Source organism: Notechis scutatus, chromosome 2, assembly GCF_049901735.1.
Source record: "Notechis scutatus isolate UNSWTSFEM ecotype Mainland chromosome 2, rNotScu1.2, whole genome shotgun sequence".
Classification (NCBI taxonomy): domain Eukaryota; kingdom Metazoa; phylum Chordata; class Lepidosauria; order Squamata; family Elapidae; genus Notechis; species Notechis scutatus.
In genome coordinates, this window is record NC_142010.1 from 204,230,789 (window position 1) to 204,302,877 (window position 72,089).

Genomic DNA, 72,089 nt, shown 5'->3' on the forward strand with positions numbered 1-72,089 from the left:
CTGGCTTATTTCATTGACTTTGCATGTTAAAAGTCAACTGGGAAGGTTACAAACAGTGATCACAGGATCCTAGGATGTTGCAGCAATCATAAATACATGTCAAGCACCCAAATTCTGATCACATGAAGGTGGGGGGAGGCTTTTATGATTGTAAGTGCAAGGACTGATTGTAAGTCTTTTTGTTTTTCAGTGCCATTGTAACTTCAAATGGTACTTAAATGAATTATTATAAGTCGAGTAATCCCTGTACTGTAGCCCCCTAACCTTTCCTTGCCCTTAAACACAAACAGTGGTCACCTATGGCAAATAAACAAAGCAGAACATACAGATTATATTTCAGGCTTCTGGATTGGTTGGACATTTTATCTTAGAGAAAATATGATTCAACAATGGATGGAGAAAATGACCTTCCTAAAACAGAGTTCTGTAGTTTAGAAACCACTAATGAGAAAGTTGCTCCCCTTTTCTGCATCTACCAAGCTGCCACCATAAGTAGCTGTTAGAAATGAGCCTTTTAAAAATGAAGAATGCAGAATGCAGAAAGAGAGAAGGAGAGGATATACTAATTAGTTCATTACTAAGCCAGATCATGTTTTTATTATCCAATAAAGAATGTCCTCTGGGCAGTTAATAAAAAAAGTTTAAAACAATAAAAAACAAGAAATAAAAAAGGTGACAGAGTAAAAATCATTGTGCAAAACTAACTAACTAAAAATACATTCAGCAACAGGAAAACATTACAAAGCAACACTAAAAAAACCAAAACAACCAACTTCTTTCAGTGATCATAAAGTCTAAAATGCCATAATCTGACATTGAAAAAAATCCACAGTGTTTTAGTGGTTTTCTTCTCCTGTAAATAACTCAGAGAAAGAAGATAATTCTCAGAAGATTTATTCAGGAGTGATTTCAGAAAATTATGTAGGCAACCTTCCATAGATTTAGGAGCTCTGAAGGAACAAAAGTCATTCTTCAGAAGAGAGGTGATGAGTTTGGATAGCTTCTCCTCACCTTGAAGTCAGACAAAAGATTTTAATTTAGTCGTGTCAGCTTGTCTGCCTGTGCCACTACATTTTATGTGTCATTAGGCCCATGTGGGACTTCATGCTCCCTAGAGTGGCAAGTCTGCAAATTCAAAATTAGCCTTTGTCCAAAGAACCAGAACAGTAGGAGCCTGCTAGAAACTCACACAAGAAATCAACATCCATCTCAACATCTCCCAAAAGCTAGTCACACCAGGCTGGAAAGTGCCCCTCTGGCATGCTTTCCTTGAAGAACTATACCACTTCCCACATGCCTGTCAAATGTGGTGATACCAAATGGAGGAGGCTAAGTCTTTCAATAACCTGATCAATTACGACTGGCAAATTGAGCAAATTGCAATGGAGCAGCACATCTGCTTCTGAGTGGGGCTGCAAAAGGAAAGGGGATCAAATGTTCCTAGCAGACAGCATCGCAAAGTAGCAGACGACCACGCAGTTGTGGTGCATCATTTGAGAACATGGTTCTCCAGTTATGGATTTTTTAAACACAATCTGTGCTCATCTAAAAGTTGAAAACAAAACAAGCTGTGCTTTTCTGCACAGAAATGTTCAGCTTTGTGTGTGTGTGTGTGTGTGTGTGTTTTAAATTTATTTATAGAGGAACATCCTCAGGCTAGTCATATTGTCATTCTAAATGCCATTGAGACAAAGCCTTTGCTGCAAATCAGTATCATTGCTTTAGAAGCTGCTTTCATTTCATAGATGGTCAACCATTTTTTTTTTAATTCAAAGGCTGCATTTTCTTGAAAATAATCTGTAGGGGAAAGATATCATACATGGGACCAAAACCAGGGGAACAGAGTGGCTGAGGTTCATCCATTTCCCATTCCACAGTGAAACATATTGGATGATTTCAAGCTTAGTCACTCTTTTCAGCCTGGTCTATTCAACAGGACAGACATTAAAACAATAACATTAGGAGAGAACATGGAGGCACGAAACAAATGGAAAATAAATGCAATGGAACAAAGGGCAGGTCTGGAAAGCACTGGGGCAGAATGAATTTGGAGTCCAGCAAATTCTGTTTAAATTCTGATGTGTGAAGGAGTGTTACCTTTGGGGTAGCGGTTTTTTTTTTCCAATGGTTTGATGGTTTTGGAATATTTTGATGGTTGTTTTGTGATCTGCTCAAGGTTAAAGTGCATAAGATGGGTAGCCATATTTCAAACAAATAAAAAAAATAAAAACAGAGGGTTTGAGTCTTTTATTTTTGAGATCCATGTGGGATTTTTTTCACCTTTTCTTACATTCCTTCTCGTGCCCCTTCACCTGGTGCCTGTGAAAAATCACACTACTTTTGAAAAGATTTCTGCATCAAACATTTAAAGAAATTACACTGAAGGCCCTGGATCTATTGGGCATCCAAACACCCTTTTACCAGGATAAACCAGTCAATCTGTGTCTTGTAGTATCATTTTATAATGAAGTTGGACATTTTTTTCTTGGTGAAAGTCCTTGAGTTAAACCAGTTACTTAGCAGCCATTAAAAGTCATGATGGACTTTCACAGTGGATTCAGAACGTCAATGATTGCCTTTTCCCATGGTCACATGATCACATTTTGGCTGTTTGGCAGCATCCCATGGTCATTTGATCATGATGTAGTAGTATTGTTATTTTTTGCCAGAAACCATGGTCTATTTCCAGTTTACAGCAAAACACATCCATTGAAGATGATGGGTTTGCTTAATGACTGCAGTGATTCATTTAACAACCTCTGCAGAAAAAGTTTGTAAAATTGGGTATAGTCACATGGTGATCCACTTAATAGCTGACTCTTCTGTTCTTCAGATACCTCTTCTACAGATTCTAGCTAGAAAGAAACAATATAGATTCAGCACATTTTTCTTTATGACAGTGGTAACATCAGTGGTAGCATTCCAAGTACTTGTTTGAACAGTGCACATAATCCACCGATACATCACGCAGTCCTAAATGCTTGGGAAGTGTTCGACTAGTGATTTGTGATAAGAAACACAGCATAGTTATCTCATTTGCTGTGTGCAGTGTCATTTTTGTGTATTATTATTATTATTATTATTATTATTATTATTATTATTATTATTATTATTATTATTATTATTAAACAATAGTTGAAAAGGAAAAGGGTTGGTTCATTGACATTGCAATACCTGGTGATGCACGAATTGTAGACACGGAGCAAGAAAAAAAAAATCACAAAGTATCGAAACTTACAAATTGAAGTTGAGCGACTTCATGTGTTATCCCAATAGTAATTGGAGCCTTTGGAGCAACACCTAAAGGGCTACCTCACTAGCTGGAAATACTGAACTTATAAGACTTGAATACCCTGATTCTACAAAAAACCACCCTACTTGGAACAGCTTATATCCTCCGATGCTACCTGAATAGTTCCTAGGTCCTTGGTTAGGACTCGAGCTGTTGAGCTACCAACCAGCCCCAAAGGCCATGAATCTCACTAAAGATAATAATAATAATAATAATAATAATAATAATAATAATAATAATAATAATAATAATAATAATAGCATTTTTTCCTGCCTGACAGGAACAGTTCCAGGATGCATGCATTGGAATAGGCCTCATCATTATAGTTCAGTCCTTAATGAACGCAAATAAAATATTCATTGCCATTTCCTATAGAATTTTAATTCCCCCCCCTATGATATTTTGAAGAAAATCCCTGGATGGGATTTAAAGAGATCTTGTGATAAAGGCCCATAAACAAAATGGGGACAGCAAAATGAAAGCATCTGTAAAAAAAGAAGAAGATTTCTTTCCTAATTGCAGTTGTGCTGACCTGGCTTTGTATTTTGCTTCTGAAATATTAATTGCTGACGTTTTACTTCACCTTTGAGTATGAACAGGTACATACCCTAGAAATCCTAGACTGCCTTCTAGGAAGAACCGCTGTCCTCAAAGTAGATGCTACTTGTATCTAATTGAAATCAGCAGGCACTACTGAAGTACTCCTCGACTAGATGTTGTACTTAAATGTCATTTTATTTCAAGATCAAGTGAAAAGGCATAATTAACACACAGGCTAAAGTACTACAAGGGAAGCGAAGGAAAAAAGGGGGTGTGTGATAGTGTTGTTAATTTTAGTGTTAATTTTACACTTACACCCGTATAAAAGTATATAACAAAACTATGACCTTAGAGTACAGTTAACATATAGGTAGCCCTTGACTTACGACCACAATGGACTCCAAAATTTTGTTGTTAACTGAAGCATTTTTAAGTGAATTTTGCCCCATGTTATGACATTTCTTGCCACAATTGTTAAGTGAATCACCAAAATTGATAAGTTAATAATCCAGTTGTGAAGTGAATCTGCTTTCCCCATTGACTTTGTTTGTCAGAAGGTTACAAAAGGTAATCACATGACCGTGGGACACAGCAACGGTCATAAATATGAGCCATGTGCCAAGTGTCTGAATTTTGATCATGTGACTATGTGGATGCTGCAAAGGTTGTAACCAGGGATGGTATTCAGCCAGTTCTGACTGGTCCTTGTGAACCAGTAGGGACAATTTTGACTGGTTCAGAGAAATGGTAGGGACAATTTTGACTGGCCCCCACCCACTCGCTGGCACTCACCTCTGCCTTCTAGTAATTTGCCTCCTTGCAGCAAACAGCAAATAGCCTGTTTCAGTTTCAGCTTCAATACAAGCAGCTGATTGTCAGTTGGATCTGCCTCCCAACCATCGGCTGATGCAGGGATTGCCATAGCCTATTGCTGCCTCTGCGTGGCCCATTTTTGACCCGTTCTGATTCGTGCAGCTCAAAAATGGGGTGTGCGAGGGCTGAAAATGGGGCATGTGGAGGCTGAAAACGGGATGCAGGGGATGAAAATGGGGCACGCAGAGGTGGCAATAGGCTATGGCAATCCCTGCAGCCTGAAACAGCTGATGGTTGGGAGGCCGATCCAACCGACAATCAGCTGCTTGTGCTAATCAGACTGTGCTCAAGCTGAAACTGAAACAGGCTGTTTGCTGTTTGCTGCAAGGAGGCAAATTGCTGGGAAGCAGAGGCAGTTTTTTTTTCTTGTTTGATCAGTGCGCATGCACATGCAAAGCACACTATTGGTGTGGGCGCATGCGAAGCAAGCTCTGAAGCAAGCTCCGAAGTGATAGGAATTTTTTTTGAAACACATCACTGGTCATAACTGTGAAAAATGGTCATAAGTCCCTTTTTTTCAGTGCTGTTGTAAATTTGAATGGTCACTAAAGGAACTGTCGTAAGATAAGGACTACCTGTATTTGATACAGTCAGTGAGAATAGTGACCAGGAAGATTACTGGAGACCATGTTAGCTGAAGAAATAACTATTTTAATACAATGTTCCAGAGAGAACAGGTAAAAATGAAAACAGTGTTTGAACAGTGTATTTACCTCTGGAAATTTAGTGAGACAAACAAGCATTTGAGTAATTGGCAGACAACAGCATCCGGCCACTGTGAATTCTCTTTGTGGGCTGACTGACTGATCCCATGAAAAACTCATTTAACTGGGTTTGGAAACTTATTTGTTAATTTTCCCTGATCACCTATAGGACATAAGAAAATGTCCCTTTGCCATTTAACAGAGGAAACGTTAGAGGAGTGGAGACCCTCTACGGATGGAAGCTCATCAAAGAGAGACCCAATTATTTCCTGTCAGTGAGAATAATTAATCTGTGGAACAGCTGGCCTCTCGAACTTGTGCGTATTTTATCACTAGAGGTTTTTAAGAAGAGATTGGACAGTCTGGAATGGTATAAGTTCTCCTGCTTTGGCAAGCAGTTGGGCTAGAATACCTCCAAGCCTCTTCCAACTCTGTTAGTCTATATTCCTCATGTTTTGTCTCCTAAGCCATGGAGGGGCAGGGAAGATTTAATGTTAATGTCTCACCTTTTTTCCTTGCAAGCATGCTTACCATTTTTGCAAAGATCTGGCTGTTGTTCCATAGGGAACATTACCTTCAGTCAGCACCCATTCCATCCGTTTCATTGTCTCACTCCAGTTTTACTCCGAGAAAACAAAAGAGTGCTAATTAAAAGTGTGATGATACATTTCTAGACACTATGATATCTTGACCAGCAGGATGAAGGAAAGATATTCCATTTAGAAAGTATTATGCCACCATGGAGTTTTGACTTCATTAATGAGAGGAGAGAGCCAAGGAGCCTGGAGGTGAGATGAAGTGAGAATCCTCACTAATGGAAAATTAACAACCTTGAAACACAATTGTTCTTAGCTCCAAAGCTGAGCTAAAGGTTAACAAGTAACAAGCACAAAAAAAAAAACAAGCTGCAGAAACCCAAGAATATGGCAACATGATGGACTGCTGCCAATCCTTAGATTGGCTGGTGCCAATCCTTAGATTAACACAAGAGCTGTATTTTGAAAGACCCTTAGTCTGGATCATCCATCTGCTTTTCACATATCTTTAAGATGTCTGAATGTGTGCCACTGCTTTGTAAAGAAATTTATGACTTCCAGACAAAGATATAGCTTATCTACTGTAGCTGTTAGGTTTCTCTTGGTTGCAGAGAGAAAGAGAGAGAGAGAGAGGGAGGGAGGAAAACATCACCAGGAGAGAGCAAAAGAATATGCTAGTTTGCACTGCATGTAATTTTTATTCATAGAAGAGTAACAATAATCGATATGGAAAGACAGTGCATCTCACTGTAGCAAGGAAGATTGTGTGTCTGTGTGTTGCTCAACCTGTTGTCCAAGTGCTAACCTTTAATGGGCAGCTTCAAGGTCTCTGCACTCTTTTTATCTTTTAACTGGGCTTGGACTGAACACAGTAAACAACCCTACAAATAAAAGACATCTTCAAATAGATATACCTCAAAAGTCTGTTGAGTACTTCAAAGACTTCTTTCATGTCAAAACAAATTTTGTTAGCTTTTAAGGTGACTCCAAAGTGTCACTTTCCCTGCAACAAACTAACAAATATGTCTATAGACTCTTTCATGTCAGAGATGGCAGCAATGAACAGTCTATTTCTACCTCCAATTTTCACCTGGACAAGGCAGTCTCTGCAAGATGACAAGAAAGCTCATACATTCCAATGTGGGATTGCTCATAAATATCATTCAACATATGCTACCTACTTTGGAAGAAAACTCTTCTAAAATGGAGTTTCTCAATCTCCACAACTTTAAGATATGTGGGCTCCCAGAATTCCCTAGTCAGTATGGGAACTGAAGTCCACACATCTTAAAGTTTTTTGGCTGAGAAACTTCATTTTAGAACAACATCCACAATTCGTTTAGAAGACGGTTAATTTGTTCCTTTCTTGAATTTGAAAAGTGAATAAAAGCTTCTCCACATAATAACTGTAAAGAGCTTGGTGCCCAATTTGAATGTGTTATTTTGTTTTGACAACAATACTGGCTATATACAAAACGTTTGCTAGACCAATACTTGAATACAGCTCATCAGTCTGGAACCCGCATTACATATCGGATATTAATACAGTCGAGAAAGTCCATAAATATTTCATGAGAAGAGTTCTCCACTCCTCTACTCGTAGCAGAATACCTTATGCCACCAGACTTGAAATTTTAGACCTAGACAACCTAGAACTACGCCGTCTTTGGTCTGATCTAAGTATACTACATAAAATGATCTACTGCAATGTCCTACCTATCAATGATTACTTCAGCTTCAACCACAACAATACAGGAGCACACAATAGATACACACTCAAGGTAAACCGCACCAAACTTGATTGCAGGAAATACAACTTCAGCAACAGAGTGGTCAATGTCTGGAATACTCTACCTGACTCTGTGGTTTCTTCCCCAAACCCCAAAACTTTAATCTTAGACTGTCTACTATTGACCTCACCCCTTTCCTAAGAGGTCTGTAGGGGGCGTGCATAAGCGCACCAACATGCCTACCGTCCCTGACCTATTGTTTCTTTTTATTTGTATCCATTTCATGTCTTCATAACAATGTTTATACTTATACCTGTTATCTAATACTTGCTTGCAAATAAATAAAAAAGCTCTGTTTTTGCTAGCAGAGGCCCTGCAGGCCAGTCCTTTGCTGTTTCCAGGACAGCCCTGCGGGCCACTCCTAAGCACCATGCAGGACGGATCCGGGCCCCAGGCCTTGAGTTTGACACCCTTGAAATAGAGTCAGCATGTCTCCTAATTGGTGGACCTCCCTGCTTCTTTACCCCTTTACTCCTTCCACTGAAATGAGAAAATAATTTCCCTTTCTAAGAATGGACATTACAAGGCATCTCAAAGGGGTAAGAAGGCTCATCAAAAGGGCCTAACAGCAGACCTTTCTCCCTTTGAAATGCCTTCATGTTTGACGTCTTCAAATCTTCACCATGGGCCAACAAAATTTTATCGTTCTTTGAGCCAGAAGGAGAAATTGGCAGCATTCTTGAAGGTTTTATGATTTTAACTAGGGTGTCCACTGTTCCACTAGCTGACTAGTGAAGGGCAAGTGTTCACTGCCACTGATCCACGAAAAAAAATGTCCAGTGATTTGCAGATCTGTTTAACCAGTTATCACATGCCCTAACCATTAGTCCACTAGTTGCTCATATATATAGGAACTGATTTTTTCAAAACAAAACAAAAAAAAAACCCTGCTTATTAGCAATGTAGAAGGAAATCAAGTAATGCCTGATACCTGTGCCACAAACCCAGTGGGTTCAGACTTCATCCAGACAACTTTTTTCTCCTTGGAGGTAGACATCTCAAAAAATGTTCATTGTCAAGATGACAATGCTTCAAGGTGGACCAGACTAGGAAACTAAAGTTGTGAATGCTAATGCTGCCTTTATTATAGAATTTTGCAAGTCTGAATATTCTTCCTCCTCCTTCCCCTTATCTTTGTGAAAACTAGGGACAGTCCTCTCTGAGATGCTTTCTATTAGATTTCTACTATCTCACCACAGTCTTGGTTGTGGCTCTTTCTCGTGCTTCTCAGAATTATTCCTTCTGCCCATTAAGAGAAGGCAACAAAAATAAGAGGGGGAAAAGATACTGAGGTCTCCAAATAACCAATAGGAACATGACATTACCTAAAGAAATTAAAGCTCAGTAGAAAAATTGCAAGGCCAGGTTTGTGCTAGTACATGTCAAAAAAACAACAACCCCAACCACTTTTGAAGCAGGCTGTGTCCATACCAGGAAAGCTCGGGGTGATATTCATTCAAGCCAATTTGTTTGCTGAATTATTTCTTGCTTATGATTGGCAAGTCCTATGGAAGACCCCCTAAAAATGATGGTGATGATGATGGTGATAGGTGGTGACATACTGGTGACAGTATGTCAATGCATATCATGATTGTCCTAGAAGATGGCTGTGAGAATGGGGGCAAGACTTTCTCATGGGTGCAATTCTGGTGTTGCCTGTATTTGTTCCTTGTTGTTTCTAAGGTCAGATGTGGAGCCATTGGAATCAACAGCTCCATCACATCTGCAGGTGCAAATACAGTAGGAAAGTTTAACTTGGGACTCCTGCAAATCTGACGCCAACTGTTGTATGCCTTTGCCTGGGGAGCTCATAATGAAACTTTTCTCGCTAGAAACAGCGCTAAGCTTCCCTCAGCTGGAACTTGGTTTTTCAAATTTGTCTCAGCCACAATATCCCCCTGTTCTCCAAAAAACAAGGGAAAGGAAAATGCAATTGCTGTGCATGGTTTCTGTAAGAGCTTGTCTCACATAAACTTACTGAATTCTGCAAGGAACACCCTGGGATCTTTGAAAATGATTGTCTTCTTACATTATAAAACAAACAAACAAGTCTTCTTCATATTAACTCTTCCTTTACTTTTACTGTATCTCTTTCTGTGATCTGACCAAACAAAGTTGTTCAAAAGAAGTCAGATGTGACAAATGCATGTCAATAGGACTAAGAGAAGAGGAATCACAATTTTTGGCATTTTCTACGAGGTTTTTAGGCCAACCTTTAAGTTAATCCAGTGTTTCTTTAACATAATCCTGTATCCCAAAAGATATTCAGAAATGAAGATGCAAAAACCTAAGGCTTGCAAAAGATGTACTTTATGAACCTAAAGTCCAGTATCCAAAATTGAGTCCAGGCAGGGAAGTATTATCTTACAATGAAGGGAAAAGTCACCCTCAGCATATAATCAGCCAAGGAACTTTCAATTCTATAAGAAAACACACATTTCATGGAGGGGGAAAAAATCTGCATTCACCACTTTCACCACCACCAAATATACTACATCTCAGAGAAATTAATTCAATGGTGGAAAACATTTCTTTGTGGATAATGACCCACAAAATGGTCAAAAAGCCTCAATTTATCTTGTGGAAACTCTTCATCCATAAGGAAGTCTTGCTCCCACTCTCATAGCCATCTTCTAGGACAGTCATGATATGCATGATATGCATTTTAACTGATTCTGGAAGTTGAGCATGATAACCTCTATATTTTTGATAGACATTCCTAACTTGTACTAGAAATAATTTTCGTTTTTACTGAGCAAAAAATCCCCCAAACCCAGACTTCTCTGCATACAACTTTTCTCTGTCATGCCTTTTCTTTAAAAGTAAATCTGTTGATGGCATGTATTTTTAGTTCCAGATCTAGATTTAGATCTAACTTTATTAGATCAAGTTGTGGATAATCTCTAAGAAAATCTTTTGGATTTTTCTGTGTTCTCACCGCTCTTCTGTACGATAGCCTCAGTGGGGGGAATTCAATTTTTTTTTTACTACCGGTTCTGTGGTCATGGCTTGGTGGGCATGGCAGGGGAAGGTTACTGCAAAATCCCATTCCCTCCCCACCCCACTAACCTGCTTTCCAGCTCTGTTGTCCTGTGCAGGGCAACAAAATAAGACCCAGCCAATCAGCTGGGACTCAGGAGGCAGAGAATAGATGGGGGTGGGGCCAGTAAGAGGTGGTATTTGCCAGTTCTCCCAACTACTCAAAATTTCCGTTACCAGTTCTCCAGAACTGGTCAGAACCTGCTGAATACCACCTCTGGATAGCCTTCTGTTTATAATATGTGTTTTTACACCTAGTGTTGTTTTTAATATACAGTGTACTTCTGCAGAGGTTGGCAGTTTGGGACTTATTTAGGTCTGGAAATCTAGTTTCTTTCTATAGTGTCTCCTCCCCATTCCCCCGTAAAAAGAAAAGTGAGATTGATGTGATGCTTTCTTTCACAAGCTAAAAAATGTCATTGAGAACAAAAAAATAACCCCAGTGATGTACAGTCTATATCTTTTCCATCTATTTTACCTTATTTTTCCTGTCTCAATTGGGTAGGCCACAAGAACAGCTGTAATGTGTATGCCTCCAGAACCTGAAAATTTAGCTCAGGTCAGTGGTTAGCAGAAGCAATGTGGGCAAAGCATGGAATAATCAAATATTCATTGCTTTTGCAGTGTTATCCTTAGCCAGATGTAACTGAGTTAACTGAAAATGCATTCCACTGACAAGCTAGTTTTAATGAATAGATTGAAATTCTAAGGAGAAATCTGTGCTGCTGTGTTTTATATATGGAAGTGCCTCGACACCCATCTGCAGAACAGAACCTGGAATTATTCCCCTGGAGACATCTATGGACTCTTACAGAAATCTCCTGAATTTATTTAATCTTCAATTGAGAAATAGTAGGAGCCTAAGGGTTTAACCACAAGTGTTATTTAAAGCAAGAATTTCAAAGAATCTATATGTTACAACCTAATATTTTCTTTTCTCCTGAGGCATCCAAGTGAAAGATTGGATATAAGAATGTGAAGGTACAGTTGTGGGACTAAAGATTGCAGAATTTTGCATGTCATTTGTTTGGGATGTTCTGTATGTTGTTTTTTTTCTCCCTTAACATGGGATAAATACATTATTCATATTATGATTATGATATATGCAAATGTTAAATTATTGTGCAAAACCACTGAAAATGTATATGCATAATAAACCATAATTCATTTAAATGAAGAACTATGTGGAAAGAATAAGCCACTGGCTATTTTTTTTAAAAAAATAATAATTTTGGTTCTCTCATTCCACTAAGAGTAAAATGAGTATAATGGACAATACCCATAATGGGACTCAGAAAAATGTATAGAATCACTAAGCATTTACACTCTACTTGTGCCTTTCCTTTGCTCTTGAATGCTCAGTTAGTACCTGTAATATACATCAGAGACACATATAAATCTAAGGCACAAAGCATAATGGAAGCTGAAAATGCCAAAAAGGGAGATTAAAGGAATTGGGAAGGTATAGTCAGAACAGATTTGTGATGCCATTTTTCAACAACCTAAACAGGTTACACAGAAGAAGATCAAGACGTCTTCCTGATCTTCCTTTGAGGCCCAGTTATTAGGTGCTTGGGGGCACTGGAGTCTTGCTGTTGCTGCTGAATGCCAGTCTGTTTGACATAAAGCTGCTCTCATACACAGTTGTGGATGAGGCACTTGAACTGGCTTGTATCATCAAAAGCTAGTTGAGCTCTAATGGGAAGGTTCCCCTCTTTAAAACTTACCCACTAGGTTTCAAATCTGCAATCAGCCAAGGGAAGGTAGGTCCTTCAGTCTGTAAGCATGCCTCCCTCTCACTTAGACTCAGGCTCTTTTTGATGGATAAGGTAACCACAGAGGGGAATTGTAATTATGCCCATGTGATGGTGTCTGCTTGTCTGTGAAAGACAATGGCACCCTTAACGTTGAAGAAGGCTGTGGAGCATTGTCCTTATGAGATAGCAATAGCACTAGCACTTAAACTTATATACCGCTTTATAATGCTTTACAGCCCTCTCTAAGCAGTTTACAGAATCAGTATATTCAGGGGTGGGATCCGACCGGTATAACTACTAGACAGAACTGGTAGAATCCCACCCCTGAGTATATTGCCCCCAACAATTTGGGTCATCATTTTACCCACCTTGGAAGAATGGAAGGCTGAGTCAAACTTGAGCCTGGTGAGATTCGATCTGCCAAATTGCAGGCAGCTGGCTGCAGCAGAAGTAGCTTGCAGTGCAGTACTGTAAGCTACTTCTTGCTACACCCAACTATCATTGCTACACCCAACTATACTGGATAATTTCTGTCTAATCTCCAACCTAAATCCCTTTTAGTCAGGTTTTAGGTTGAGATTTAATATAGGAACAGTGAGATTGTCAATTATCTATGGCTGTGTCAAGATTGGGGTCGTGCTTCCATTCTGGTCTTCCTTGATCTCTCAGCAGCTTTTGATATTATAAGTTATCATATCCTTTTGGCTCTGGGTCAATGCCACTGTTTTGCAGGGGTTCTCTTATTTCTGTAATGGGTTAAGTCAAACATTGTGAAAGATTGTGCTCATGAAATGACACACCACAGTGCTTAATTCTCTCTTCCTTTCTGCTTAATATGTAGTACATGAAAGCACAGACTGAGGTCAATTTTAGTTTGACTCAGGTGTCATCAATATGACAACGATACCCAATTATATATCTTAATCCTCAAGCCAGCAAAGTGATATTGTCAAACTTCTGACTAACAGCCTGAAGCAGTAGTGGGATTCAACATTTTTTACTACTGGTTCTGTGGGTGTGGCTTGGTGGGCATGGCAGGGGAAGGATACTGAGCCCCCGGCCCCCCCTCGGGGCACCCCCCCCCCTGCCTCGCCTTTTTTTCTCCCTTCGCGCCCAAGAACAGCAAACAAAATCCCATTCCCTCCCCCCACCCCACTAATCTGCTTGCCAGCTCTCCTCTGCAGGGCAACAAAAGAAGACCTTACTCTACAGAGACAAAATAACAAGAACAACAACCAACATTAGTGTCTGGAAGTTGAGTCATGGAACTGGACTTGTTTCTTTACTTTTCTTTCTTTCTTTGTCATTCTTCTTTCTTTCTTTTTCTTTTTTCCTTTCCGTTCCTTTCCTTCCTTTTTTTATTGTTTTGAAATGTTTTTTGCTTGTTCAAGTAGCTTCTTCAGACTGAGAATCGTAAGTTGTTTCAAAACCAAAAACAAAAAAAAAGTTGAGGTGACTCAACTTCCAGACAACTCTACCTGGATGGATGACTAAGAATTTTTATTGACATATAACCAGTATAAGGTGTTTATGAGTTTATTATTTATTAACATGATTTATGTACTGACTTTCTATCCAAAATAGCTTTCCAAGTAATATCAACCACTGTAAATAAAAACAATAACAAAATTAACATTTTTTTGCATTTTTTTACAGAGCATGATTGGAAGAAAGAGCTCCAAGAGTCAGATTCAATTTTATTTGTTTATCCCAATTCTGCATCACCTTTCTTTTTCTGCAGCAATCAAAACTGCTTACAAACAAAACAAATATAAACTGAAAGAACATTAGAACAAACCAGAATTCAGGTTAAAAATATGAAATAAATGGAGAGTTAAAAGCTTTGAAGAAAACACCTGCTTTCACTACCTCCCAGATTGGAGGCCAAATATATTTCCTTAGAGAGTATACTCCACATCTTGGAAGCCATATAGGACAATGTTTTGTCCTACAGATCAGAAAATTGGGATTCTAGTGGTGGGGAAAACCATCCAAAGATCCTTTCCTACTGGTCTAAGTACTAGGCAGGTTCATAACAGAAAAGTTCATGCTGTACATAGTTGGGTTTCAAGTCATTAATGATTTTCAGGGTCCATACTGCCATCTTGAACTATGCTAGTTGGGTAAGTGGTAGTCAGTCCAGATGATTCATTATAGTGGTAATATTCCTCTCTCTTTTACTGGTCATCAGCCTAGCTAACTTAGTTTGCACTAATTGCAATTCCTGAATACAAGAATACCCCTAGATTTAGCATATTGTAATAATCAAGGTGGGTTGTAACTGAGCCATAAGAATGTCTAGCTCAGTGAGGATCACAATAGATATGGTAACCATAATTCTACAAATGTACCGTTTCTACAATGTCACTTACCGATCTAATAATAGTAATGGAGCCAGGAACATTTTAATATTTTAAATATTTTAAAACTCCAGGAAAACTGGCAGTGTTGTGCCTTCTTTAATCTAGCTTCTGGCACAAGTCATAAACAAAAAGGGACCAAAGGAAACTAAACACCACATCCTGAACAAAATTCTAGGACAAAGTAGGACCAGAAAATCAGTTTCGTCCAGATACATCTGAAGTTAGGAAGCTACCATTTTCTCAGTCATATTACTCGAGGATGAAATATTTGAGACTGGCCAATAAATTGAGAATTCAAATAAATAATGCAAGATCAGAAGATGTGGAGAGACCTGGCTCAGAGAATTACCAAGGGCTGGATTCGACTGAATGGATAACATTGTCATCATAAGTTGAGAAATCTTCTGGAAATGTTAATAAAAGAACTAGGATAATACTCTGAGATCAGATATATACTGTACTACAGCTTTGCAATCTGGATTCTGGATTAGTAGCAGATTTAATTAATCCTGGATTAGTAGCAGATTTATAGTAGATCCCCTTAAAATCACTTGAATAATTTAATTTTCTTTGATTTCACAAGATTTAAAGGAAAGAAGCAATTAAGTCTACCAGATCTGAGGTGCAAATATTCAGGCAGCCACTAGTTGGCAACAAGACGTTATAGAAAACTCAACTCTTTGCTACCATCTAGTATTTTTGTAATCTAGATGGGCGGGGGGTGTCTTGATGAAATTCAGAATCAACCTGTACATCAACTCATATTTCAACCAGACTAAGGACATTGTGGTATACTATATAAACTGAACCATTAAATGTAAGTGCTTGACTGAGAAATATCATCTGTATAAAAATTAAATAAGAGAAGTGTCAGTATACAGCCTTGTTTTATGTCCTGGGTAGTTGCTGTCAGGTGTCCTTGATAGGTATATCTTCCTTTGGCTAGATACATAATCAAAATCAAGATAATTATTAATATAGATATGAAACTCTTAAGATAAAAGTAGGCGAAGTATCTCAGCAGCTTTGTGCCAGTAAGAGTTAACAATGGAATAAATGAAATAATGATTAAAGAGAGAATAGCTCTTACGTCAGTAATTTTCTTTGATTGAATCTGTCTGGAATCTTGACTTCCAGATTGCCTTGAAAAAGAACAGCTCTTTTCTTTTTAGGAAATAAACACTAAACTGAAATTTGAAAATAAGTAGATTAGTTGTCCCCGTGACAATTACATTATTTTTTTTATAACGTGGAGGGCACATTACTTCATGGGCAAATGGCTTTTAATTCTTCTAACAAGCTAAAAGTCTCCTGCCTTCTAGGTATTCTAAAATACCCAATACTTCAAATACAAAGCAGGCCAAATCTTCTCCATAACGTTTACGTGAGCAGGGTGGGGTGGAATCAGAAAATGGTCGATCACAAAGGCAGCTATAGAGATGTTTTTCATCTCCAGGAACAGCAGGATGCTAATGGTAGAGTTAAGAAGACAAAAAAAAAAACCCACATTGATTTGTTGACAGAGGCCTCGCAGCTGTCACAGTAAAACACGGTTCTTTTGCACTTAATCAATGTCAGCCTCCAACCAAATCGTTTTGTAGCCAAGATGAAAAGCAATCAAGAGGAACATCTTCATAAGCATGAAGTCTGCTAGATGGAGTTCAATGAAGTGTGTCCTTAAGCTTAGGCACTTCAAGTGTGATACATGACCCGCAAGCTAATTGGAATCCTTTAATTCTTTCAAAGGTTGTAACAATTGCTGGCCTTCCCCCACCCCCTTTTTTTTAAAGAAAGACCAAGACCAAAAAAAAAATGAACAAGAAAAAGAAGCAGGATACTGGCAGGATTGGAGGAGGGGAGAAAGATTAGATTCCTATCTCAGTCCATGACTCTAAAAGGATATCACATATCCTCACTGAAACACAACATTTACCTCCACCGGAAAAGCTGAGCCTTTCTTGTTAATTATTAAACCAGTCTCAGAAAGTGAGGGTACATACGCAAGTACACACACACACACACAAAGAGTTCTAAGTGATGTTTTCATACTTAAAGCAAGTTGTAAGAGATAAAATATGCTGGAGTCAGGAAATCCTTGATTGTTTCTTAAGGTAAATCCAAATAATTGCGAGGAAGCTAAAATGTAGGGTGGTTTTAAACAAGTAATTGATCTGCTTTCTAATTGTACTGAGCCAAGCACAAGCTGCAAAAAAGTTTACCATTAAAATAATACTATACATATGGGAGATTAAAACAATAAATTTGTCTAATTCAGATTTTTAGGGAAGGGGGGATCATATTAAACATTATCTTTAGGCAACATCCCCTAAAACAGTGATCCCCAACCTTTCTTACGCCATGCCCAGTATCCCCAACCTTTCTTATGGCGCGGCCCGGTACCGGACATTAGCTGCGCCGCTTTTTGATGAAAAGCGGTGTGAGCTTTCTACCCGGAAAAGCTCACCGGAAGCACTTTTTCATCAAAGATGATGCGGCGCCCAGCAAACCAGCGGCCCGGTAGGACTTGTTCCGTGGACCGGTGGTTGGGACCCTGCCCTAAAATACACAGTTCAGAATGATTCAACTAATGGCAATCTTCACTTCCTACTTCTTAGGTTAGCATATAGCTAATCAAAACATCAGAGTACACTGTCTCTGTATTTTCATGGATTTCATGCTATTATGCAAACATGCTGTTTCAAATATGAATAAATATTTAAGCGTAAATGTCAGGCTTTTGCTTCTGAAACTCAAGGAACAAGGTACGAATGATTGAGTATTTATTTTGTAGTTAACAAAAGTAATAACAAAAAAGTAATCTGTAAGTTATATGCTGCAGAATGTCACTCGATTAAGTATTTCAAGTAGCTTAAAAATATTACAGTATATTGAGACCATATTCTAATGATGTGACTTGGCAATCAGCCATACAAACCAAATACTTTTTTGGTGGAATTCTCTACTCAGATGAAGGAAGATAATTTGTTATAGAGATTTGTTCAATGGAGGACAGGATTCTAGAAAAATTATCATGAGCGGAGTTAGGTTGGGATTTTGTGTATATGGAGATGCAAGCTAGCCAAAACATAAATGTGTCTTTCATGATTCAGTTCAGGAATTTGCAACTTCCTGGTTCCTATGTATGAATTAAGTCCCAAATAAAGGGGATGATTGAAGGCAGTTGATGATTGAAGCCATTAAAGGCATCAGGTCATCTAAATGCTGAGCATTGGGCAGGAACCATCTCATACCAAGGGGATTCTAGCCCTAACCTTAATCCCACTCGAAGGGATTGTTGCTGCTACAGATGCTGTTGCTACAGATGCTGTTGATCTAGGAATTTCAGTCGGCCTAGGGTCCAAGCCTTTTCTGCCTTGGCACCCAAACTTTGAAATATCATAACCCTCAAGGTAAGATCCGGCCCCATTCTCTTGGCTGTTGGACACTGACCAAGCCAAGGGGGAGAAATCAAACAGGGAAGTAGTCTAGAATTCTTACAAAGGCGCAAGAGGGCAAAGTCCGACCCTCCTTGAATGCCATTGAATCTTATCTAGTCTAGTCCAGGTGCAAACTACCAGTCTGGGAACATTTCTCTTCAATAGACATGAGCAATAAAGGGACTAGTTGTTCACACCTGGTTGTTCACACCTGACATTGGCTTTCTATAAAGGCTTTAAATGTTGGGACCCAGATAGGGGCCGTGTCATCCTGGAGGGGTTACCGGAGTAAATAGAAGACCTCACCTTCTGCTATCTGAGCTATTTCTTCTTAATCACATCAAAAGGATGAGAGAGGACAAGGTTTCATGACTGAAGGGGAAGGAGCATCAATATCAGCAGATGAGACATTGAAGATGTTTCCCAGCCCAAGATTTATGTGGAAAGAAGAAAGAAAACAAGCTGTTCAAACCAGTGGTGGGATTCAAATTTTTTTACTACTGGTTCTATAGGCGTGGCTTGGTGGGCATGGCATGGGTGGGTGGGTGTGGCTTGGTGGGTATGGCAGGGGAAAGATACTGTAAAATCTCCATTCCCACCCCACTCCAGGGGAAGGTTACTGCAAAATCCCATTCCCTCCTCACCCCACTAACCTGCTTTCCAGCTCCGTTCTTCTGTGCAAGGCAACAAAAGAAGACTTGGGAGGCAGAGAATAGATGGGGGTGGAGCAAGGCAGAGGTGGTATTTGCTGGTTCTCCAAACTACTCAAAATTTCCACTACTGGTTTTCCAGAACTGGTCAGAACCTGCTGAATACCACCTCTGGTACAAACTGGAAAAGCCAGGGAAGCATTTAGGCTGCCTCCATAGTGAATTGGTGCTGAGACAAAAAATTACTCCATATGGGCATGTCTTTTAAAAATGGTTAGTAAAATATGTGTGAACTGTGGTACATATATGTGATACATATACATTTCCTTCTCAACCTTATGAATGGTCTGTATCTTGCTCGATCTCAGATCCTCTACCAGAGGCTGGGAATTTGAGGGTTCTGCTGTTCCCAGTGCCACCCTCTTCTGGACAGAGAGTTCTGATGGAGGATCTATTGGAGTCATTCTCCCAGTTTAGGCGTTACAGTCCAGAGTTCTCCTACTATTTTGGGACCACTTTTACTTTCCACATCCTTTTTAGTTCCTCCTCCCAGCTCTGGTACTTCTCCAATTGGTACATGTATATGTATAGATGTGTATATGTGTTTTACACACACACACACACACACAGGTCATGATAATTCCCAACCACAACTTCCAATCAATAAATGTCATTATGGGTCATGGTGATTATGGAGTTTCAAAACAGATTTAAAAAGGTCTACATGTCATGAAGACAGGTTTAGAAATACATTATTTTGAGATTCACTTTGTTAAATAAATACAAATGAACATTTTCATACACCTTTATTGCTCTTGCAACATTTTTGTACAATAAAGCAAATTATAACCTGGATGAAAAAAATCAGTTGATAACTCATCCCCGTTTCAGAATCTGTTTCAAAGCAAGGAAATTAAAGATGCCTTTCAGTTTCCAAGGAGAAAAAAATAACAAGAAAGTTCGCTTGTTAATTCTTATATTTGCAGGTAATATATTTGTCAACACAAAAATATCCCAAATAATGAGCTGGCCTCTTGTATGGATGGCACCATGTATAGTGCAAGCCAGGGCTAAGTCAAGTCAAGGGCAGTGACAACACTAATATTGCAGATTTTACTTCAGTTGCAAATCAATACAAATGTCAAGAGACAAGCTAAAATTGCCGCTAGCGTGTGAAGGAGACATTAAACACTGACTGGAGTGAAACTTCTGCCCTTCTGCCGAATGAGCTTTTCCTTAAGCACTGAGCTTACCTTATAATAAATCTACTTGGGTCAGTTCAGATAAATAGCCCTCACTATATCCAATAGCAATAAACCTCCAATAAAGTTACTTGTTATCTTCTTCCCTTTTTTCGCACCTTCAGATGTAATAAACAAACAGTGTTTAAACAATGCCAAGTAAATCTTGCTCTCGGAAGTCAAGAGATGCAGACAGTCAAAGGGAGCCAATTTGGAGAATGCTTCCATTGGCAGAAAAGAAAGAATCATAGGGTTGATCGTGGAATTCTTTCATCTCCTCTAAGCACCTCTTGCATTTTAGAAAAGGAACCAAAGCGATCTGTTTCCATTGATATCTAAAGGTGTCTGGAATGACAGATTCATAGTAAATATTTCTTGCTTGCTTTTCAGTGGATTGCATCTCCCGTTACCACCGCTGACAATTCTTTTCATCTGTAGAATCAAACACAGGATGTAATGGTATGTAGGGGGAATCACCTTGAGGAGAGGAGCAAAATCCACAGCCAAGGCAATGGTTGGGTAAGCTTAGGCTGCAGAAGGAACATAAACATGGCATGACATTACTTTCCACGTGGTTGTTATAACTGCAAGTTGCAATTTTATTTCTGTGTTCTCCATTAACTTTGCTTGTCGGAAACCAGTTTCAAAATTCACAAAAGGTGATCAAATGACTTTCAACTGAAATTCCTGTGCTAATTGTGATCATAAGTTGACAGCTATCCTGTACATAGAACTTCATTAAATCAAGAAGGATGCTATAAAGAAAAAGGAGAGAAAGAGAGGGGGGGGAGGGAGGGAGGGAGGGGGGAGAGGGAGAGGGAGAGGGAGAGGGAGAGAGAGAGGAGGATGGCAGTTCTGAATGCTCAATCAAAACTAGCAGTTTTCATAGGTGTTTATGTCAGATAGATACAGAAAAAAAGAGATGAGGCTTTGATGACATGTTCAGGATTCCCTTTATTTTTTATTTAAATCTACCTGTGGATCTCAGGATATGAAGGAAGGAAAGATATGAAAGAATAAGGAAAGGAAAGAATAAAGCAAAAGAAGATAAGTTTGATGTAGAAGAACCCCAGGATGGAATCAGAGAGGAAGTTTCCATATGAAAATTATTGTTTATTATTTGCATGCTTGATGGTATTTTCTAGATGATGTACGGGATGATGACCAGTTTTCACTGCCCTTTCCAAAATGCTGGTGTTCTGGTTAATATTTCTGTATTTCCTTCTTCCTGTACAAAATGAGTAAGTTCCAACATATACTGAATCATTTTAAGAAAATATATGAAACCTGGATGGAGAAATGAATGTTATGTTTCTTGCAGTTTGCCACAAGTGCCTCATCAGTCCCAATGCCAACCATATGCCAGATGTGTTTTTATATATAATATTTTTCTAAATAGCATCATAAAACTTGTCATATATCCCTTCTGAATACTAAGAGAAAAAGTGCCATCTTCTGTCCTGTATGGGACCACATTTACACATTACAGATCTATGAAATATTTACAGAGGGAAGGTTAAATCAATACAGCTTTAAAATTTGCAGTTGGCCTTCTGGGGCTTATATCATTTTGATTTAATGAAGTACACGGAGAGAGAATGTTGACACACAGGGAAAAAAATATATTCCACTTTCCTCCACCCTTATTGTTTCTACAGAAGGTATTAAGTGGAATTTGCTGGTGACTCTTACAGAAATTAATTATTGCACATTTATTCCTTGAGTATTATTTGAAGTATTTCATACAGCAAAAGACAGAAGCCAAATATTTAATGATAAGAAGCATGTGAAAAGCCAAGAACATTTTTCTTTGCTTAACTGGTCCCAATTACTAGGCATCCAAATTATTTACTCAGAACTAAATACCACTGAATTCAATGATGCTTACTGCTAAGTATACAAGTCCAAATTTTTAACATTATGACAATTTGAGTAAGCATGCATGGGGAAGTTTGCCATGTTTAAACATTGTTGTAATATAGTTTAATCTAGTGTGATGTGTGGTCCCATTCATGAAGGCCTTAATTCTACATGCAAACAAATCCACAATGGCTTGTTCAACAAACCATGATTTGCAAAATAAGAATTTTGCTAATGCATGAAAGCATGTTCTGTGCCAAACTTACTGACTGGGGAAAGGAATAAAAATGTTTTGGATCATGCCAAGCCTCCTTCAAGGCAATTCACTGCTTTGCAGAACTACCGTAAATTCTCTGAACTAGAAGTAGTGTGGGATGGCCTGAAGATATTGTATTTAGAAGTCTAGACCAGGGGTGTCAAACTCATGGCCTGGATGTATCATGTACTGGCCAAGCCCATGCCTGGTTTAGCGAAGGGGGAAAAAGTTGTGATACGTCACATGACGACGCTGTAATGACACGAGTTTGACACCCCTGGTCTAGACTCTCTGGAATCACTTTTGGTTTAGAGGATTTATTTCTAGAAACTGCTGAGAAATAATTATCTGGAGAGCAGGAATGAAATGGCTACTTTTTCCCAGTAGGAAAACTAGTGGGTTTCTAATGTGTAGACCAGCGGTCCACAACCTTTGCAGCCTGGCTGGGAGGGAGGGAGAGGGGAACTGGACCACATGAGTGGTGGCCTGGGGCATGTATGTATGCACACCAGCTCAATTCATGTGGCCTGGTTCCAAATAGGCCGTGTCCCATGGATTAGGCACCACTGGTGCAAACAGAAGCATGGCTGCCAGTTTTTAAATCAGGCTTCATTGATTTACTGACACATCCAAGATCTGATTCAAATTTGACATCCAAAGGTGCCATGATTTGATGTAAATTTGTAATTCCACATTTGAACAGAAGAAGGTTAGATTTTAATTGGTTTGAAATTGGAGTTGATTAAAGTTTCAGCCATAGGCTATAATAGGCCATAGGCACCAAAATGCTTGTAGCTATTTTACAATTTTAGAAAACTAAAAATAGCAGGGATGGTAGAAGATGTTAGCAAATTTTCAGCCAGACACATTCAAGGAATATATAGCCAGGGTAATAAAAAATTGGCATAAAAGCATTCAAATTTTCCAGCAAAATTATATAATTATATATAAGATATAATGAGGAATGTATATGCAAACAAGCCATTATGACCTCATCATTGTACATATGGGATTGCTTTATGGCTTAGGGCCTGGTCATCTGAGGCCTATTTGAAATAATTTCTTCCTGACCTTGTAATGGAATGTGTGAATGACCTTGGGAGAAGAAGGAGAGATGCTTCCTGAGAAACAATTAGACAAGAAGGGTAGGGCTTAATAGTCAGAGAAAGAAACTGAGAAAGGACCCGCCCTAATGTTCAAGCTGTTAAAAGTAGCATTGAGAGGTTGTACTTTCAGACCGGCAAGATTCTGTTAATGTAGTCTTACAATAAAGTAGAATTAGCTCATGTTTCCTATCTGGTTTATCTAGGAAGGCAGACAGCCCAATACATTTGGGAAGAGTGCATGTGCTCTAAGTCCAGTGGTGGGCTGCAACTGGTTTAACAACCGGTTCTGTGAGTGAGTGCTTTGCACACAAGTGCAGCAATTTGAAAATTCTAGGGCAGTCCTGGTAGGTAAAACAGCTGAGGTGCAGAAATCAGCTGTGCCACACAAATCAACTGAGCCAGAAAGAAGGAAATAAAGGACAGGATAGGGCGGGGGCAGGTGGATAGGGCTAGGTGATGGTTGGAACTACCGGTGCGCTAGAACTGGTCTGAATTGGCAGCATCCCACCACTTTAGTATTGTATGTGGAGTCCTTGGTGCTCTCTAAGCTTGGTTATTTGCTGGCAGATGTTTCATTACCCAACCAGGTAACATCTTCAGTGCTGCAAGGCAGTGGGGTTTGCTCTCCATTTATATATTTGGACTTTCAGTATTGAGAATGTTGTTTTCTCTTTTGTAGTTCCTTGAGCAGGCTATTATATACTGCTTGCTTGTTTTTCTGGTATTAATGCTGGTCTTAATCTATGGTTGCCTGGGTGTTGATTACTGGTAAGGAAGTATTCTCGTCTTTTTGTTTCCTTTTTAGCTTTTGGGGTCTCTTTGTAATAGTATGTATAGGTGGTTTATCTCTATGTGCCTGTTGATATTGAGTGCTTCCAAGAACGTAAGCTTCTTGGAAGCTATTAAGCTTCCAAGAACTCCCTACTGTTTTTGGTCTGGATAGCTCACAGTTTCCCAGTTAAAACTATGGTTAAGTATGTACATATGTTATGAAATTGAGAAGTTTTCATTATGTCTTTTGTTAGTTGGTGTTCATGGATGTCATCTTGTAGGGCTGAATATGCAGGCTTTCTCTGTTTCTGCCCCAGCAGCTGGAACTGGTAACCTCCCTCCCCCAGATGCATAGGGGACCCTTTCTCCAGGGGTTCCAGAAGGCCCTTAACACCTGGCTCTGTTCTTAGGCTAGGAGTTAATGGATCTGGGGAGGGGCTGCCATGTTTTTGATTGGTATGGTTGCATTTTTAGCCTGGTCCACCAGGGTTTCTTTCATGTTTTTAAATGTTCTAGTTATATATTAGGATGTTGTAAATTTACAAGAGTCTATTGGAGTGGGCAGCCATAATAAATGTACTACAATATAAATAAATATATAAATGATGTCATGAGGAAATGACTTCTGACAAGTACATAAATTGTCATAGTATCACAGTGTTTCTGTTATCTACCCCACTCTACTTCTCAACAGACACTTCTGATTACATACATACATTTAATTAAACAGGATTTGCATTCTATACACCAAAATCTAATGACAAATGCACGGTTTCAAACTGTTTCAGGCATTTTTAAACCTGAGTTTCCCTCTTGCACAGTTCAGATCTCCAAACAAACTTTCTTAAAGCAATTTCTGGTGGATGCCTGAGGGGCAACAAAGAGCAGACCGCTTCTGTTGTATACATTTGCATACTCGTAATACTACGTTCCGATTGGACAATCACTACCGCCTAGCGATTGGTGGTTAACAACAGATTATGATTGGCCACCCAAACGGTGGGAGGTTTAAAATAATGCCATTGGTTGCGAGCCGCGAGCAGCCGCTATAAAAGAGGCTGCCGCCGCTCGAGTTTAGTTGAAGTTACTGACAGTTAAATAAAAAGCTGAACTCATCTCCGATCTCAAGTCTATCTTGTTCTGGCGATAGAACAACTTCCCCATATACAGATTGTTTTGGAGTGATAAAATGAATTGAATGACTGTGAATATCAATATTAGAGAACTCATCAGTCACTAAAGCCCACGTGGTCTTTATGTGTGGAGTAAATGAGCAACACTTTTCAAGACTGTTCAAACTAGAAACGCCTGTGATTTTTTTTACTTGCTTTAGAATATCTCCAAAAGAATATAGAAGCACCTGATTCAGTTTCATTTCTCAAACTTAACATATGATTCAGCATTTCATAACCAAGGGGGGTTTCAACTGAACTATTGTTTAAGACCATGAAGAAAAATAATTCAGTAATAGCCTTGATAAAATTTCTATAAATAATAAATGTTTACATAATAATATACTTATATCAATGTTAATAGCCATTTTATTTTGTCTCTCTGTGGCTGTTCCTTAATACAAATATTGACTTTTCATTAATTCATATTTATAAAACTAAATATAAACACATGCATTCTTCTGCATGATAATATTATTGATGCTGAGTCAATTATGAGAGAGCTCTGCTAATTCTTCTAATAGGATTACATAGATTGAATTTCAATTTGTGACACCCAAGGTTGTGGACACCATGCTTGGAATAGCACAATCCATTTTTATCCTCTTAATTTGTCTTCACTTTACCTCTAGAGGTAACTAGAAACATTTAAGTAAATAACATGACTGTGTCTCTCAAGGGAGGGACTGGAGAGTTTAAAGAAGGCAGTTATTAGATTTCTTTTTAAGAAATTTGTTTTGGGTCCCTTGGAGATGGCAAATATAGGGAAGTCTATAATGTTTCATGGTTGACAAAGTGATTGAAAGGCTGGTGGCTTCTCAGCTACAAATTGTCCTACCATTTCAGACTGGCTTCACAGCACATTTTTATGGGTCAGTACCATTTTGGTTTGCCTAATGGATAACTTTTGTGTTAGAATGACTCTCTTAGTTATTAATCTTTCAGAAGCTTTCCCAGAAGTACTATGACCCATAGTATCTTCAAGATTACCAAAGGCATTCAGGAATAAGAGGCACTGTTTTGCAATGATTCCATTCCTATATAGTGATAAATTTTAGATGATGTTAACTTCAGGCTTTCCTTAAAACTGGAGGTATTTTATGGGGTTGCCCTGAGCTCCACTCTATCTCCAATGTCTTTCAATAAGTATGTGAAACCCACTGAGATAAGTTTTGCTCATTATCAATATATTGGTCACATCAAAATAGATCACATCCTCTGTAATAACTTCAGGTAATGATATGGGTTCCCCAACTGCTTGCTGACAATGTTGAAGGAGGGATGGTAAATTGACATTGAATCTAGACAAGATGCTGATAATGAACTGCCATAGTCTAGAGATATTTCTGCTATTGATAGGAAGATTCTATTATTATTGATAGGAAGAATACAATGTGAGGTTCTGTCATGATCAAAATCTGTCTATGATTCCTAGATTGATAGTGGAGGAGAAGCTGTGGGTGTCCCCAGGACCTGGGGGCAAAAGCAGGAGCATGGTATCACAACATAAGCTCTAATATTCTTATGTCTGTTGGAAGTCACAATTGCAACATTGTTTAGAATGTTTGAATAATCATTTGCTTCCCCTTTATCTGTTTGGTTGATGTACCAACTGTGTGTCCACTCATAAATGTTTTGTCTATTCATGAATAGTGTGTAAGTCCACAAACTTCTATTAGTACAGAACTCTTCTCACAAATAATTTCCAAAGGTCGCATTATATTTGTGCTAAAAGCATTATACCAGCTGCCCATTTGTTTCCAGTAAAACACAAAGCACTGGTTTATTACCTTTAAAGTGCTACATGGCTTAGATATAACCTCCCAGAAGTCCTTTCACACAGGGGTGGGTTTCTACCGGTTCTGTCCACCTCTGTAGAACCAGCAGCTCTGAAGAGCAGCAGACATTGAACTGGTTCTATGTGTTAAGTATTGAGAATAACGGAGACCAGACATCTGACCAGTGACTTCAACTCTTTAATAAAGTGATAGAACATAACAGCACAGCAGGGCAGCAGTAACCCTTTATAGGGTTAGCTGCTGCCTTATTAACCAATGAAAATGTGCAACAAGTTCAACTACTGACCAATAAGAACAGTCCCAAAAGTGGCCAATCAGGGACTGGTTCTGGCCCAATCCCAAGTTGTTGTATAAGGACCAATCAAGTGTGCAGGTTTTCAACCCCTAATTTGCATTTAGGTTATTCACTTTTATTGATTCACAACACCCTCCCCTTGGGTTCCGCTTTGAGGGGAGCTGTAATAAAATCTCAAGATAGGCAGGCCGCTTGGTCTGCCTGGATGATTTCCGAGGCTCCACCGGGTTTTGTCTAATGTCCGGTTCCGTGGAGCGCTTGGATGACCTTTGTTAAATTCTATTTCGCTGCACGGCGATTCCGTGCTGCATTCACTGTGGTTGTCTCTGCTACTGCGTGTTTCTTCGGGTTTTGCAGTTCGCTTTTCCCCGTATTAAAGTTCCCTGAAGACGCCAACTCCCTCCCGCTTCACGTTCCGGTGCTTCGCTGGGCTGTAGGGCTCCCGCTGACCTGCTATTAGTTGTATCAAAGTCAATTCCTCGATACCCCCTCCCCTTGAGTTGGTGAACCGGGAAGTCATGGCCGCTGGGTGGTAATCTCGATCGGAGCTGGTCTATGTGGCGTTTCCACACCCTCCCATCGTCTGTTAGCAGGCGGTACGATCTAGGCCCGGTGAGATGGGTAACGGTTGCGGGTATCCATAATGGGTCGCCGGAAAAGATTTTTGTAAAGATTAAATCGCCACCTTAAATTCCCGGCATTTGCTGCTGGAGCCGAAAGGTTTTTCCGGTGCGAAGCGGGTGGAGCCGGTCAAGGTGCGATCGTATTTTCCGCCCCATAAGAAGTTCAGCGGGTGTTTTGTTGGTCACGCTGTGGGGCATGATGTGCTGCAATAAGAGAATTCGATTGATTTTCTCGTCGATGTTGCCAAATTCCATTTTGTGCAGGGTCTTTTTCACAAATTGTACCATGCGTTCTGCACGTCCATTCGCCGCAGGGTGAACGGGCGAGGTTAGCGCATGGCGGATGCCCGATCAGCAAGATATTGTTCAAAGGGCAATGCAGTGAACTGTGGGTCGTTGTCCGAGACCAACACGTGCGGAAACCCGTGTGTGGCAAATAGTCTGTTTAATTTATTAATAACTGAGTCAGTTGTAGTTGTGTGCATTCGATGAATCTCGAGCCAGTTAGAATAGGCGTCGACAGTAATCAGGAAAGTGTGACCTTTGGTAGGCCCCGCAAAGTCAATATGAATACAGGACCACGGTCCCCTCGGCGTTTCCCATTCGGTTGGGCTTGCTTTAGGTGGGGCGTTGCTGACGCCCTGGCAACGTTGGCACGTAGCGACCCAGGCCTCGATTCTTTTGTCGATTCTTGGCCACCAAGCATAGCTGCGTGCGAGTGATTTCATCCGCACAATGCCTGGATGTCCTCATGCAATACCGCCAACACAGTCTGTTGCAATTTGCCAGGATTACGACTCGATCGCCCCACAAGATACAGCCTTTTTGGGAAAACAGCTCGGTTTGGCGGGCTTTGAAGGGCGCCCATTCAGGTGCAATTTGGTCCGTCGGCCACCCCCGCTCAACCCAGCGTAGTATGTGTTGCAGAACTGGGTCACGCTTTCGCTTCAAAAGCAATGTCTCTAGCCATCAAGGGTGGTGCATGTAGAGCTTCAATCTGTAGTGTTGAGAGGGTAGGGGCTGGATCCACCACAGCGTCTGGGAGCGGTGTTCTGCTCAATGCATCGGCGTGGAGAATCGATTTCCCGGGCGATGTTGCAAGGTGTAGTTGTAGGCCGCCAAGAATTCAGACCAACGGGTCATTCTGGGGGACAATATATACGGGTTGGTTTATTACCCGAATGATCCCCAGTAGCGGTTTATGATCAGTGATTATTGTAAACGCACGGCCATAAACATATTCGTGAAATCGCTTTCACTGCAGCAACAATAGCTAAAGCTTCTTTGTCCAGCTGACTATAATTTCGCTCAGCTTTAGCTAAGGTTCGCAAAAAACGCGATGGGGGCCTCCGCCTCCGTTTGGTAACACGTGGGCCAGAATTGCCCCAACCCCAAAGGTGATGCATCACACGTGATAGTGAGCGGCAGAGTCTCGTTGTACTGCATAAGTACTGAATCAGAAGTTAGCAATTTCTTTTACTTGTTGGAAAGCATGTTGTTCCCTTTGTCCCCAAACCCACGTTGCTTTTGTCTAATAGTCTATGCAATGGTTCAGCTACTGTTGCTTTGTGGGGTAAAAACACATTATAGAAATTGATAAGTCCAAGGAACGCCTGTAGGTCTGCCTTGTTCCTTGGAGTGGGTGCCTTTTAATTGCTCGTAATTTGTCTTCGTGGGATGAATTCCTTGGCTGTCCAGGAGATATCCCAAAATTCTACTTTTTCGGTACATAACTGGCATTTATCTTTTTTACTCTGAGGCCTGCATTTTGGAATCTTCGTAAAACCTCTCTGAGTCGCTTTTTCTAGGATGTCTTTGTTAGGTGCGGCGATGAGTACATCGTCGAAATATGGGACAACGCCTTTTATCCCTTGTAACAACCTTTCCATTAAACTCTGGAAGATTCCAGGGCGACGCTTACCCCAAATTGGAGCCGGTTGCATTTAAATGCGCCCCTATGTGTTACGATTGTTTGCGCCTTGGCTGTGGTTGGGTCTACAGGCAATTGTTGATATGCCTGGGCTAGATCTAGTTTGGCGAAAACTTTCCCGCCGCCCAGAGAATGGAGTAAATGTTGCACTACCGGTACTGGATAAGCACTTTTCTGCAGTGCGTGGTTTAATGTGGCCCGGTAGTCTCCGCAAATTCTTAGGGACCCATCAGGCTTGATAGGCGTCACTATCGGGTTTCCCAATGGGCGTGGTCGGTGGGTTCCAGTACGCCCTGCGCTATCAGCTTATCGAGTTGTTCGTCGATTTTAGGCTTTAGCGCTAACGGCACCGACGTGGCTTAAGGCGGATGGGTGCTATTTCAGGGTTCAAGTTAAACGAGATTGGGGTCCCCTTATACTTGCCTAGTCTGTTCGCAAAACGCCTTGGAATTCTTGCACGAGTGCTTCCTCCCAATCGACGCTTTCGGCCTTGTGGACTCCGGCCACAGTGATTCCGAGCGGCCTGAACCATTGGAGGCCTAGGAAGACTAGGCCTGTCTCGATCCACGACAGTCAGTGGTAGTGCGACGGTGCGGTCCTTGAATGAGACCTGGAATCTGCGGGACCTGACGACGGGAATTTGGTTGCCCTGATAGTCTTTGAGTATAACCCTTTGAGGGTTAAGGTCTTGGCGGCGAATCGTTGGAAGGAGCTGTTGGAGCGTTTTCCACGACACCATCGAGAGGGAAGATCCCGAGTCTACCTCCATCATGCAAGGTTTGTTTTCGATGGCAACCTTTACTCGGATTTTCCCAGCGCAAGGGATGTAGCATGGCCTATGGTGATTGTTTGGTGGGTCTCTTCCGCCGGGTTTCTTCGCGCCTGGTGGAAGTGGTGGACGGTTTGTTTCTGTAGGAGTGGTTTCCCCATTGGTGGTTCAATTTTTCTCGGTGTGTGCCGAAGAATCCTGAAGACTGGCATTCGGCCTGTCGGGTTTGGAGTTTTGTTTGCTTCTGCAAACCTTTGCGATGTGACCTCGCCTCCGCAATTTCGGCAGAGCGCGCCGAGGAATTTGCAGCCGGATCATGGGTGATTGGATCCACAACCGGCACACGGTCGAAAGGAGTGTTGTGTGGATTGATCTCGCTCCGTTCGCAGTCGGTTGACCTCTTCCCCATCGCTGTCGGACGGGGACTCTAGGTCTTCGTGGTGAGTTGATACCGGGTGTCTCTGTGCGAGGCGAGGTATCAGTGGCGAGTTTACGTAGCGGTGCGTTGGTGCAGCGCATTCGGGCTGCCGACTTCTTGGTCGCCTCTGCTGCCGAGGCTTCTTTAAGGGCATCGTTGAGACTGATGTCCCCCTTAGCCATAATTTTACTCTGGATCGTGCCATCTTCTAGGCCCAGAACCAAACGGTCCCGGAGAGCTTCTTCTAAGTCTGCGAATCCGCAGAGGCCTCCAAGGTTTCGGAGGTCCGCGATATAATCAGCGAGGCTTTCACCTTTCTGTTGATCCCTCCGGTAATATTCGTGTCTTCGGACTAAAGTTGGCACGGTGGGCGCGTAGTGAGCCCGTAGTAAAGGCTCGAGGACGTCCCAGTCCATCTCTTTTACCTCTGCTGGCCTGGCAAGTGACTTTGCCATTTTAAATACGGTAGGGCCACAATGGGTTAGAAATATAGCTCTTTTTTTCCGGCTGTTGCATTTTTCAAATTGTTGGTCTCCAGAAACATCTGGAACCTATCCATATACGACTCCCAGTCTTCGGTTTCTGGGTCGAATGGAGCGGGTGGTACGACACCGCTGGCCATGTTGCCGTTGATGGTGCATGTTCAACCACGTGCTCTGTTAGTTGCTCTGTAGGTTAGTCAGCTCTTCGGTCTCCGAATCCCACCCTCGTCGCCAGTGTTAAGTATTGAGAATAACGGAGACCAGACATCTGACCAGTGACTTCAACTCTTTAATAAAGTGATAGAACATAATAGAGCAATGCTATGGGCAGCAGTAACCCTTTTATAGGGTTAGCTGCTGCCTTATTAACCAATGAAAATGTGCAACAAGTTCAACTACTGACCAATAAGAACAGTCCCAAAAGTGGCCAATCAGGGACTGGTTCTGGCCCAATCCCAAGTTGTTGTATAAGGACCAATCAAGTGTGCAGGTTTTCAACCCCTAATTTGCATTTAGGTTATTCACTTTTATTGATTCACAACACTATGTCTGCTGATGTTTTTGCTCCCCTGCCCACCCGGGCTCTTACCTGATCTTTATTTCCTGATTTTTTCAACTTCAGCTGCCGTGCAAGGCACAACTGATGATTTACAGGTTCGTAGTGTGCAGGGAAGCACATCATAAATCACCGAAGCTCGTAAATCCTGAATCGGTAGTAAACCCTGTTGTATCCCGCCCCTGCTTTCACATTTGTTGAGATGATCTGAAAGGTTCACCTACAGATCCATTTGTTACCTACCAGAAGCCTCTAGAATGGTGTAATTATATATGTCATATCTTGTAAAAACCAAAACAGGATGCATTTTCCATGGGAAGCTGTTTGGACTCTAGAACGGATTCCAAAATTTTATTCTAAAAGTTTCCCTATTCCAATTTCATCTTGACTCTACTCCAGTTATAACTTTCTAAGAAGAAAATTGTATTTAGTTCTTGTGTTTATTTCAGTTTATTTACTTACATTTTTAAGTTTATGATTATTTTTTTCTTTTGTTCAAGATTGAAGGCAGACTCACTCAGTCTTTTCAGATTGTCATTCTGCAGGTCTCTAATATCTTAGGAAGTTGTTCATGAGGAAGTTGTTCATGAAGTTGTTCATTTTTAATCCAAAAGTGATTAAAAATGGTGTTTGTTCATTTAGTAGCTAAAAGATTATTAGAGATTGCACTATTGAGCAATTGGCTAATCCTATTGTCTCCTGGTGTTCAAATCCACCAAAAAATATTGTCCCATGATCTTCTTATAAGGAGCAGCTGTACAGAGTATATGTGGGTCATGTTCCATCCTCTCCATTTGCTGCAAGGTTCCAAGGATGTTTGGTACCTTGGTTCTTTGGTGCAGCCAAAATTCTATTCCACAGTTTGCCATACCTCTCCTGGAAGTTTCAAAATGGAGCATTCCAAAGATGCAGTTCATTGTCCATTAAATAAATATTGAATTTTTTACTCACTGGATTATTGTCTGTCTCTAATGGTAACTTGAGGAATGTGGGAAAGCGATTTTGCCTAGGAAACAATCAGAGAAGAGAAGTAGGAACCTCCAGTTGCTTAAAAATCAAAGAAACTTAGGAAAGACCTGCCCTGGTGGATCAAATGGTTAAAACTGATGGCAGGAAGGTTTGTAGCTTCAGTTTTGCAAGATTTTGTTAATATTGCCAAACAATAAAGTAGAATCTGAACTATTAACAATTAACAATCTGAATTGGTCTCTCCACATGTCCTCCTTAGTGAAGCATGCAAACTAGTGTGTGCATTTCCTGCATCAGATGAAGAGAGCACATCTTTCTCCTTCTGTCCTTTTTACAGAGGCACAATTGAGAATATTTTAATGAACTGCATCACTGTTTGGTTTGGTAGCAGTGCCTCAGTTAGAAAGTCCATACAGAGAGTGGTAAGCACAGCTGAGAAGATTATAGGAAGCTCGCTGCCCATTATTCAGGCAACTGCTTGTAAGTGCTAGGTGTTTAGAGCTCAAAGCATTCTTAGAAACCTCACACACCCCACTTTACAGTCTGTTTCTGTTGCTCCCCTCTGGGAGCAGGTTTCAAAGTATTTCTAGCTGGACTACCAGATTCTGTAACAGCTTTGTTCTCTATGCCACTCGTCTGGTAAACTCGCAAAATTCATTTTTCTCACCATGTACGAGTATACATCCGAACTAGACTGTGTTGTTTCGCTGTGTTATATAATAACATATGTGGGTATTTATTTATTTATTTATATTTTTGTCATGTTTATGTAGTGTATATTGGAGGTGGTGACCCTTTGAGAGCTGTATGTAATGACATTTCATTTCAATGTATGCCGATTAGTGTACATGTAAAGTGACAATAAAGTCATTCTAAGTTCTAACTTCTAAAATTATCTCATCTTACCCCATTTCCTGTCTGATTTACTTGGAAGGACTGACAATAATATTTAAATGCATTTATGAAAGCGACACAGAATAGATCTGTTTCATTTATTAACTTTATATGATAAAAGTTTCCCCAGTATAAGCAATAGATAAAAAATTGTGACACTTCACTTATGGATATAGAAAGATATGGATATTACAAACCTAGTAATAAATTAAACCTTTACTTCAGCCAATGTTTATTCAGATGTTGACATTAATGCAAATGATATCATTTATTTGGTAAAGATGTGTAAACCTCCATATGGATTATTCCAAAATGTCTGAATGATATTTATGATGATATTTATGATTCATTGTCATTTTTAGCTTCTGGGACTATTACTTTATCGCTCCTCTGCCACTTTATGCATTACTGTCTGGATTTTATGGGTCCCACACTGATCTCGATTCCAGAAAATCAGTATGAAAATGCTATTCCAGCAGGCAGCCAAAATAAAGGATATTAAAACAGATGGATCAGCAATGTTAGTAAAGGCTGTATGCAACTCTGCAATTTTACTACAAATCCAATAGAAGCCACTACTTGCCTGTTTAAAGATGTGAGAAAAATATTGGCTTAGAACCCATGAGATTTGAGGGGATTCATATTTAGACCCACCTTCACTGTGACATTTAGATCCACCCTCTCTGTGAAAGCTCATTCGGTGACTTCAGACCAGTCAATATTGTATTGCTGTGAAGAAGAAGAAGAAGAAGAAGAAGAAGAAGAAGAAGAAGAAGAAGAAGAAGAAGAAGAAGAAGAAGAAGAAGAAGAAGAAGAAGAAGAAGAAGAAGAAGAAGAAGAAGAAGAAGAAGAAGAAGAAGAAGAAGAAGAAGAAGAAGAAGAAGAAGAAGAAGAGAGAAGAAAATGCTACATATGTTTTAAACTGCAGGAGCAAAGGAAGGGAATCAGTCTATCAATTAAAGAGAACAACAAGCATGGGCAGGTGAAAAATGTGATCAGCAAAGAATACACACAAAGGGTCAGAAAAATTCTAAAAAGCAAACTGAACAGCGGTAACACCATCAAAGCTATAAATACCTGGCCCATACCCGTCATCAGATATACTGCTGGCATCATAAACTGGACACAGGCAGAGCTGGACAGCCTGGATAGGAAAACGAGAAAACTGATGACTATTCACTATGCACTGCACCCACGTAGTGACGTTGACAGGCTGTATTTGCCCAGAAAAGCAAGCGGCAGAGGTCTTTTGCAAGTGAAGCAGACAGTCGAAGAAGAAAAGCATGCTTTGGCAGATTATGTGAAAGACAGTGTTGAACCAGCTTTGATGGAGGTCAACAATAGGAAGCTGCTCAAAGTGCAGCAAACCAAGAATCAATACAGGAAAACAGCGATGCAAACTCAGGCTGACAGCTGGTGTAACAGAGCACTGTATGGCAGTTCCTTGGAAAAATCGAAGGAAGAGTAGATAAGGAAAAGACCTGGTTATGACTGACCAACAGATCACTGAAGAGACAGGCCTGATTCTTGCAGCCCAAGAACAAGCCATCAGAACAAATGCAATCAAAGCCAGAATAGAAAAATCTGCTGATGACCCCAAATGCAGACTCTGCAAAGATGTGGATGAAACCATCGATCACATACTGAGCTGTTGCAAGAAAATCACTCAGACTGACTACAAACAACGTCACAACACACTCACTCAGATGGTCCACAGGAACTTCTGCCACAACTACCATCTGCCTGTCGCAAAGAACTGGTGGGATCATAAGCCTGAAAAAGTGGTCAAAAATGAGCATGCAAAACTACTATGGGACTTCCGAATACAGACTGACAAAGTTTTGGAACACAACACCCCAGATATCATGATTGTGGAGAAGAAAAAAGTGTGGATTGTCGACATGGCCATACCTGGTGACAGCAGAATCGAAGAGAAACAACTTGAAAAAAATCACCAGATATCAGGACTTGAAAATCAAACTGCAGAGACTCTGGCATAAACCAGTGCAGGTGGTTCCAGTGGTACTTGTCACACTGGGTGCTGTGCCTAAAGACCTAGGCAAGCATTTAAAAACAATTGGCACCGACAAAATCACCATTTGTCATCTGCAGAAGGCCACCTTACTGGAATCTGCTCGCATAATCTGCCGATACATCACACAGTCCTAAACGCTTGGGAAGTGTTCGACTAGTGATTTGTTATATGAAACCCAGCATAGTTATCTCATTTGCTGTGTACACTGTCGTTATTTGTGTATAATAATAATAATAGAGAAGGAAATGCTACACATGTTTTAAACTGCAGGAGCAAAAGAAGGGCATCAGTCTAACAATTAAAGAGAACAACAACAGGAGAGAATGAACTGTGCATTAAAATGGTGTCAACAACATTATTACCTGGGAATAAAAACATTATTTTTGAGAAAGTGCCCAAATATAAATAGCATATTTTTTTCTTTCTTTTTCTGTTGCTGTCAAAGCAATTTGTTCTTGTAATAATATTAAATCAGAAGTGATCTGTCTTTCTCACTGCAGCACCTGTTTTGATGGAATTGCTCTTGGTATGACTCAAGCTTTATCAAGCAGCTTTTATGCTCATTTAAGCTTTTCTAATAGCATTTTGAGGTGCCTTTAGTGTTCTCTGAGCTTGGTGGTTTTCTTGCAGACATTTGCATTATCACTGCACTGAAGATGTTATCTAGTTTGGTCTGCAAGAAAACCACCAAGCTCAGAGGTCACCAAAGACCCCACAGTTCAGCCCTGGGTTACAAATATTCTCTTCAATAGAATTGTTATTATTGATATTTTTGAGCCATCATTTGGATATTTAGGGGAAAGTGATTATTTTATTTTTCTAATTAAAATAATGAAAACAAACGGAATCCATGCCAATAAAGCCATCTCATGTCTGAAATCTTGCATGTTCTGTTGGAAGAAAAAGAAATTAACCTTTTTATGTTTTTGAGTCAGTATTGATTCCTGGTGACTGCCTAGACAAGTCCCTGCAATTTTTTTTGACAAGATTTCAGAAATAGCTTGCTATTGCCTTCTTCCTAGGGCTGAAAGGGAGTGACTGACTTAATGCCACCCAGTTGGCTTTTTGGTCAAAGTAGAACTAGAACTCACAATCTCCCAATTTCTAGCATGTTACCATATCCATTACATCAAACTGGTACTCTAGAAATTCAAAATTCAGAAGCTTCTTGGATGAGAAGCAAAACATCTATGTCAAAATTGAACAGCCCTCTTTCAACAGAGAGGGAGTGATCTGGCATTATCTATCTCCAGTCTACAACACAGTCCTTTCAATAGTTCCAAGAAGGCTCCACACCCATTTGCACCACTCAGGTGACCCTGATGACACAGATAAGCCTCCAGGTGGCCTTAAAAGAATGCAAATGACCAACTGTCTACAAGGACTGTAAATAGTTCGATTCCCCACCATCCAGTCAGCATTGAAGAAGCTTCTTGGATAACAAGTGAAACAATTCAAAGAAAAACAAGGAAGTCCAGTTGCCTTTTGAAAAAGCACCTTTAGAACAACCATGACCTGGATGACTGAGAATTTCCAGAGAAATTAAAAAGATCCACCTATATTGAATCAATATATACAGTGAGTAAAGTACCACAAGTAGCCTTTTGAAAAAGCACCTTTAGAACAACCATGACCTGGATGACTGAGAATTTCCAGAGAAATTAAAAAGATCCACCTATATTGGCAGGTTTTTATTTATTAAGTATTGTTTTAGTTGTCAACTTAACTAGATGGCCTTTTCATTAGTTTTCTGAAGTCTGTGTCACACTGTTAGTACATTAAACACAAGCTTGAAGTACAAATGCCCTGCCTGCCAGTATTTATGAATGCTCATTGATCAGATCCTGGACTCTCCTTTGTTTAATTTCCTGTATGTAAACACTGGTTTTTGCATGTGTAATCCAAAATGATACATTTAGTGTTTATTCCTGATGTAAACCTGATTAGGTAACGGCTGATTTCACATCTCGACAAAAAATCAAGTGATTGGAGGAATTCAGCTCAATTTTGAAAATATAACCAAATATTTGCTTTGAAATTGTTTTGAGTTCTATATTTGTTGTATTTACTAAGATGGAGCCAGGATTTACTATATTTCCCTATCTTTTGTGCTGATCCTTTCCATTTGTAACATTTGGCTTCTTCCTGAATGCAAGCTGAACTAAAGAAATTGTCTGCAGTACTTCATTCATTTATTAGTTCAATTTATTATTACTCTTTCATGCAATGATACTTTTTGCTTAGTTTCATTGTGGAGCTGATTAATTTAATCTCTCCCTCTCCCTCTCCCTCTCTCTCTCTCTCTCTCTCTCTCTGTGTGTGTGTGTGTGTGTGTGTGTGTGATCATTCTTTGAATCTAAACTTGGCCATTGATTTTGCAGAGATGGATTTTTCTATTAAGGGTGACTTGTGTCTTCCTCCCTATTAAAGTACCATTTTTTATTCACAGTATTTTTCACTTGATGGATGAAGAGAGAAAAACATTTGTTTGGTTGTTAAATATATTGTCTTTATGTTTAATGGGGGGGACAGCCATGTCTTTCCCACTAGAATTAAATATTAAGAGTACACTCTGGGTCCCCAACTGTCTACTCTGGATATGAATGGCAATGTGTTTTCTTAGAGAACCTGGGTGTCATCTTTTTCATATTCATTTATCTGAGGAAGTTGGTGATATTTGTCCATGATTTTCTTAGCATTTTGAGGCTCATAGCAACAAGGAAATAGAGGATAAAAATGATGGTATTGTGGAACTGCCCATCATTGACATATATTCAATTGGTTTTAAAAAACCCCAAAATAAAAAACTGGAAAAAAACAATTTCTCCTAAAAAAAAAAAACAAAAAAAAACAAAAAAAAAGAAAAAAAAAAACCAAAAAAAAAAAAAAAAAAAAGTAAAAAAAAAAAAAAAAAAAAACCCAACCCCCCCCCCCCCCTTTCCCCCCCCCCCCCCAAAAGAAAACAAAACAAAACCCCAAAAAAAAAAAACCCCCCAAAAAAAAAAAAAAAAAAAAAAAAAAAAAAAAAAAAAAAAAAAAAAAAAAAAAAAAAAAAAAAAAAAAAAAAAAAAAACCCCCCCCCCCCCCCAAAAAATTAAAAAAAAAACACAAAAAAAAAAAAAAAAAAAAACTCCACACACCCCCCCCAACACAACCCAAACCCCCACCCAAAAAAAAAAAAAAAAAAAAAACCCCCAACCCAAAAAAAAAAAAAAAAAAAAAAAAAAAAAAAAAAAAACCAATAAGAGTCCATACTGGCAAAAAAAAAAAAAACAAACAAATAAATTTGGAATAAGAGTCCACTACAATTAAGAATATGCAGCCGTGGAAAAGGGCCCGCCAAATCTATGTGGACTCGTGACCATGGGGACTTAGCTGATTCCCATTCCCCTGTATTGGCAGGTGGTGGGGCAGGCCTCAAGAATTGACATGCCTGGCATGTCCTGACCTTAGTAGTTATGTCTGTGTCTATGCCTGGCCACCAGACATAACTCCTTGCCAGTGCCTTCATTCTGGCAATACCTGGATCTCCTTCATATAAACTATCTATTATCCGAGGCCTCAACCTGCTAGGGACAATGACAGATCAACCCCATAATAAACACCCCTGCTGGGTGGACATCTCATGCTGCCTGGCTCTAAATGGTAAGAATTTGGTGTCTAATTTTCCTTCAGGCCAACCCCTTCTCACCCAGTCCAAAACCTGTAATATTATTTGGTCTCTTGACGAACATTGAGCAATATCTGCTGCAGTCAGAGGTAATTGTTGATCATCCAAAGAGAACACAGTTAATGATGGTGCAGGGTCAATTACAGGGGTTGGTAAAGGACAACAGCTTAAAGCGTCTGCATGACTAAGGTGTTTCCCAGCTCTGTATATTAATGTATATGAGTAGGCAGCAAGGAATATTGTCCACCTAGTCATTTTTTGAGACAACACTGTAGGACTTGGACGATCTCCAGACAAAATGCCTAATAAAGACGATCTCCAGACAAAATGCCTAATAAAAATGGTGACCATAGAAGAACTCATGAAATTTTTTTACGGAAGCGACTGCTGCTGAGACTTCCTTATCGATCTGTGCAGAATTTCTCTCAGTACTTGATAAGGTCCTGAAGAAATATGCTATCGGCGCTTCCAGGCCATTTGGCAATTTGTGTGCCAACACAGCACCTATCCCAAAAGGGAATGTATCACAGCAAAGTATCAAAGGTAAATCCCTGTCAAATTGCATTAACACACTGTCAGATGATAACAGAGCTTTGACAGCATTGAAAGAGAATTCTTCTTTGGGCCCCCATGACCAGGAAGCCTTCGCATCCAATAATCTATGTAACGGTTCTGCCACAGAAGCCTTATGCGGAAGAAAAGAGCTATAGAAATTCAGGAGCCCCAAAAACGCTTGCAGTTCAGTCTTATTGGATGATGTAGGGGCATCCTTAATAGCTCTTACCTTTGACTCAATAGGATGAATACCTTTGGCATCTATGTGGTATCCCAGAAAATCTACTTGGCTGACTGCAAATTTGCATTTGTTTTCCTTCAATTTAAGGCCTGCTGTTTTGAAACAGGCTAGGACCCTTCTGAGACATTTGAAAAGTTCTTCTTTGTTGAAGGAGAAATGAGAACATCATTGAAGTATGGCACTACCCCCAGAATGCCCTGAAGCAGTCTCTCTATCAGGCATTGAAATAACCCTGGTGCTACTGAAACTCCAAATTGTAATCTAGTACATTTAAAAGCACCACGATGGGTGACAATTGTCTGTGCCTCCACTGTAAGGTTGTCAACAGGTAGCTGTTGATAGGCCTGAGCCATATCGAGTTTTGCAAAAATAGACCCCTTTCCCAGTGAATGCAACAGATGCTGGATTATTGGCACTGGGTAAGCATTGGTTTGCAAAGCCTTATTTATAGTCTGCGCAAATCCTGATAGAACCGTCGTGCTTCAAAGGTGTCACAATAGGGGTCTCCCATTTTGCAAAATCTGTGGGTTCTAGAACCCTTGGGCTATTAATTTATCCAATTCAGCATCTATTTTAGGTCATAATGCAAAAGGAACTCTTCTAGGTTTTAACCTGATGGGTGCTATATTGGGGTCCAAGGTAAATGAGATTGGAGTTCCTACATACTGACCTAATTCTTCACTAAATACTTCCTTAAAATCATTTAATAATGCTTGTAAATCCTGATCCTGAATGGAATGTATTCCAGATATTGTAAGCCCCAAATATGTGAACCAGTTTAACCTTAATAGGCTTTGTAGGGTGCCTTCTACTATCGTGAGAGGAAGTAGTCCCTCAAAGTTTTGAAATTGGATATTGAATTTACCTGTACCCATTACTGGAATGGAACGCCCTTGGTAGTCTTTTAAGGACAGTTTTCATGGCTGGAGATGTTTCTTTGTGATAACAGGAACTAACCTTTTTAACGTGCTCCAGGATACAATGGATAGCGATGATCCGGTATCAACTTCCATTGGACACTGCTTTCCTTCTAAGGAGACAGTCACATGAATTTTGTTAGTATAGATCTGGTTAAATTTGTTAGGTGACTTAGAATTGTAAGAAGCCCTAGTAAGAGTAAAACATTCTTCTTTTTGTTTTTGTAATCTAATTTGAGGTTGATATTGTGGATTAAAGTTTTTTCCTGATTTGCAGATCCTAGCTATGTGTCCCTTTCTTTGGCATTTTAAACAAATTGCATTTCTAAATCTGCATGTGGATCTAAAATTATTACCACCGCAACTCAGGCAGGTTGTTTGCAGTTGCATAGGTTTGTTTTCAGGAATCCAATTCTTTCGCTGTAGTGGAGGCTGTCCTCTGAGGCGATTTACATCTTCATCGGCTTCAGAATTTTTGTCAGGAAAACTGTCATCATAACGCACAGTAGCATTCGGGTTGGATGTAGCAGTGCTATTAGAGCCTTGTATCTCAGCAGCAGAGATAATTGACATTTCTGCCGCCTGAGACTCTTCAACAGCCATCTTAAGGGTTAAATTGCCCTTAGCAAGGAAACGTCTTTGAAGCCTGAGGTCTCGTACACCACGTACTAATTGATCCCGGAACCCGCAATGTAGTGCTGCTTTTTGGAGGGCAGCCATGTATGTACTGATAGTCTCTCCCTCAGCCTGTACTCTTCTCCTGAATGCGTGCCACCTCGCAATTCTAGAAGGTTTAGGCGAGTAATGATTACTTAAAAGTTCTTGTAAATCTTCCCAGGATACCGCTTTAACAGTCTGAGGTGCCAACAGCGCTGTGGCAGTATCAAAAATCAAGACCCTGCAAAAGCATAGGAAATACGCTTTTTTCCTATGGTTTGAAATCTCAGACAAATCAGCAGTCAAAACGATTAATGTAAGATTCCCAAGTTTCTGACGATGGGTGAAAACACAGAAATGTTGGAGCAGTCGACATCTTGTCTCTCCTGAGGTAAAAAAAAAACATAATACCTCTGGCTCTTTCTTCCTCAGTTTTCAGGCAGGCATCCCATCCTCGTCGCCAATATTAAATTCTTTCTAAGAATGAGCTGAGGCAGGCATTGAAGAACGAAACAATGTTTATTGTAACAAAGAAGCAGGTTACCCTAGTCTGCCGATATGTTGCTGAATCGTCCAGCTGACAGGTAACAGTTGATGCTGTCTGGCAGCTCCCTTTTATAGTTCACTGTCAGGCTGCTCAGGTAATCAGAACAAACAAAACTCCCGCTCAAAATGCGGACCAACAAATAGAGCTTCTGTAGAACACAATACCTTCCATCCTTCTGAAGTCGATAAAATGAGGACTCAGATTGTTGGAGTTCATATGCTGACTCTGTAAACCCCTTAGGGCTGTAAAGCACTGTGAAGCGGTATATAAGTCTAAGTGCTATTGCTACATGCATAGTTGACCTCAGAAAGAAAAATTAACTAGCTTACACATTTCCGATTAAACTTTAGCTCTAACAAGGCCTTTAATTCACAACCACTGATATATTAGCCAAGCTTATTCACAGGATAAAGGAACAGTGCTAAGTGTCTTAAAAGACACCAGAGAAGATCTATACTCTGGATGTTCAAGTCCTACCATTGAAGTGAAGTCCTGTCAGTTGCCTCAGCTCCTGCCTGCAGTTCAAAAGCATGTAAAGTAGATAAATAGGTACCACTTCAGTGGGAAGGTAACAGTGTTCTGTGTTTTATACGCTTTGTGCTGCAGCACGATGTCACGCTATCCACATGACCATGAAAGTGTCTTCAGAAAGCACTGGCTAAATGGCTTAAAGAAAAAGAGATGAGAACTGCCCCCTAAAGTCAGCTATGACTAACCGGATAAAACCCACAGAGAATCCTTACTCAAAGTGTTCTGTTTCTTTCTATTATAATGGAAATTTGCTACCAAACATGAAATAAATTTTGATCATTAAAAATTGAGATCTGCTTCTTTATGAAGAAAATAGGTAGAAATATATATATATATATATATGTAGGACCACTCTTAGTAGGCCCTGCACATCAAGACTATTTTTGACTATTTTGGTCAAACTATTGGAACTGACATCACCATGTCATTTTGACTAGCTCATTTAAAACTGGAGCGCATCACTGAATAATTTAAATTGCTATAGTAACATACTTGGCTTTCTTAATGCATTCCATTCACACTTTGCTCGTGATTGAACTGGCTATTGGTTTGTATCCTTCAAAGGAGCTCATTTTCTGATGCATAAAATATGACAAGCATAAAAAGACAATGTAAGCCTTGTGCAGGAGAAAAGGAGAGAGAGAGAGAGAAAGAGAAGTGTTCTTTTCTAAATGCTTCTGCTCTTCTGAAAAAAGAGGTACATCCTTTGTTAAACACATTGTTAGAATAACAAATGCAGCCTTTAAAAGAAAGAATCCATTACAAAATGCTTTTCTGAGCAGCTGCATCTATTCTTTCTTGAACACAGAGATTTGGTTCATTGCGGTTGTACATCTTCATCCTCATCCTCACCTCAAGGTGACTTCATTCCAAATGGTTGTTCCCTGAAGATATATTCCTGGTATTTCCCTATAGCCTTTTGCTGAGCTAGTCAAAGTATGTAGTCTACCATCTATCACTTTGGCAACCTTAAAAAAAGCTACGCATCACATGGGCCTGCAAGAATTAATCACTGCTTAACAGTATGTGCTCCATTTTTATGAAGTAATTTGGGTTATCTGCATGCAACTTTGTGAGGATAGTAGGGAAGTAATGAACCATGGCCTAACACTACACTTGATCTAAATCATTAATATTTATGATTTTATTATTATATTTTAATATTAATATGGAGAAGGATGTGAATGTGTGTGTCGGGGTGTGCATACACACACTCCTGCAAAAATAGTTCTTATAAAAGCAATCTTGGGGCAAAGAAGCTGCCAAAATTTATTGCCAGAATTCATTGCAATAGGCAATGGGTCTTATAAATTACTGGGGGGTGGGAAGGGGGAGGCCGAATATGGGAAAGGTTTTTCAACAGCTACTGTGTCTCAGTTTTTATGAACTTTGGAAATTCAGCTATTTACAAGATCTAGTCCTTTCAGCAAAATAATGGCTTGAAATGCTCCTTTGTATGTGAATGTAAAGGAAAAGCATATGCCATTACATCTTAAATGAGATGTAATGTCCTTGAGACTGGGTTGTACATTTTAAGCATCTGTAGCAGATAAAAATGTTTCTGCTCTTTGGGTTATTTTTTGTTCCTCAAAAAAAATTAATTTTTTTCTTTTAAAAAATCTGAGTGGCAGCCCACTTTTTCCAGTTTATTTTCAGAAAAATCAGGAAATATATTTTAAAACTTGGGGGGGGGGATTTTTATGGTATTTAAACTCCAAAATTAACTTTATGTGATGGCAACACAGAGCATGATCATTAGAGCAGGGGTCCCCAACCGCCGGTCCGCGGACTGCACCGGGCCGCGGAACAAGCCTTACGGCGCCGCCATCTTTTTTGGTAAAAAAGCAATTTTTCGTCAAAAAGATGGCGGCGCTAGCGTTGGTGAGCTTTTCCGGGTAGAAAGCCATTTCTACCCGAAAAAGCTCACCAGAAGCGCTAGCGCCGCTCATTTTTGACGAAAATCACTTCCGTGACGTCACCGGAAGTGATTTTTCGTCAAAAAGATGGCGGCGCCCAGCTGACGCCGGAACCGGCCGCAGCACCCAGCTGACGCCGGAACCGGGCGCGGCGTAAAGGTTGGGATCCCTGCATTAGAGGAAAAGGGTCCTGAGAGTCCAAGGAGGATGGAAAGGAGAGAAAACTCTGATTAATTTTGACTTCATTTAAAAGAAATTGATCGAGTTGGTGAATTACACTGGCACCTTTCAAAATTTTGATCCATTACTTTACTTGCAATAAAAACACCTTTCCAGAAATCTAAGCGTTCTGGTTTCTTGAACTGCCTGCTCAAATAAGTTGACATTGATTTTTAAAGCCTTATCAGGGACATGTCTTGAAATTATGTTGCTTCAATCAAAAAGTTTAGGAAGTCTTCATATTTAACTGATGGATGAATTAGCATGAAAAGGCTCACTAAAGGCTTTGGAAGAATTGTGTGGTGATTCATGGTAGGCTGAAGGGTTGAGACACAGAGGAAAAAAAGCAGACTACCTGACTTTTTTTCATTCTTTCCCTCTTCCCAGTAGTATTCTTGGAGGCCAATGGTCTGAAGCCCAAAACACACATAACAGTTTAAGGGAGCTTGACAGAGGTGGTATTCAGCAGGTTCTGACCAGTTCTGGAGAACCGGTAGCAGAAATTTAGCGTAGTTTGGAGAACCGGCAAACTAGCACCTCTGACTGGAGATATCCTTCCCCTGCCACGCCCACCAAGCCACACCTACAGAACCAATAGTAAAAAAAAATTGAATCCCACCACTGGAGCTTGACTTGGTAAACTTCCTTGGGTTGAGTCAGATGAAAAGTGTCACACCTGTGGAAATGTAGGATGCATCAGCAATAAATACCCAAATCGCTCCAAACCCTCAAGTTCAAGAAAAGATTCCTCCCTGTTCAGCAGGGGGTCATCCGACAAAGAAGAGGCACTTGTACACATTATTTTGGCCATGTCATACAGGAAAATTCACTAGAGAAAGCAATTATGTTTAAGAGTTAGAAGTAAAAGGACAACAGACTGTCAAAGAACATGGTGGCTGGATACCGTCAAAGCTAACACCATCCAGAGCATAGAAAATAGTGCAAGATTGGAAGATGTGAAGAGACCTGGCCCATGGAATCATCACGTGTCAGACACAACTGAATGGATAACATCATCATCATTGGAAAAGCCTTTGCAGGAAGAAAGACTATCCAATGGCAGACTACTAAACCAGTCCAATTCTTTTAGCTGAAAAATGAGCTGGGGATTGTAACTATATTTGACTGCTTCTTTGCATATCCCAATTGTCTTGGGTATAGACTAGCTACAAAAGCACATAATTCTGACAGTCCCTAAAAGCAAGGAACAATTTTGTTTTCCTCTCAATAGTATCAACAACACTTTTTGCAGACATCCTTTCTGCACCACTACCTTGAATCTCTTTTCTTGCTAGAAAGACATGAAGATTTTGGTGCTGTTTAGGGATGAAGAAAAAGCTGCAAACTTTTCTTTGCATTGTGGCCACTACTAAATTGCTAATGGAACCTCAGATCCCAGCTAAACAGCAATAGTTCATGTCTACTCAAGAGTCAGCAGTTTTTTTAAAAAAAGTTTCTAAATGTCAATTGTAAAAAAGGAATTTATTTGCACTTCATCTGCCACTTCTGCATCATTTTTATAAAAAAAGAAAGATTTTTTTTCTTTAAGATCTGTTGAATTTGTACCTATTAGAGATCACTATCCACTGCCTCTTATTTTGGATCTGTTTAGCATCTTCATAAGGCAAGATTTTCATTAAATTGGATTTGAGAAGAGCTTACAATTTAATTCAGATGAAGTAGAGCCATGAATATTTAACAGCTTTTGACACTCATTATGGCAAGTTTGACTATACAATAATGCCTTTGATCTAGTTAATTACTCTGCAGTCATTTCCAGATTTGTGAACAAGATAATTTCAGATATTCTGGGCAATATATTGTAGTTTACCTAGATGACATCTCAATTTTTTCAGAAGTTCTTTCTTTGCATTTTACTCAGATTAGATGTGTGTTAAAGCAGTGATCCCCAACCTTTTTACGCTGCGGCCTGGTACCAGCATCAGCTGGCGCCCGCCCAGTGTACGGCATCAGCTGGGCGCCGCCATCTTTTTGATGAAAAAGTGCTTCCGGTGACCTCACTGGAAGCACGTTTTCATCAAAAAGAAGATGGGCTAGCGCCGTGAGCTTTTCCGGGTAGAAATGGCTTTCTACCCAGAAAAGCTCACGAGCGGGCGCCGCCATCTTTTGGGATGAAAACGTGCTTCCGGTGAGCTTTCTACCCGGAAAAGCTCACTGGAAGCACTTTTTCATCAAAAAGATGGCGGCGCCCAGCAAGCCAGCGGCCCGGTAGGAGTTGTTCCGCAGACCGGTACCAGTCCGTCGACCGGTGGTTGGGGACCCCTGTGTTAAAGTACCTACACAAAAATTCTGTGCTAATTAGGAATTCTGTGGTTTGGTATTTTTGCCATGAACCTTATGAATTATTGAATGTCTAGAGAAGGCAGGCAGATGGAGTCAACAATGGAGTCTATTCTCATATGGCGGAAGATCTAGAAATATTCAAGATATCTAACTTTGGGGGGGGCAGGATTGCAAACTCTTACAGTTCATTCCTGGTTTTGCTGAGTGCACAAGACCACTGACTCAGCTCCAGGGGAAAAGGTCTTAATTTAACTGATCTATTCTAAACAAGTAGTTTTTCGGGCTTAATTTTCTTTTTCTCCAAGTCTCTGGTCTGCCATCCAGATCTTAGCCACTCATTTATTTTATAAGTTGATGCCTCAAACTCTGTTTTGAACTCTATTCTTCTGGCTTCGAGGATAGAGAGAAGACCTATTGCCCTGCACATTTTATTCTAGATTCCCTTCCAGCTGAACAGAAATATAGAGCTGTGAGCAATAAAAGTAACATTCAACAATGAAGATATTTCTTAAGCGGAAAAGCCCATTCAATGCAAGTGTAGGAAGATCACAAGAATTTGGAATACTCATAGAAGTCTTGGGTCATCATTTTTTGATAGTTTTTCTATTTAACTTCTATTTTACTATGTTACTATCTCACAAAAATTAATTGCCAGGTGCTCCATCATGCAAACCTGTATATTTTTTGTCTGTCTCCTCCTTCCACAATTTTGAACCCTTCTTCAAAGAATGAAAGAAATGAAAAGAAGAGATGTTAGGCATGTGAAAGCAGGAATTGGATCTGTTGGATTAGATTTGCTTGCAATTGAATCCATTGGCCAAGTGATTAGATGAATAATCTCTGCTGAGTTCCATAGATTGATTCTTCTCCTTTTTCTATGGCTGCAGAATTTTTTTTCATTATCATAATGTACATGCTTCCTCTCCAAGAAGAAGTTCTGCAACTTTGCCACTATAATAAGATTGCAAAGAATGTGGGAGTTTTTAAAATATTGTAATTTTTACTCAGGGATTTCTGATGGACAAAAAGAGGATGTCAAAAACAGAATTGGTCGGAGGGATTTGGTTTCCTCATGTCATATCTATCATCAAACCAAGGCTATCCATGTTTATTTTTTTATTATTATTTTGTATGGCACAGCAAAAATGCAGCATAGTGCATAAAATTCATAGAAACAAGATATAACATGTGTATTGAAATGTGAAACACCAAAGCAGCGAATTATTTTACAAACACACAGTATGAGGAATAAATAAAATTATGAATAAAATTAAAATATGTATGAGCATTTTCTGGAGTGACTAAACCTATGGCCGGATATCTAGATCATTTAGCCATTGAACAATAGTGCCCTCAACTTGATGTATTTCATTCAGGGATCTAGGGAATCTTCTGAGGGGGCATTATGTCACAATATGATGTGAAGTTTGTGGGACATTCCCACAGTCACAGTTAGGATTATCACGTGACCCCCATTTATATTTCCAACATTGGCACTTGCCATGGTTAGTTCGGTTCTAGTTAAGCATTGTCCAGATTTTCCTTGGAAAAATCAAAGTTGAAAGGGCATTGTATATAGTGCAAGGTAGATTAGGCTCCTTGTGGTGCATCCTGGGAAATGTGTCTTTGTCACTGCTAAATAGTCTATACTGCTCACAAGGATTTCCCAGCAAGAAGCAGTAGCATGAATACTGCTGTCCATGCTAAGCCTGATAATTCTGTTCCCCTTGAGATACAGTTTCTTTTATTAGTGATCTCTCAGACATGCATGGGTTTTTACCTTTCTCACCGTAGTAGTTTTGTTTATCAAGATGGCTCTTTTTGTTCCATGTAAAGGACAACCTACTGTTATGGAAACTGTGCATAGGTTACTTGGCCCCCTTTTCCGATATGATTGGTTTGGGAAAGCCTTTTTTCAGTTACTAGACCTTCATATTCATCTGTTATCATCTTATGTGGGGAACCATGGAGATAACCTTGGAAAAACTATCCAGAAGCTGTTAAGACAACAACAGGTGTAGAAGCATGTGCTAAGTCAAGGGAGGTTAGGAAAATATTATGAAAAGCTTCAGATTGGCTCCTCCCAGACCCTGTAGGGCATAAGTAGAAGAGAAAGCAAAACACATACAGACTTGCAAGAGTCTATACTTTAGTCTGTCTCAATAAAGCATAATTCTCGTCCTCCTATGGAATCATTTTCGATAAAACTGACATCTCATCACCAGGAGTCAAATGAGTAGACAAAAAAGTCATGCTGGAACAATACTCGTCTTTTCTATGTATGCAGTGGTGGGATTCAATTTTTTTTACTACCAGTTCTGTGGGCATGGCTTGGTGGGCATGACTTGGTGGGTGTGGCAAGGGACAGATATTGTAAACTCTCCATTCCTTCCACACTCCTGAGGGAAGGTTACTGCAAAATCCCATTCCCTCCCCACTCCACTAACCTGCTTTCCAGCTCCATTCTCTTGTGCAGGGGAACAAAAGAACACCCAGCCAATCAGCTGGGACTTGGGAGGCAGAGAATAGATGGGAGAGGGGTCAGTCAGAGGTTGTATTTGCCAGTTCTCCGAACTACTCAAAATTTCCACTACCGGTTCTTCAGAACTGGTCAGAACCTGCTGAATACCACCTCTGTATGTATGCTCTGAACATGACAATTGGCCTAATCAGTTGTCATTTGAAGAATTTGCTGATAACAACTCTGTATTCTTCTATTGGTATATTTCCTTCCAAGAAGCTTATGTCTATAACCCATGCTGTTGATCCTGTTTCTGCAGTTTGTCCAGCCTTTTTTTTTTCCCAACAGAGGTAGGTGGCACAGCATTTCTTAAAGGAGCACCTGGATTTGGCCTATAAAAATAGGAAATTGCATATAAATAGGCAACAGATGTATATAGCTAAAAATGCACCAGGATTGCTATGTGGGGGATTTGGTGTGACTTTCCCCTATGTTTTTACCTTAGTCTCATCCATCAAAGAAACTGCACCCAAATTTTATTGGCCACTTCCCTGTGACCATTCAGATTAGCCCAGGGGACTTTCACTTGCAACTACCCAATACTTTGAAAATACACCTGATGGACTCCTTTATTGAAGTGAATGAGAACTGCTAGAGCAGATGGGAAACACTTTAAGGATTCATCCTTGGCCATAAATTTAGATAAAATCAACCAACAGTAAAATCAACCGAAAGTTTCTTCAAATTAACCAACACAGATATCAAGTTGCCATTGCAAACAAACTGCGAAGAATCTTCTTCGACCACACTCAAACTTTTTCAGGAGAGAAAAGGAAAGAGATTCTTACATGCACAATTCAAGAGGCACCACCTGGAAGGAAGCTTCCCTGGAGAGCAGCAGGCAAGCAGGCTCTCTGCTTAACTAAGATTAAATTAGCCTAATTATTACCTGCTTTTAAGGCTATTTTTCTATCGTATCTTATTCTTCAGATTTTTATTTATTTTTAAACCCTTTACATTTTTGAAATTTTTGCAGTGTCATCACTAATCCACTTTTAGTTATATTTCAGCTATGGTTTAGCTGAATTTATAAGAAAAAAAAAAAGCCCGAGCTGGGCCTCAGCTATAGGAGGGCCTTGCTGCTGCTTCTTTGTTGTTGTTGTTTTACATATCTTACTCCTTTAGCTGGAAGTCTAGCAATGCCTAGCTTTGATGTGACTTTCTCTTATCTAATTTATTCTATTTTTATCCACTATTTTTATTATTTTATCATTTTTATTTACTCATGTTCCCTGCTCTGTCGGGAGGGCAGGATCCTTGGTATACTTGTGAGGAGCTCTGCCACTTTTTGCATAAGGACTCATTTCTTCTCGGCTCCTGATTCCTTTTCCTCTGGATTAAGGACTTGTTTCAGTGACTAGACTCTATGCTATATTACACAGCTCCCCTTCTATTGTGCTACTTAATATAACGAAACAAGGAAAAGGAGCAGATCTCTCACTGACCCGGTTCCTCAACCTTCTCTGAAGCAATCCAAGATTGAGGACTTTGTTTTAGCACGGCCTCTCGGTTTGAAAGCTCCTGCTCACTTTTGTCTGGCTGCTGCCGGTTGTCGCGATCTTCCGACGGTTGAGGGCATCGCCTCCCGAGTTGAGAACAAAGGCTTATCTAAAACTATGGCCCCCAACCAATCCTTAAATGAGCTCACCCTTACAGAACTGTTGGCTCAGCAATGTTTCTTGGTCGCAGAAACTACAGCGAGCATTCAGCTCCAGCTCGATAAAATAATAAGTACTTTACTTAGTTTCCTGGACTACCAGTGGGTGCCCTGGGTTTACTGCTCGGCAGCCTGATGTGGCGGCAGGGTTCTCCCTGCCTAGCCTCAGCAAAAGCACTGGCCAACGTAATCCTACCAATAGTTCAAACTTTACATCTTTTGATGCAAACAGTCACCTGGTCTTACAGTCAAAACAGGTGGCCCTTATCATTAATCCCATTAATGACAACTTACCTCACTGGGGTTCAACACAGCTGGCGAGGGGCCATATATTACAGTTATTGGGGCTAAACGCTGATGATTTGAAGAAGGTTGAACTTTTACCCTCTCCTGAACACTGCACTAGAGTGCTACTCAGTTTTGACAACTCTAACACCCCAAAACTATTTTTCAGAAGAGGATCCCTGTTAAGATCCTTCTGCCTTCTGCCAAGAAAAGTCTTCAAAGATATGCCGATTAAGCAACTCTTGAGTAATCAACAATTTGTGAGTGGCAGGAGTTTTATTGCCCCCCAAAGATCCTCAGCAGCACATATTAATATGCCAACCTTGAATGCCATTTCGGATACTACATCATATACTAATTATACACCTATTCCCGCAAAACCTCCAGTTGGCATCCTCTCAGATGGTAGCCTGACTGTTCCTCCTATAACCGGTCAAATCAACCCCCCGCTGCGAGTAACATCTTTCCAGGAAGCTTCCCTTGACTTGATCAGCTGGGAAGAAATGGCCCCAAGCGACACCAGCCCAGGGCACCCATGGTTCCTTAGTAAATAAGCCCCAGGTCAGTGCCTCCAGGATTCCATCTATTTATGAGACTGACTTATGTCAAGACAATTTCTGGAACCAGGAGGAGACACAGCTCTTTGACTCCTTTTGTGCGCTTCTACAACCAGAAAGGGCCCAAATCATAAAGCATCTGGATGCAGTTGAATACAAGCTCTGGAGTCTTTCACTACCTGATAAGGATTCCCTTGGACTCCAGGGAGTCTATACTGATTTACCAATGGAAGCTCCCTTGGCGCTCTCTCCAGAATGTCTAATTCATAAATTTGAAGTTCCAGGTCTACTTCAAACTCCATCTGTTGATGCTGCTGAATACTTGCCACCTAAGCAACCAATTAATGCCACAAGTACGAACTGGAGTGTGCTAAGAGCCCTACAGCCCTATGAACAAGGCTCACCTCCCCTCCCTCCTTCCCTGTCTTTGCCTCCTAAGAGGATGACCCTGCCACTTAACAATGGGTGTATCTTTTCGGATCCGAAGGGCACTCTGGGAAAAATTAATCACACAGAATGATTATTAAATCTGGCAAAAAATACCCCTGCACACTTAAGTGCCTTTTGTGGAACATAGCAGGCTGGGGGAGAAGGGGTGGTACCACAGAATTCACCAACTATATTCACTCATTTGATGTGGTCCTGCTTCAGGAGACCTGGACATGCAATAAAATATCCCTTACAGGGTTTACGGTCATTTCCTTGGCCTCCACCAGACAATCTACGACAGGAAGGCCTAAGGGTGGTCTAGCTTGCTTGGTCTCTACTTCTTTGAAAGTGGAGACAGTGGAGCTGCCCCGCTGTGGCTCTTTAGCTATGGTGCTCCTAATTAAGAGAGGACACAGCAAACTGTTAGTGTTCAACATTTATCTTCCCCCGATGATGAGGCAAGCTGATACTAAGGCTCAATGGGGCGTGCTGGAGAATTACATTACTTGTATGGAAACTAAATTTCCAGCGCTGCACATCCTTATAGGGGGCGACTTTAATGCCCAATTAGGAGGCCAAGTTTCCCCATTGATTGATGCACTCTACTCCCAAGAAACCCTCCAGGCCATAGTACACCTGATTTCAGCCAGACATTGTAAGGATGAATTAACAAATTTTGCTGCATTCAGTTAGCCCTTTTAGCAGCCCAACACAATAAGATAATTCTTAATGGGAGTACCCTAGGTGATCTAGCTGGTGAGTTTACTTTTAGTTCCTCACGTGGAAGTGGTGTTATTGATTTTGTGCTGGTATCCCAGCTTCTTAGAAAGGCAGTCCGTGCTTTTTATGTGGACTGCCTTACGGAGAGCGACCACTATCCCCTGGTTATAATCATTGGGCTTTGCTCAAATATACATTTCCCTAGGGGTCCCCAGATATTAGATCCCTATGTGGCCTCATATACAAGGAGGATCAAATGGTCTTCTAATACTGAAAGAAAGTTCCACTCCTTTTAATCATCTCCAGAGTGTCTCAGCCTATACAATCAGGCCCTAACAAGTAGTGGCCCAGGGACAATCTCGGCCTTTGAATCACTAATTAATAGTGTGCAAAGGAAGCTTGGAGCCATCCATAGACTGAGTGGTCAATATCATTCAAGAAGTAATTCTTGGTTTGACAAAGAGTGTCTCATGCTCAGGAACCAGATTATGGCCTTAAGGACGCCCAATTTAGGGTAGTCCAACGGCTTGTGGACATTGACTTGCAATATCTACAAGCCAGAGCTAACAAAACTTGCTCCCCTCTGATCTTCAGCCAATTTAATAATTACGGACTGAGGATGGCTTCCTATTTTTACACTCTAACCATTCCCAAGTATAGAAGAGCTTTCTCCCTAGCTCGCTTTAATGTTTTGCCCTCAGCACTACTGGATGGGCGATTTAAGAGGCTCCCGATTAACGAACGGCTATGCCTCTGTGACAGAGCTGAGGTTGAAACTGTGGAGCATGTCCTTTTATATTGCCCTATGTATAACACAGGCAGATCTAAGTTACTGTCTCTCCTTGAAACAGACCTTTCTAGACCCAATGTTAGTAATTTGTTCTTATATTGTCTAGGGGATGGCTGCTCAAATATCACTTCTTTGGTTTCCAAATTTTTTTTAAGAGCTGTAACCATCAGAGGAGAACGCTGTAATTCCCCTTAGTCAAGTTTTTGGTGACCAATTGTTCATGATTAATTTTCCCATGTTCTTCTTTTATTGTACTTGTGTTTTGGTCTGTGACAGCAAATAAATTATTATTATTATTATTATTATTATTATTATTATTATTATTATTATTATTATTATTATTATTATTATTATTATTATATAAAATACACCTGACAATTCTCTGCTCATTCCTTGGTCTTCTTGGTCTTTGCATTCTGCAGCTCCTCCCATCCACCCACCCATTCTGTTAGACAGGAAAGGGTACTATGAGGTGGAACATGATTTGTTTTGCACTCAGCTTTTACTAGCTATATGTCCAAATTGTCTCTTAATGCAGGAAGTATTGACTTTAATGTCTTAATTCATCTCATTTAAATCTTCATATTTGCAGGTTTCTTCTTCCTGAATCTGTTGCCTAGCTTGAATTTAATGAAGTCCTCACCCACTGACAGTGCACTTGATAATGTTCTGTAACTTCTTAAAATATTGTTAGAAGTAAAGTAAAGTTCCCTTACTCTATTATATGTGCATCAAAGGCTCATGAACACATTCAACTGTCCACTTGAATTAAAAGTCTTTTAGCTCTAATTTATCAAATTATTCCACAAAGCAAGACTAAATATATGTTCCCTACCTATGTGGAAATCAAGAGTTCTCAAATAAACAGAAGTTCTTTCCCATCGTCTCTTAATTGTCACTTGCTGCAGATGTCAAACTAACGGAGAAGCAGAATCTAATTTCCTTGTTTGATTCACCATGAAATTAAACTGAACTGACAATTTTTATTTTCACCTGGCAACTTTGCCCCACACTATTTAAGTCTAGTTAATCAAGTACGGTTATCTATTGCATACACTCATCTTTCCTTACCACACCTCTGATTTGCAGTATCCCACATCCTGATCTCCTTCCAACAGCCTGGCCTTGGATTAGATTTGCAGTTTTGTAAGGTGTAAAGGAATGCAAGGACATAGTTAGCAGAGCTGCCAAAAGATATATCATGTCACAGAATTATTGCTGAGAGATGAAAGTGAAGCTGATGAGGGGAAAGAAGAAATAAAGAGGCTTGCATAACTCCCCCCCCAAAAAAAAAAACCCAGCTAATAATTTTCTTATCTGTTATAACATGTGAGAGGTGGGTTTCATCTTAATTTATTATGGAAGGCCCTCACCAAGCCAGTTTTCGAGGGCTTTTATACATTAGTCCCTTTTACCTGCTGTTTGCCATTCCCACATGCCGATAGTGCAATATGCTCCATAATTGGCCTCTACTATTGTATAATCACAATAGTGTACTGGATTAACACAAAGCTGAATTTAAAAGGATTTATCAGTTAAAATAGAATAAAACCAGAACAGAAGCACTCAGTCAATGTGGATAAAGGTTAGAAATTCAAGGAGCTGCAGATCAATATATTTGATAGAAACCAGGTTGGAGAATCCAGGTGTATTGTATTGTTTGTCAGATACTGATTCAAATGGTTAGATAGCACAATGGATAAAGATAAAGAAAAAAAGAACTTACTAAAGAACTTCATTAATTTTAATTATCCAAAGTATCAGAAATATTCAGAATTGTGTTGTCTGCTTTCCCAACTTCTGTTAAAATTGTCAACTTTAGACTTAGTTCTTAGAGCAGTAAATTACAGCAATGAGCAAGTTACATCTTTTTCTTCAAAGCAGCATGAACTTGTATACCACCTGCTGTTCAGTCAGGTAAGATCCCAGTAAGATAATTACGGGCATCAAATTTTACAATATTGTATGTGAACATATGTTTTATATTTATTGTCATTGTATGCAGGAATATATGTTAGATATCACCTTAATATTTAGATGCCTTTACTCTAAAACTTACTTCTTCAGTAAGTATAATTGAAACATGAATGTTCAATATAGACTCCTTGGAATAACTCCATTGAATAAAATCTATTCTGTATTCTGTTCAGAATGAATTGCTGTGCAAATAATGCATTATATTTCTGTTATATATTTCTCAACACCTAAAAAATTGTGAAGAGCTGAGCCTGACCAGCCTTTATTATTCAGGTCTCATGTCAGACAATAAACAGTTGAGATACAGAATCTTAGAAATTAGCAAAGCCTTAGCAAAAATTGCACCTTCATTTATGAGTGAATTCATTAATTAGAATTAGAATTCTTTTATTGGTCAAGTATGATTGGACACACAAGGAATTTGTCTTGGTGCAAATGCTTTCAGTATACATAAAAGATTCATTCATCATACATTCATCAAAAGTCAAGAGTCATAAGGTATAATAATAATAGTCATAGGGTACAATAAGCAATCAAATCGTACTAGGAAACAGTCAATATAAATCGTAAGGGTGCAAGCGACACAGTTACAGTCATACAGTCACAAGTGGGAGGGAATGGGTGATAAGGAGTAATGAGAAGATTAATAGTAATGGTAGTGCAGACTTTGTAAATAGTTGGACAGTGTTGAGGGAATTATTTGTTTAGCAGAGTGATGGCGTTCAGGGAAAAACTGTTCTAGTGTCTAGTTGTTCTGATGTGCAGTGCTCTATAGCATCGTTTTGAGGGAAGGAGTTGAAACAGTTTATATCCGGGATGTGAGGGGTCTGTAAATATTTTCACAGCCCTCTTTTTGACTTGTGCAGTATAAGGTAAGCATGAGGGGTTACCTGTCCCACAAAAACCAGAATTGCAACATCCTTTGCACAAGAGTTGACACATCATTAGTGATGCTTTGAAATACTCTTGTTTGTCTCTCACCTTTAGTGAATTTTCTTACAAACATTCCAACAATATCAGGTGAACATTAACTGTTTTGTTTCTCCATGTAAACTGTAGTCTATGTTTCTTTGAAATTCTTAACAAGAAGCTTGCCTTAGGCATTAACAGGTTGGTAAAGACCTACTGGTGCCAGTCTGAAAATGTGTTGGGACTTTTTGAGCTGTTTTGGCCAGGATTTCTGATAAATGTTGTGCCAATAGTTGGGAAAGGTATGGTTGAAAGGTAATTAGTTACTGATCTGGGCAATCATTTGTTGAGTAGAACCATCAAAGGTGTTTGATTGCTCTATGCAACAGTGTTCTAAAAAGACTAATTACCATCATCCATAAAAAAAGAAAATCAGGGTGCTTAAAAAGAAAGAAAAAGAAAAATTAGAATAGGTTAATCTCTATCATTTTAAACTTAATTAAGTTTATGTGAGATCTATATTAAAGATTACCTTTTATTATAATGAACCAAAACTCACAACTTTAAATTAATCTTTAGCATAATCAAAAGTAAGATATGCAGGATAAATTCTGTCTAGGAAATGTAATTTTAAAATAATAATAAAAGAATCGCCTTCCTTCTCAGTGACTAGAGCAGGATTCTATCATCTGAAGCCCCCAAGGCCACATTTTACCACCAATTCTTGAATTAGCACACAGAGTCCCTTCAAAGTTGCCAATAAATTGTAATTCATGGTATGACTGAAAGGGAAATATATTAAATGCAGGATGGAATAGGTTTCCATATTAAATGTCATTAATGTAATTTAAATCAAATTTTATCCTACTCCCATATATTTTTGGAAGTTCAGAAACACACACACACACACACACACACATCCTTGATTAAATTCTGGGTGAGATTGAACTGGTTGCTAAATATTGCATAATTAAAAAACCTGAAACAGTAAGATATGGAGGGGGAAAAATAATCAAATTCATTGTCACTGAATTCAAATAAATTGATCCAGGTTGAAGCAAGCTTGTCTATATGTTTTCTTTCAAGTTGTCTTACCTCATCAACAGATAAATCAGCATATTGTAAGTCAGGAATGATCAATCTTTGTAGACTAGCACAGATTCCGATGTAGAATGAGATGAGTCCTACAGATGAAATCAAGGTGCAAAAAACTCAGGCACGCTTAAAAATTTCTCCTTCTGTCTCTTGCACGCCTTCAGGATGGCTGGGAGAGGAATTAAGACTGCCTTGCTGTTCCTCACTCCTCAAATTCTTGGCATGATTATTATTTTGGGAATTCAACACACAATGTTTTAATCAAGGATCTCTAGGAAAGGGGATTTAAATCTTATTCTATCTCCATCACCTTGAACAATATCATTTGATCCATATCCAGATTCACAATTCTCTTCCACTTCAGTTGATGGCTGACTCGTTGAGCCAGTGGGAAAACAAGTTGCAGATCTTAGACTGAGTCAAATGACCAACAGAACAAGACATGCATTAATCTGTAGGTTCAGGGGATCATCATATATGTACCACTACATATAGAGTGTAGGTGAACTAGCCATGCCAGAGTGCAATGACACTTGCAGAGTAGACACTACAAATGAGAGAATTACTGAAGAATTAAACACCTTTATAGAAGTGGCAAAAAAAACCTTTCTTTTGCACTACAAGATTGCTGAGCGGGTACTAAAAATAAAATTTGAGCTTCTCAAACAGACAGTGAACAATGCCTCATGCTGTGCTTCTAGTTAATGAGTGCTAACATAAAAGCATTATTACAACCAACTATGTGAGTCTGCGCTGATTATTCTATAGCCATCTGACTCAACAATTAAATTACCCCAACGTTCCAAAACAGCATTTAACTCTCCATTATTATAGAATGTGTCTGTCTGATAATGACTGCAGAATTCAGAAAGCTGGGACTAAGCTAGGATTTTTTCCCATTGTGATGGGAAAAGTTGTGATGACTTCCTAGATTCAAAATAACCTAAGCCAGGACACAAATCCTGTATTTTATGTATGCAATTATAGAACTGGGTTTTATATTAAACTTATAAATAAAATTTAGTTTATGAAATTTAAGATATTATTGTAATAATAATATTGTAATAAATATATATAAATATATATTAATTATAAATATATAAATATATAAGCTCAAGCACACCCCAACCAGGCACCCAGATGAAACCTAATAAATGATAGCCATCCGTTTACTCGGAGCCAAGCCACACTAAAAGCCTCCAATACAGGAAACACAATGTTGCAGCCAATCAAGACAAAAAAAGCCACAAAACAGACAGAAGATATTAGAAACACCAATCAAGCAGAACACAGCAAACTCCAAAACCAATAAACACAGACCAAGACTCCCAACCAATCAGGATGAAGAAAAAACCATTCTGGCACAGCAGATGGCTAGCACCAAATTTAAAACAGAAACGGTTGTGAAAGTCTGACTCACAGACGAACACTATACAGAAGCCTGATGATGGCAGATTAAGATTCTGCCGAAATGTTGCTACAACTTTAAAAGTACAACTATAATGACATGGGAAAATACCTGAACAAAGCTGAATACCATAGATATAAATAAATAAATATAAATAAATATTGTAATAAAGACTCAAAATTCTAGACCTAGAAAACCTAGAACTACGCCGCCTTCGGTCCGATCTAAGTATAGTATATAAAATCATACATTGCAATGTCCTACCTGTCAATGAATACTTCAGATTCAACCATAACAACACAAGAGCAAACAATAGATACAAACTCAAGGTTAATCGCACCAAACTTGATTGCAGGAAATATGACTTCAGCAACAGAGTGGTCAATGTCTGGAATACTCTACCTGACTCTGTGGTTTCTTCCCCAAACCCCAAAAACTTTAACCTTAGACTGTCTACTATTGACCTCACCCCTTTCCTAAGAGGTCTGTAGGGGGCGTGCATAAGCGCACCAACATGCCTACCATCCCTGTCCTATTGTTTCTTTTATTTCTTTTATTTTTTCTTATATGTATCCATGTATTCATAACTATGTTTTTACTTATACCGATTATCTTGTAAGCAACTGACAAAAATAAAAATATTCAGATGTGGGCAACCAAAACTAATAGGCTGCATGTCTTCCACCCCATGGCACAGTGGCTATATTTAACTGGTGTTTCCTCAAATTTTTGCCCAAATTAAGGGTATTAATGATTGTTCCCATTCCTTCCCTTAAATTCATCCATAAAGGCCCAAATATTGCTTTTAAATGCTTGATTTCAGGAGATTTTGGAGGGAATTATGTGGCTTAAGCAGTGGTGGGATTCAAAAAATGTTACTACTGGTGCTAGGCATGGCTTAATGGATGTGGCAGGGAAGGATACTGTAAAATCTCCATTCCCACGCCATTGCAGGGGAAAAATACCGCAAAATCTCCATTCCCAGACCACCCCAGAGGAAGGATAACATAAAATCTCCATTCCCTCCCTACTCCAGGGGGAAGGTTACTGCAAAATCCTATTCTCTTCCCATCCCTCTAACCTGCTTTCCAGCTCCATTCTCCTGTGCAGGGCAACAAAAGAAGACCCAGCTAATCAGCTGGGACTCGGGAGGCAGAGAATAGATGAGGATGGGGCCAGTCAGAGGTGGTATTTGCTGGTTCTCTGAACTACTCAAAATTTCCGCTACTGGTTCTCCAGAACTGGTCAGAACCTGCTGAATACCACCTCTGGGTTTAAGGTACATAGAAGGAAATAAAACTGATCTGAAGACAGCAAAGTCCACATTTTGGACAGCAAGGACTGCTGGTTTGAAAGAGGAGGCAAAGAGAATTTTCCACAGTGCTCCAAATGTTTTGGGATTGCATTACTATCTGGTTGCAACAATGTGAAGTCACAATTACCAGTTCTTAGTTGCGTTTGGCCTTGATAAGCATTCAGTTTTTCCCAAAAACCTAGGATGTGGTAAGATATTAGTGTTGTATATATGCAAATCCAAGCAGTGTGGGTTTTTTTGTAATTGACAGATGGAAATTTTGTCAATGCACAGGTCTGTTAAATGCCATCCAATTTGGGGGGAGGGGGGTTGGGACCCCGTGTGTGCCGATAACCATTGGAACCATCATGCCAATTTATGCCATAAACTTTCAAATTCAGATTTCAGATCTTGCTATGATCTGAATGATCTGTGATCATTCCCAATGCTTTGTCTTCTATTCTACAGGTAATGCTCTACTGATAACCTCAAAAGGCACTTATGATTTACTGTTATTTCAAAGGACCAAGAGAGAGGACCTCTGGTTAAAAAGAGAAGTCAAAGAGGCCATCTATGTCAGAATTGAACAGCTCTTTCTCAACAGAGAGGGTGGGATGTGACATCATTTATCTCCAGTCTACAACACAGTCCTTTCAACAGTTCCAAGGAAGGCTGCACACCCAATTGCACCACTCGGGTGACCCAGATAAAGGTGGCCTCCAGGTGGCCTCAACAACTCTTTAAAAAGAATGAAAATAACCAGCTGTCTACAAGGAGTGTAAATCCTTCCATTCCCCACCATCCAGTCAGAGCTGAAGAAGCTTCTTGGATGAGAAGTGAAACATCTTCAAACAAAAAACATAATGTCCGGTTGCTTCTTGAAAAATCACCTTTTGGGAAAAAACAGATAAAAGTAAACAAATTCAAAGCAATTATTCATACTTCCATGTAATTAATGTATTGAACCCATAAACCAAAGGCCCAAGAAAATTTGGAAACCACTTAACAAAAACACAAGAGGGAGGAGAAAATTATGTTCAACTCCTAAAAAGATCATTTTTCAGTGCTCATTTTTTATTTTATTTTTTGCTGGACAGACTTGTTTCAATCTCTGTTTTTCTTTAGAAGTCCAATTAAAAAATGTAAGCCCCTGTTCTCTTCTTGAGTGAACATCAAATCTTACACAGTTCAAACAATTCTCATCCGTAACAATAGCTTACTTTTCTCTGTGTTTACAGTATCTAATTGTATAATTATAGGTACAATTTTAAAACCCTTGCATTAATTTAAAAGGAAACCCAATATTTTTTATCAAAGCAACATAAAAGGTAATAAATGGCCCTAGGATACCTGCTTATTCAGTCAACTGTTACATTCTAAAGACTGGAGGTCAAGCTTCGGTTCCACCCTTCTTCTTTTTTACTTTTATACTAATAACTATTGTCTTTATATAAATAATAGAAAGGTTTTCTTTTCCATCACAAAACTGGGAAAGCTTCTTGATGCACTGAAAAGGCACCTTAAACTAGAAAGCTATGAAGTCTTCATAGAAAGCTCTATGGAGCAGGACACGGCCAACGTCATAAACTCAGGTAGGAACAACCATTTCTTCTGTAAACTTATACTTAGCTTCCAATCTCCCTCTCTCTCCTTCTCTCTCCCTCTCTCTCTCAACCTTATACAGATCAAATAAAATGCGTTATTCTGCTTCTCCTGAAATTCCAGGGTTTTTGAGCAGCTCCTTATTTATAGATTTGGCCACTTTTATTTTGTGATGTGACTTCTGTTCATTGCCAAGCTGATCTTGTTTTAAGAACTGATCTCGTTTTGGAAGCTGCCTAAAAGCATTTCCATAAAAAAAATTGACATATTGCCTGTAAATAGATAAAATAGACAGCCAAGGATAATTGGTCCATTTTCAATGGTAACAATGGCATCTATCAGTGCTGCTTTCTTGTGACTAAAAATGTCATCAGGGGTTGACTGAAATGAAGTTCAGATTGTACTATGGTTCTGCTTTGTTCATGCAATTTTGTAATAGGGGCTGGTGTTACTATATTTTCATAGTTAACCCTTCTGCATTTTGAACAATTTTTCTTATCTTTTTTTCTTACTATATACAAAGCATTCTGCCAATGAGAGGTCAGAAAAGATAAAAGCTGTTTGCTGGAAACATCACAAACTACATTTTAGATATACTAAATGAAAATGAAATAATTATTGCATCACAGACCAGCCTGGCACCTGAAAGTATTGAGCTTCAGTAACACAATAAAGCAATAAATCCTCAAAGATATTCTGTATGGTTTTGATTTAAAATTATTTTTGCCATTTTTAAAAATCAGTATGGCATATAAAGGTGAAATATTGAAATTAAAATACATAATTAAAATATATAAATAAAGTAAAATAATGAGCACTAATCAAAATCTAATACATTGTATTTCATTATAGTCTGTGCCATATATTCTATGCTGCATTGACGTAGATTTGTGTTAGACATCATACATTTTATCAAAATGTTAGGGAATCTAAATGCCAATTGCCATATGCGAGCACTAGAACATAGAATAATAGAGTTAGAAGGATCCTTGAAGGCCTCCTAGACCAATCCCCTGCTTGAGCAAGAGATCCTATACCATTTCAGATAAATGGTTGTCCAGTGTCATGCCTTTGGTAGAGTCAGACCCTGAGGGAGAGGAGGAACAGCCAACAGGGAGTGGAGGTGTGACTCCGGAGGTTGTGGAGGAGGCTGGGAAAGGGTAGAGGCTGGCTGGGCAATCAGGGGAAGAACCAGCCCATCCCCTCTGCATCCTAGGACACGCAGGGAGGATCGGAGAGGACAACAACTTGGCTTGCGAGAGAGGAGGTGACCATGATTCTTCTCATTGGTTGCAGCTGGGGAGACGAGTATATAAGAGAGACAGTTAAAACACAGGTTGCCAGAAGCAAGGCGTGTTTTATTTTGGTCTGAAGTTATCTTGGTTGGCATCCTTCCAACAGACTGTGACTTGATATCGCCTTGCGTTTGGTAAATTCTTCTCCTGTTCCGTTGTGGAAATTTCATCATTGTAGTTTGTTTGGTTTTTTATTTCACCTCTATCTGCTCATTAAGTTCGGACTGTATTGCTTTCTTTTGAAGACTATTTTTGAGTACATTTTACCTCCAACTGAGTATTATTGAACAGTGGGGCCAAGTTGGAGGCATTAAAGGACATTTATTTACGTTATGGATTTTGTTACCTTTGTGTTACACTCCGGATCATCACATACAGTCTCTTTTTGAAAGCCTCCAATGATGGAACACCCACAACTATTGATGATTCTTCTTGACACCCAAGAAAATGGAAATTCACAATAAAAATATCATAGTTCATAATATGGGGACTTACAGAGTGTGAGAGAAGAATAGCTAGGATTAAATAAACATGCTGAATGACAAATCACATTTTTGCTTATTTGTTTATTTAATAAATGTATAGAGCCCAGCTATCAAAATGAATTCTGGCTGGTAAACAAGAATAAAGTGAAATATGGATTATAATAGGTTCTTTAGTTCATTATTAACTTATTTTACACTATGGTAATGTAATCAAACATTGCTAATACCTCCACTGTAATTAATACAAAAATGTGCATAATCATTTCAGAAAAGCATCGATTGTTTAATAATTTTATAACAATTTTTGCAGTGAAAAAAATAGAATTCACCATGACTCTCAGATTGCTTTCAGGATTATGAAAAGCTATGATATGCAAACGATTAGCCTGAGAAAAGCATTTTGTTTTAAATGAACATCTCAAGCAAGTTTAGTGGTGAGAAGGAAATGATAATTGCTCCTATTTCATTGGACTCGTCTTTGTGTGTAGAGGTAGCTACAGTACGTGCATATGTGGGTGTATGTGAATTCATTCCAGTGTCATTTTTTTTCATACCCATTACAGTGTTGGGCTCATTAAAATTCTCACGGCAGCACCGAAGCTGGTCAGACTGAAATGGGGCTGACAATCCTCATGTCTGCCACACAGATAACCAGGCCTTATGAAGGTGAAATTAGTTTTCAGGAGCTGTGCTGTTCACTTGATTGATTCGATCTTAGGAGTCATATGACTTAATGTTTCCTGCATGGGCTTCCACTGTCATGCAAACATGACCCGATAACACATTGTCACGAGCGCACCAGAGAGCTAACAGCAATCTAACATCTTTCTACTGGGTGTGAAGTTTCATCTGAAATGTGCATATTTGATAAAGCAGCTCTTCCTCTATCTGTCCTTTTCATTTTCCAATAGTTTATCTTCTCTGCTTCACTGAGTGCCAAGCAATAATGCACAGCTGGGAACTGTGGCAGGTGGCCTCCAACTACCCTACAGGGACAATCCCAACCCTCAGGGCAAAAAGATTATCCAGGTCAATCGTAAAAGCTCACTGCCACTAGAGGTGATGAACTCAAATCTCCCTCATCCTCAAAACAAAATTGTTGCTCGGTTCCATTATAAGTGCTTTTTTTTTTTTAAATGCTCTTGGTATGACCATGTCTGAGACCAAGCCACCATTTACAGAGTGTGAATAATATGCTTGTGGACTCTTTCTCACAAATGCTAAAACAAACAAAATAAATACATTTACATTTTGCTTTCTTCTTGTGGATGCTTCACTCACCAGAAGGTAAGAAGATGGGGTGGTGGGAGAAAGAGATGCTTCCTAGGGTATCATCCTATCAGAGAGCTCATGGGCCACAGCTGCGTAAGGGGAAGAGAAAGAAAGTCAGAAAGGAACCTCTGTAACTATGCAGGTTGTAAAAGACACGGCAGGAGAGTTGTACTGTCAGGGTTGCAAGACTGATGCCGATCTTCTTAGGCAAACCAGACAAGGAATGTGACCAGATGCTTCTGGTCTAATTCAACTTTATGGTAAGGCTTGATTACCAAAATCTTACAAGTCTGAAAGTACAAATCACTCACAGTCTCCTTTACAGTCTGAGAAGTTAGGGAAGATCCCGTCTAAGCCTTTCCCCCCACCCATTACGTGGTTGTAGACTATACCCTCTCTTATCAGACCACTACCTGGGCAGTATTTCTTCTCTCTTTCCCTCCGCCCGAGACCATTTCCACATACCATTACAAGAGCAGCAATTCTGCAACCCACCCTTGTTCTACACATTGGCAAATCAGTTTGCATTGAGTGTATGGTGACAAAGGAGAGGGGAAAGGTTGTACTGTATACACGGACATGTTAGGATGAGGTGTACTGCTTTAACACTTAGAAACATTTATTTGTATGTAGTTTTTTTTTTCTAGGACAGTTTCTCGGAACCCAACATTGTTAACATACTCTGTGATTTATGTTAATTTCTTAAAGGTATGGACATTTTTATATTTGTTTACAAACTACAATCTGACCTTTATAAACCTTGTTCATGAAGAATAAAAATTACTCCATTCATTGCTCCTTACTGTGAAGTAGTAATGTCTGCTTTGGGCAGATTGCAGTATTTTACTGTAGAAAACATCCATCTCTAGGAAAAGTTTGTCAGCTTTCAAGATTAGTTGAAAAGATCAGATAGCAGATTTTTATTTATTTATTTATTTTGATTTGTCAATTGTTTATAAGATAATAGGTATAAGTATATACATAGTTATGAATACATGACATGGGTACATATAAGAAAAATAAAAGAAACAATAGGACAGGGATGGTAGGCACATTGGTGCGTTTATGCATGCCCCCTACAGACCTCTTAGGAAAGGGGTGAGGTCAATAGTAGACAGTCTAAGGTTAAAGTTTTTGGGGTTTGGGGATTGTAGGAAAGATTTTAAGGGCTTGGAAAGCTGTGACATAAAAGGTTAGATGGACAAAATAGTTTCTCATTTAAAGTAGTATCTAAGTGAACAAGGTCTATTAAGTCAATCCAAAATTCAGTCTCCTTCCTCGTAATCCTTCTTATATGCTGCTGTTATGGTCATCAGCTGTGATGTTTGTAAAATGGATCATCACATGGCCAGACTCAATTTTCAATTTTTTTTGAAGGGTGCATTAAGTGAATACCACGGTTGTTTCCATCGTTAAACAAACCCATTGGTCATTATGGGGCATTTTTGCTGAAAATCAGAAGTAAATGCTGGGTTTGGCAAAAAAACATTGTAAATCATAGTCACATGACCACAGGACGTTGCAAACAGTTGTAAATGCAATCTGGTTACCAAGCATCTGAAAAGCAGTCACCTGATCACAGGGAGGGCAGCCGTAGGAATTTCAGAACCAGGTTATAAGTACTTTTTTGAGTGGTATGTTGTAAATTTGAATGATTGCTAAGCAACCAGTTATTAAGTCAAGGACTATGTGTATACCAGTTGGAGACTGGAGCTATGTTGATATATTTCCCTGAGGGTATGAAGGTTTGGTGGGGTTTGAAAAGCCAAGCTGATTCACTCTCAGCTTTGTTTGTGCTCCAAAGGAAAGAGTACAAAGACAATTCTTCATCTCTCCTTGAGAGAGCAGTCACCTATTGACAGAACTGTCTGCTCTTTCTCACTTGCCAGCTCCTCTCTTTCCCTCCTTTTACCTGAGGACAAGATGCCTTCATGACCTTCCCCTGTTCCTTATCCTCCACCATTGCAAACATATGCTTTATTGCTTCCTCAGTGGAGTGGCCAGTTGGAAGGCATTTATTGTTGTTGTTGTTAAGAAATCTTTGCAATAAAAAGAAACAACAGTGAAGGAAGATGAAAGCAAAAAGTGGTGGACCATCTGCTATTTTGTCTCAAATTCATGGGGAAAATGACGGGCATCTTTGGGTCAGAGGTGGGATTCTACCTGGTCAGACCTGTTCTATAGAACTGGTTATTATGATTTTGCACAGTTTGGAGAACCAGCAAATTTTGCCACTGGCTGGCCCCGCCCCTCCCTGCCCACTCACTCCTTACCTGGCATGCATGCCGTCAAACTTGCCTGCTTTTGGTAAATTGCTATTTTTCCTTTTTCCCCCAACATCAGCTGTTCTGCTGTGCCAGGAGATTTAGATTAGCTAGAAAGCAGGAAATCATTGGATTTCTTGCTTTCTAGCTAACCTAAAAGCAGAGCTGAATCTTCCTTAGGACTGAAGCTTCTATTTTTCAGTGCAGATTCAGCTAGCAGATTGCAGAAAGATAGATCTCTGAATGAATCTGTGATTCTGTGAACAACTCAATCTGCCTGCCTGCTTTGCCTGATTTTGGGTAAAAGTCACTCTTTTTTATAAAAAATTCAATGTTTACATAAATATTTATAATATTTACATATAAGACACACCCAGCCAGTCACATTAACACCAAGTCATGCCCAGTCAGCAAGCAAATTAGGTCACGCTCACAGAACCAGTTGTTAAGACATTTGAAGCCCACCCCTGCTTTGGCTGATAATGATCAGCAGGGACAATTCCCCTTATTTTCATCATTCAGCTGTAAAGCTAAGAAAGGTGGGACCAGTAGCTCAGAAAATGGGGTCTACGACAACTTGCCATAGACAACTTGCCACAGACAACTTGCCATGGCCAACTAATTATGGGACAATTTGCCATGGCCAATTCACCACAGGACAATTCACTGCAAGACAATTCAACAATTCAATTTAATTATTTTAAAAAATTAAAAAAATATTTTAATTTTTGTCATTCCCATTTTATTTTGTCCCTTCCTTCTTTGGCATCCTTTTTTAATGATTCTATTGGATTATTTCTTCAATATTAATTTAACTCTTGTCCCGTGGTGAGTTGTCCTGAGGCAAGTTAGCTATGGTGAGTGGTTCCACAGCGAGTTGGCCATGACGAGTTATCCCTTTCTGCAGAAAATGATGCCTCTGCCAATTTGGGTTAGGAATAATTCTACTATCAAGTCTTCTGTTGGAATGGAGTATTATATCCAATTGATTGTTTGGAGGATTTCTATTGAGTAGATGTGCACATTGTGCTGTTCATTTTCATTTTGCCAGAGAGCGGCCCATCTTTTTCAGGGCAAATTGCTTTCAAAACTGAAGGCCATTTAAACCAATTTTCTGAGGTGTGTGTGTGTGTGTGTGTGTGTGTGTGTGTGTGCAGCAAAGGAATCAGTGTCTCCAAAGGTAAAATGATGAATGCCTACCAGACTCTGCCAGGCTGAATGTTCCTTTGGAACCGTGCCAATGTGCCTCCATGTGTTTGTATTAAACCCACTTATTAATCTGTTTGTGTCACCTATTATATTATGAGAATGGCAGCTATTATCTTTCCTGGTTTCTTTATAAAAATGGGCACTTTTTTTTTTTTGCTTTACTCATCTTCCCCTGCCTTTTAACTAGGTTTCAATCCCCGACAACACTTACCACGTGATCATTTAATTTTCCCATCTTAATGGCATAATTGAGGAAAGCAGGTATTTTCAGGCATGATGGATGTTGATTGCTCCTTCTGAGTGGGCTAAAAGTAAAACATGCACATTTTCAAAGCCTGTCCTCCTTTGAACAAAACACTTTATTTCCTCTAGGTGAGCTTTTGAGAAAGTCTGGATGAGAAACACATAAAAGCTTAATTGTCTTGTCTCTTCTTTCCACATCTGTCTCTGACACTTATGCAACCGCTGCGATGCAAATGAGTGCATTTTCTCTCTTTTGAATCATATGCTTTGAAACAAGAATCTGCTGTCTTCTGCATGCATATTTTTTTTTAGCCATCTGCCTTTCTCTGTTTGCGTCAGCATTGCCACACACCATTCCCTTTCACAACTGGAAAGTATTTTTACCCTGAACCTTAGAACAGCTTGCAAAAAAAGAATTCAAACAGACTGATTGTCATCTGTCCATAATGTCACCAACGAAGAAATCTGACTGGGAGCAAGAAAGAGAAAGAAAATCAGCAGCTGATTGTGTAAAGCAGAGGTGTCCAATCCTGGCAATTTTAAGACCTGTGGACTTCAGCCATGCTGGCTGGGAAATTCTGGGACTGGAAGGCCACAAGTTTTAAATTTGCCAAGGTTGGACCCCCCCGACGTGTTTTATGGAGCCCACTTAGATTTTGCTTCTGATTTTTGCTTCATGCACCAATAATGCTATTTAAACCATCTGTCTTAGCAAAACTCTTGCTGCATACTGTACAGGCCAGGGAGAAAATTTTGAGGAGAGTATGTGTCAGAGGCCAAATTTGGCTTCATTCATCTACAGAATTCAAGCAAAAAGTGAGCCAACTCATCTTGTGGCTAGAGTTTTCTACTGTGTGTAGAAATCTAGAAATCTAGATTTAACATGATGATGACCTCAATTGTCTTTCTCATTTTTAAAGTCACAGTCATAAAAATATTCAGTGGTAAGATAATTTGGGACTATGGATTGAATGATTGGGTAGAGGATGTCCAAAGGCTTTTAAAATTACAATGCATATTTCCCTACTTACTTCCAAAAGTGTTATGCCAACCCTCCTATGTCTGGTTATTGACATCTGTCCCAAAGTTCTGTCAGAGTGACATTTTATGTGGGCATATTGTAGAATTCAAACCTTTAAAATGGATGATAATGATCCAGCCAGCTCATTCACTGGCTGGATCGTTATGGCTACACTGGCTACATTGTCAAAGGACTGAACATAGCAGGGCTGATAAGATATCCATTGTGAAGAGATTCAGATTAACAGAGTTGGAAGGGACCTTGTAGGTCATCTAGTCCCCTGCTCAAGCAGGAGACCCTGTGGACAACCTGACCAGGCTTTGTCTTCAGAGGGATTTCCTGCTTACTTATATAAAATGGGAAACGAAAGAACTTTCCAGAAACATGAGGTGTTTCCACCTTCTTGCTCCTTTCCATGGTGTAGTTCCGATTCCCCCCACCCCTCTTCCCAAAATATAAGATCATTCAACAAAAGCAAAAATACAAATCCATTTGTTTCAACAATCTTGGTTCTTGTCTCCATTTGTCCTTCTCAGTCTGCTTCATCCTTATCTATTTCAGTTTGCAGGCTTCCATTGAGAAGGTCAGGATAATTAATCCACAGTCTTCCATAGCTCCTAGCAAAGAACTGGATTTTCCCCCCTCTGGGTGGCAGATGTAAGACATTTTAATTATTTATTGATGTGCAAATCACAAGAGAAATATGCTGTCATTTTCACTTCCCTCTCACTGAAAATCTAAGCAGACTGCAAGTTGGCTTGCTAAGCCTGACTCACAAATCATGGCCAAATATGTTTTTAGTCTCCTGCTTCTTGCCTCATTCCACCCTCAGCAGATAGCAAACAAACATGTTTGTGTCAATATTAGCATTCTCTCCCCACCTTCTACTATGATTTGACCAGCTTGCTATAACTCAGAAAACAGCCAAGATAAAGAGATAGCATGTTTTCCTAGGGAGCAATGAAGTGGATGTTTTTGGAGATGGGTTCCTTTTAACAACTAAGTTTAAACACTACAGGAGGCAAAATGCTCTTGAAATGCAAACCAACGCCCTCTTTTCATTGCCTTTGCCATGAGCCTAGTTACACTTCTGGGAATTGGTGTCACTTTGGATAGTGGTAGTGAATCAGTTCAAATGCAGGTCAGGTAATTAAAATATTCAGATAGAATGTCTCTCATTCTAGGTTAGCAAAGGCTCTTACCAAGGAGTTCTCCTTAAATATGGGAAATGAGTGAAAAATAAATTTTAAATGTACAGCTGGAAGGACTTATAGAAACTGGTGGAACAGAAATAGAACAGCATCAAAATTGCAGCACAACATAACACACTATTAAACAAATA